Consider the following 72,089-nt stretch of genomic DNA (forward strand, 5'->3'; position numbering starts at 1 on the left):
ATATATATATATATATATATGTTAAATATATGTTATATATATGGAAGGGGTGGTACACGGATGAGATGGAGGTGATGGCGACAGTGACAGCTAGAGATGGAGGAGGCGGCAATGGAGGTGATAGCGACGAATGGAGATAGAGGAGGCGGTGATGGAGGCGACGAATGATGGAGACGGCAATGGGATGGAGACGACGATGGGTTGGAGTTTAATGGTTAAGGGCAAAGAGGGTTGTAAATTTTAGACTTTGTTAGGAGTAAAATTGTAAATCACTTGGTCAATGAAATAAGCTGATAACAACGTTTTAGAAAAGCTCCCCCCATAGTTTAGGTTCGATAGGATTAAACCTCTTTAATTTTTAATAAACGTGCAATAAAATAAACTATACAATGTTTTGATAGATTTGAAATGCTATGGCACACACCAAGAGGGGGGTGAATTGGTATAAAAATATTTTTTTGAGAAACAAAGATATTGTCTGTGAAAACCATGGATTCGTTAAATCTCAAGACCTTTAAATGGCACGATGAGGTATCAACCGTGTAAAGACAATTTCGTCTTGTGAATAATGAATATGAATTTTTTATGGTTAAGAAGTTAAATGTATAAATTAAGTAGGGAATAGAAAGATGCTGATAAGAACAAACAAACAAAAGGCACAAACACACGATGATTTATAGTGGTTTGGCTTTCCAAATCTAGTCCACTACCTTAGCTACCCACTAAGAATTTTGAAACAAATCCACTATCAACCCCCTACTCAACCCGAGTAGGTTCTCTAGTCTGTGACTAGGAAATTTACAAACCACCTCCCAATCTAATGGGCTCTCTAGCTTACACTAGGTCAAATACAAGAAAAATGAGAATGAGAATCTAAGAGTACAACTCTTAGTTACAAGCTCTTTCCAACTGAAAAATAGAAGCTTACAATGAGTGTAACAGTGTAGATACACAACCTCAAAAATATAAATACAGAGAGAAAATAATTTAACACTCGATGTAAACTTGAATGCTCAGTAGTTGAAAATATTAAATGTTTCCAGTAGCCTTCAATCGATTCTCCCAACCCTTATTCATAGTTGATGGTAGATAAATACAAAAATTCGACCGTTGTGGTAGTTGAGCGAGCATTAAATGCACAAAAAATTAGCCGTTACAGCTTTCTGTGAAACAAACTGTCGATAGACCAAAAAGGTTAGTCGACTATATTTTTAAATAAAACTAAGGCATAGTCGATAGAAGAACAATCAAATCTACTGATAGTCGACAAACACCTTCATATAGTCAACATATCCAAAATATGAAGAAAATTTATAATATCATACATACAAATAGTCGATAGAACACAACATAGTCGACAGATGCTTGGGCATAACTGATAGATGCACAACACATAGTCGACAGATGCTAGGCATAGTCGACAAACCAATCATACATAGTTGACTATTCTCTTGGAAAAATTCAAACTTACTTCCATAGAGTTCAAGATTGATTTTCATAACATTGTGTCATTATCAAAACTATTTTAATTTTCAAGAGTAAAATATCACGTTTAAGTTCCATTGACGGCTTATAAGTGGTCAAACCTGAGCGACAAACACCTTCTAAGCCTCATAGTTTAGAAACTTGTTACCTGTTTGGCTTTCTTTGACCTGTTTGGCTCTCTTTGACCTGTTTGACCCAGGCTATTCTTTGACCCAATTTCAGAATTTGAGACCTTGTTTCGAAACTTATTGTAAATTTCCACTTTTCAGCCTGAAAAGTAATGTACACCCAAGATGAGTGTGAATTGGCTTTTTTTTTTTTTTTTTCCAGTTTAAAGAAACTTTAAGCAGAAACTATTAATTTTGAGCATTTGAAAAATAATGTTACAAATAAGGAATTGATACCTAAGTGTATGATTGTTGTTGTCAAAATACAACAATTGAGATTTATGATGAGGGAATGTTGCATCTGTGATGGAGCAAGGTGAACAACTAGCAAGGTGTCTACTCGTGGAAATATGCAGTGGGTGACTCTAGTCTCCGATTGTCTGGTAGGAGTCTCGAATAAGTCCTTGGGTGTATTTCTGGTAGAAGATTAATCCCTCAGGGAGTATCTTCCTGCGTATTTGGGGCATAACTATGCTCACAAGAACAAGTTAGAAGGCATGCGATGATTCCTCACTCGTGTATGCCTTTCGATACTTAATATATGAAAGAAAATAGTTATCCAAGGGAACTCATAGAGATTTTGTCAAATGCACAATAAATAAAGGATGCACTTAATGAACATAAAGGATGTACCTTTCCTGATGGGGGAAAAGCTATTCGTAGTATTTTTACCATATGCCAGGGTTAAACACACACGCGACAAGTGTGAAGATTGGGGTCCTTGGTCTAATTTGAACGAACTTAAGAGGAATCCCCCATCGGAGGACTGAATAGCTTAGGGAGTCCTCCGAGAGAAGGTGGGCCTTACGTCGTGTTACTAAAGCAAGTTCTTAGCCTCTAGGCAGCTAACCCGAGTAAGATTTCGGGTTGTTAGAGAATGCCTAGAGTTATTATTTATTATTCTGAATCTAGTGTGAGGTTTTCGAGAGGGATTACACCCAATTAAATATTGCAAGATATTATATAATGTAAGGGCTTCTAAAAGGGCCCACGTGGGATTGCATGTGTGCGGGTTGCAATTTGCGAGTGGGGAGGTCATTGAGTGTTTTTGGTAAGTTCTGGGGTCTAAGTAAAATTTTGTAATCTAGGAGTTGATTTACTATAAAATTAACGTATGCACATTAATGTGAGGAGGCTTGCAGGTCAAGCAGTTGCGCATGCATGTGAGGGTGCAACTAGTCATGGGTTCAAGTTGCCACTGGGGTGGCAGTGTTGGGATTATTTTCCAACACAACCAAACATCGATTTTGGAAGGTGCCACGTGACACCCTGAGGCGGGTTCGCGATGGCGACCACGTGGGCACGAGCCCATGCTCGCGTGCGGGTACGGGGAGACCCACGTGTCACACCCTTAGAGATGAGCTAGGGTATGAAAGGAAAATCGAGAATATTAAGAAAGGAACTTAGGAGAGAAATCAGTTGGAGGGATAGAACAACAAGAATATATGGGCATGCAGGCGTGAGCCCATATGCTCACATACGGGTGCAAGGAGACCTGCGTGTCACACCCTTAGAGATGAGCTAAGGTATGAAAGGAAAATTGAGAATATTAAGAGAAGAACTTGGGAGAGATATCAGTTGGGAAGGAGAGAACAACAAGAAGATAAGTCAGAAGATCACCGAGAAAGAAAGAGATAGGGGGAGAAATATTAGGGAGAAACAAAATATTCAATTCATTCTTATCAAGCCCTCTTCCTATAGCTAAGACAATAAATATCTCCCTTGGTGATTTTCTCCCTTATCTTCTTGTGTTCTCTCCCACCCAACTAATCTCTCTCCCAATTTCTTCTCTTAATATTCTTGATTTTCGTTTCATACCGTAGCTCATCTCTAAGAGTGTGACAATTGGTATCAAAGCCAACTTTCTGACCACCTATGCACCACTTATAGTTGTCCACTTTCATCGGAAGTTTCAACTCCAACTGACAAGACAATAAAGGAAATGACAAAAGGAAAAAATATCCTAACAATCTCTAGCTACAAGACAAATAGTCATTACAGAAATGAAAATAAAAAAATAGAAAATCAAAATTGCAAAAAACTAAAAATACCCTTGGAATGTGACACCGCAGCCTTGCGGGAATAATGTCGGCGCGGAGAGAGCATGCCTTATTGCCGAGAAAGGTGCGACCGAGAGAACCATGTGCAGCGGAGAGAGGTGCGACTGAGAAAACTATGTACAACGGAGAGAGGTGTGGCCAAGAGAGATCCATGCTCGAGGGAAATGTGGGGCGATCAAGAGAACAATGCTCGAGAGAAATGTTCTCTCGGCCGAGAGAACCATGTGCAACGGAGAGAAATATTCTCTCGGCTAAGTGTAGAAAGAACCTCGTGGGCCGAAGTTGAGTCTCTCAGGAAGAGGCTCTTGGGGAGAAAGTCCCAACTCTCGGGAATCGTGCAAGAAGTCTTTTATGCTCATTTTATTATGCTATTCATAGGGGAATGTGCCACTTTTTTCCTTCTACAATTTTGCCCTCCAAACTATGATAATTAATATTATTAACTATTCCTTTATTAATTATTCATGCTTTGTTATTTATTCATGATTTATTCTTGAAAATATTATGCCCACTCATATTTATTTATTAAAAATATCTCTAGGTGGACGCTTGACAATTCTATGGCACAACAATGATAAATTTGATGCACTTGAATATACAAGAAATCAGATTTGTTGAATTTAAAAATCAAATTTGCTGAGATCAAACTTGCTAAAAATTTATGCTGCTAGTGTTTGCTGAAATTAAAGATGCTCAATTAAAATCAAAAGAAAAGAGAACAGCACACATTGTTAGCTTTTGAATACAAATGAAATGTATACACTTTTATGACCTTAGAATAATGTCAAGGATGTAAGATGAAAGATGTAAGTGTTGAAATGAAAATTGAAATAAACAATGCAACATATAGAAATTTTATAGTAGTTCGTCTCAACCTAGTCTACTCTACTCCATTGGCTCCTCACAAAGGATTTTAACAATACACTTACCTTTTACAAGTTCAATTATAAACTTAACTTTTCACATATGCAACTATAATCTCATATTTTTCAATGGATCAGTAGTAATGAAATATATACAACTTTTATAAGGAGCAACTAAAACCTCTTACACGGTACTTGTTATGAGCTTAAGTACTAACCACAACAACATAAGTAAAAGATACAAATTAAGCACTTAAAGAAGCTTTTACAATATCGAATTCAAACAATAAAAGTAGTTTCTCACTAAAAAATAAGAGATTTAAAAAGGATGAGAGGATAAAAACTCTCTCCGTCTCTCTTTTTATATAAGATGTATGCTTTGAGGGCTCTTTTGCTTGAGAATGATAATGGAGAAATTTAGCTTAGCATCAACATTATTTTTCTTGAATCACACTGACCTATTATAGCTTTCCTTACCTCATAGTTATTTGCCTTTTGACCATTGGGTAAAATTTGCAAGATTTTCAAGATATACTCTATTCTTTTTGTTCCCTATGATTAGATATATAATTTATGCTCAAGAAACGTTTAGAAGACTTTTTGCAATGGTTAGAATTAAAACTATGCACTTTTCAATTGTCTGTAATGGCTAGTTTAACGGCTATAATTTTTTATTTCAGTAAATTGAAAATGTATACACTTTTATGATCTTAAAATAATGTTAAGGCTGTAAGATGAAAGATGTAAGTGTTGAAATGAAAATTGAAATAAACAATGCAACATATAAAAATTTTATAGTAGTTCCTCTTAACCTAGTCTATTCTACTCTCTTGGCTCCTCACAAAGGATTTCAACAATCCACTTACCTTTTATAAGTTTAGTTATAAACTTAGCTTTTCACATGTGTGATTAGTGATCAATTTTGTAAAAATTTTGTTATAATTTCACCCTTATTTTGATCTTAAAATAGTTTAAATTGAATATTATTATGCATTTTGTGATTTTGTGCATGTTTAAAATATTAATATAAATATATATATAAAATATAAAAAAATAAATATAATATATATAATAATATAATAATATAAAAATATGGAAAGCCCAGGCCCAAGCCCAACACAATGAGGGCCCAAGCCCAACACAATGAAGGCACAAGCCCAAGCTCAAGCCCAACACAAGGAAGGCCCAAGCCCAAAAACATGAAAAGCCAAAGTCCCACAAATTAATGACATCATCGCTTACATCATGGGTTGGAGTGACATCATCGCTTACATCATGAGTTGGAATTACATCATCGCTTACATCATTAATTAGATATTTTGTATTATTAAATTATATAATTGAATAGTTTCCATTACATTTTCTAGCCTATAAATAGAGCACTTAGGGTGCATTTGTAAGGATTGGATTTTCTTATAATGAAAGTATAATTGTGATCTTTAGATTTCTCTCTTAAATTTTCAACTTTAGTTTCTATATAGTTTTGTTCTTAGAATTTCTCTCTTAAATCTTTAACCTTTGTTTCCATATAGTTGTATTATGTTATTCATATTGTCTTTTTATTATATACCGCCTATATGGTCGGTTCAAAATAGTCTTTCAATTATTGTCTTTCAATTACATACCGCCTATATGGTCGGTTAAAAAATAGTCTTTCAATTATTGTCTTTTCATTATATACCGCCTATATGGTCGGTTAAAAAATAGTCTTTTAAATACTGTCTTTTAATTCCCGTTATTTAAATTCCTGCCAATTTATTTTAAAATGAAGATGAGTAGCTAAATCCATTCTTGGGTTAAGGCAAGGACAGTGTCCAACGCCAATGATTCCCAAAGAAAGCTGCGCTTAAAATATGTAATATTAATCTGATTCAATTTGAGCAGTGTGCGTATAATGTATCTTTAAGTTTGGATTGGAGCATAAGCCTAACTTAGAATTTTCATGCCACGTATGGAGATTGCTAGATCTGGAAACGTTTTCATACCCAAGCCTAAATGATTAATCTATATCTATAAATTCTGTCTATGAAATATAGTTCAATTTATGGTAATTGCTTAACTTAGAAATTCAATGCCATGTATGGATATTGCTTAAACAAGAATTACCATTATCTTGAACTAAATTTACTAACAGAGCTGTAAAACTTAATTCAGATTAATATTGCTGATCTTTTCTATCAAATTGGGAATTAATTGGTTTTGACACTGAAATTATCTTGACCCAAGCTACTTAAATTCAGTATTAGTTTAGCTTTAATTATTGTCTTTAGATCATCTTAATTACCTCCTAAACTCAAATATTTTATGATTTTTACTTTCAACCATAAATAATCTCCCTGTGAACCAACTCGGACTTACCGAAATATAAATTTAAAATTGTACTACACGCACACTCGCACACTGGCGAGTATAATCGCCCTACACTTGTTTTAATAAAAAGATTGACGTCTGATGAATTTAGTTATAGTTTTGATAAATAAATGTGCAGGGTAGCGTAGCAGTCAGTTTTTGGCGCCGTTGCCGGGGAGATTAAATTTTGTTGAATTTTGTTGTTTAAAAAAAATATTAAAAAAAAATAATTAAAAAAATTATTTTCAAAAAAATATATATATAAAATATATATTTGGAAAAAAAAACTAAAAAAATAATAAAATAATAAAAAAATATAAATTAAAAAATAATAAAAAAATATAAATTAAAAAAAATTAAATTTAAAAAAATTTAGATAACTTTTAGTTACTAAAAAGTGCAAGAGATTACGGTCAGGTATGATTATTGAAACATTAATTGATTCATTAGCATCATTATTTGCCGTTGAATTGTCATTCCATATTCTCTATGTCTCAGTATTTTAGCATGTCTGTGACTTCTAATGCATTTGGCCATCCCGATCCCAGTGAGAGGAGATTTTCTTTTGACCAGAGTCAAAGGGAGAATTCTTATATGTCGGGCTACAACCCAGATCTTTACACTGATTACCCCAATTCCTGTGATCATTGGAATTATCCTTGGAACAATGACTCTGTGTTCCAATCTCATGAGCCTTTTCCTCCACCACCTCACCAATTTGAGTTAGAACAAGATGTTAGATCTGATGCTTATCAACCTCAGGATGAAAATTTTCTAGAGGACACCCTTCAGGAGTTTATGCAAGGTCCAATGAGTTTTAATGCACAAGTGGTCGAACTTCAAGACCAAACCACTAGAGCCATAGGTGACATTTTAGAACAATTGACCGAGTTTACACAGACCTTGAGCGTGAGTGAACTTGGCGAGTTTCCAAACCAACCTAATCAAAATTCCATAGGTCAATGTCTTGGGGAGGAATCGTCATTCAATGCACCCATAGGTCAAGAGTCGGTCCAATTTATACCCATCCCTAGGAATGATGAATCAATTGAGAGACTTGATGACCCTAGGATGGTACGAGCAATCATAGAAGAAAAATTGGGCCAAAATGATGTGAGAAAAGAAGAAGCCTGGGAGAAAGAAAAGGATAAAACCCAAGAGCCCAAATGTGAAGATACCATGGGCCTAGCCAAACTTGAGCCTAAATCTATGTCTTTTAGGCTAGTCTATATTATTGGGGATCAAATTAAACCAGACATGTGTGAAGTGTTTGTGCGAATTGTTGTGTCGTACTCTGATGTAATAAAGCCAACACCTTCGGATGACATATTTTCAAAATATGTATGTGCATTTATGAGAAAAATCAATTTACATAATTTTGAAAATAACTTTAAAAGTGGTGTAATGAATGGGAGTTATTATACGAATAGGTGGGCAACCACTTATTTGATTCTTAACTGGAAGAAAAGAAAAAAACTCTTAAAAAAATATTTAAAAATATATAATAAAATAAAATTTGTTTTTGTAATAAATAAATATAAATATATATATATACACAAAAGAAAAAAAGATAGAGAAAAGAGGGAGACAGACATATCGCTGACGGCAACCACTTTTCTGGGGCAGTGCAATCACACTGCCCTATCAAGAAAAAGGACACAATACCCTATAAAGAAAAAGAAACATCAAGCGTTGAAAAATAAACACCGAAAGTTAAAAAAGGAGACGCCGAAAGTTGTAAAAGGAGATGCCGAACGTTGAAAAAAGGAGACGCCAGACGTGACCTTGCACTTGTGGCACGCCTCAAGCCAAGTGTGGTTGTTGGAATGGTGACTTCCACAGCCCTATAAGAGACCTGTATCTGCATGAGGCAAGCCACACTTCTTTGAGCTCAGTCTTCTCTCCTTTGTGTTGTTCTCCGATCAGGTACTCTCGTTCCTTTTGTAAGATTCATAATTTTGTTTTATTTCTCTTTTACTATAGTTCTGTTTTAAAAAAATGGATCTTCAGCTCTTGAAAATTCACAAGTACTATCCATCTCTCCCACAAAATGATTTAAAAAAGATTTATGCCACTAGGTGTGAAAGACTTCGGATGTTGATGTATAAAAATATCCCTGAGGATATTCGCTGGTTAATTGAAGCAAAAGTTCGATTTCTTGGCGAAACCTCACCTAGTTTTAAGCATTTTCCAGGATTGGGAAAGAGTAGTTTTTCGAAAAAAAGAAGAGCGAAAAGATTAAATGGTTGTCACAAATGTGCTCGATGGACTTGTAACACACGATGCAAATCTGTGGGGTTTACTTCCATAAATCGAGATGATAAAATTTGTTTCATAAAGGATGGGCTGAGTAAGGAGTCTTTAGATGATATCCGATTGACTCTTGAGACGCATCCGTGTGGAATAGTGCAGCGAGAAATTCTTACTTTATGGACCCAATTTAGAAGTGACCACCAACGCTATAGTCTTGGGAATCTGACTATAATTGACCATGTTTGCCAATCTATAAGAAAATTGGATGGGAAGCCTATCTCCGCTTCATAGAAGGTGTTTAAGCCGTTTCTGGACGTAAAACCAGAGGAAGATGTGAGCCACAATCACAACTACTTGTATATACGCATGATTTATGTTTATGTTTATTTATTGTTGAATTTCTATGTAGTTACTTTTGATTGCCAAACCTCTTTAACCAGTTCTACTTTCAGGGCATACATAAAGAACTAACATAAATGGAAGGCCAGCCAGTTCGTCGAATCAATACCATATGTGTACTATGTGGCTCTCAACCTGGGAGCGATATTTGTTACACACTTGCAGCAAGCGAACTTGGCATAAAATTGGGAGAGAGAAAAATTAATTTGGTCTATGGAGGGGGAAGTCGTGGATTGAATGGATGTGTTTCACAGGCTGCACATCTTGGGCAATCATATGTGGTAGATATTATGCCAATCCCTTTGGCTGATCCATAGATTTCCGGGTACACACGAGGTCAACTTATAAGAACGACTTCTATGTCTGAGCGCATGGCTTGTAAGATTTATCAGTCAGACGCCTTCATTGCTTTGCCAGGAGGTTTTGGTACACTTGAAGAAATCTTTTGTATAATCTCCTGGGCCAAGAGCAATCTCCATACCAAACCCATTGGACTTTTAAATATTAACCATTTTTTTGATGGGTTGCTCTCTTTTCTTGATCAGGCTGTGGAACAAAAGTTCATTTCTCTTTCTGCAAGAAATATTCTCATTTCCGCATCCACCATTGAGGAGCTACTAGAGAAATTACACACTTATGTTCCACAGCATGATCCTTACGAGCCTCGGATAGACTGGTCTAAGGTAATTGGAAGCAAGCGTAAAAGGGGTCCGATTAATTTAGATTTATCCCTCTAAGAAGAGCAAGTCTATGATAACATGGCTGAGTAAGGAGTACTTTTCTGTACTCTTGAGATGCATCTGTTTATTTTGACTTGTATGAATTTATTTTATGTTTTGTTTTAAAAAATTATGGAATGTTGTTAGGCAAGTCTATGATAAGATGGCTGAGTAAGGAGTACTTTTTGTACTCTTGAGACGCATTTCTTTATTATATGACTTGCATGAATTCTTCTTATTTCAGTGTGAAAAAAAAAAAAAAAAAATAAAAAAAAATATATGTAGAGTATTCTCACTTGTTTGTTGAAGATTTAGCAGTTCACAATAAACTTACAGACTCGTGGAGTTACAGGTATTCCTAACAACCCTATTTTATTACTGCAATTCAAGTTGGGGGGAGTAAGGTATATTTATGAATTATCTAGTCCATGTTTAATTGTGAATTTGTAACTGCATGCTTGTAGTTTTATGTGAATTATTTACTTTTATCTACTCCTATTAAAAATTAAAAAAAATTGTGTGTGCTTTAAATAATGCTATCCCTAAAGCTTTGGAGTTATAAACTGATAGCTAGTTGAATTTGCAGTATAAATCATGAATGCATTAATTTCTTATTTGAAAACGTACATGTATGGGATTAGAATAAGTGATTTGCATGCATCGGAAGTTCAATAATTAGAAATTGGTTTATCGGTCATAAAGTCAAAGGCAATGGTAATTAGCACACTGCATGATCCCTTAACAGAGATGGAGACTATTACCCGAGTGAGTGTTTGAGCCTAATGATCATTAATTCTGAGTGAAATAACACTTATTCTAAATGCGCTTTATTGTTGATCTCATATTTTCGATAGCTTCAAAACATCAATTTGCTTTGAATGTCTAGTATGATGGCGGATGAATTTGGCTGATTTCAAACCCTGAATTAGTTGACTGAGTAACATCGTTTTATAAAAGCATGATAGGGGATCAATTTCTTTCAATTTGGGCCTATTAACCTTTTTCTTTCTTTACATTAACCCCCTTGCTAGCCCATTTGAACTGTTCTTAGCATAATTCCTTTCATTACTCTCGTCTAACCTAGAACCATATGAAGTTTATCCAACCTGGTGTGTTTTTAGGAATCAGTCTATCTCGGTACTTTCATATTAAAAAGAAACAAAAAAAAAAAAAGAAAGAAAAGGAAAAAAAGAAAAAAAGAAAAAATGGAAGTTCTCTTAGCTTTTCAGCACGAGTGTTTCAAAATAAATGCTGAAGAAAACAATACGTCCAATTTGATATTAGTGTCAAAAAAAAAAAAGAGAAAAAAAAAATCCCGACACACCATTTGCACACTTTACCCTTTTCTTTGACAACCCGTATTAACCTCATAGCCCCATTACAACCCGTTCTGGTCCCTCTTGATGCTATAAATCATGTGATCTTAGGATTCGAGTTCAGAGTAAAGAATTCTGTTTAAATTCAGAAGTTATTTATCTATGGCATTATTCCAGTCATGAAGCTATGTTAAATTCCCTATTCTTTCATGAAAATACGTTCTTTGTATTTGGGACGACACCGAGTTTGAACTTGTTTTACCTTTACTCTTAAAACGGTGGCTCCCTTGTGTGTACACCCGAGGAATCATTTTTTTTTATTTGAGGGAAAATCCATAGTAAGGTTTGAAGTCGAAACTTCGAGGGAATAAGGTAGAATAATGATCATCTTAATTGCCATTCCTAAGATTGTATAACCTTTGACCGAAATCTAATTTAGAATATTCGACTGTATGACAGATGGCTTGTTCTATTCTATGTATTTTCGTTTTGAATTTGAAATTTTTATATTCATGTGATTATTGTGAATAAATCTGGCCAGTGTAAAGTTTAATTGCTATGGGACTAGCAATGTTTAAGTTAGGGGGTGTGATTAGTGATCAATTTTGTAAAAATTTTGTTATAATTTCACCCTTATTTTGATCTTAAAATAGTTTAAATTGAATATTATTATGCATTTTGTGATTTTGTGCATGTTTAAAATATTAATATAAAAATATATATAAAATATAAAAAAATAAATATAATATATATAATAATATAATAATATAAAAATATGGAAAGCCCAGGCCCAAGCCCAACACAATGAGGGCCCAAGCCCAAGCTCAAGCCCAACACAATGAAGGCACAAGCCCAAACTCAAGCCCAACACAAGGAAGGCCCAAGCCCAAAAACATGAAAAGCCTAAGTCCCACAAATTAATGACATCATCGCTTACATCATGGGTTGGAATGATATCATCGCTTACATCATGGGTTGGAATGACATCATCGCTTACATCATGGGTTGGAGTGACATCATCGCTTACATCATGGGTTGGAGTGACATCATCGCTTACATCATGAGTTGGAATTACATCATCGCTTACATCATTAATTAGATATTTTGTATTATTAAATTATATAATTGAATAGTTTCCATTACATTTTCTAGCCTATAAAGAGAGCACTTAGGGTGCATTTATAAGGATTGGATTTTCTTATAATGAAAGTATAATTGTGATCTTTAGATTTCTCTCTTAAATTTTCAACTTTAGTTTCTATATAGTTTTGTTCTTAGAATTTCTCTCTTAAATCTTTAACCTTTGTTTCCATATAGTTGTATTATGTTATTCATATTGTCTTTTTATTATATACCGCCTATATGGTCGGTTCAAAATAGTCTTTCAATTATTGTCTTTCAATTACATACCGCCTATATGGTCGGTTCAAAATAGTCTTTCAATTATTGTCTTTCAATTACATACCGCCTATATGGTCGGTTAAAAAATAGTCTTTCAATTATTGTCTTTTCATTATATACCGCCTATATGGTCGGTTAAAAAATAGTCTTTTAAATACTGTCTTTTAATTCCCGTTATTTAAATTCTTGCCAATTTATGTTAAAATGAAGATGAGTAGTTAAATCCATTCTTGGGTTAAGGCAATGACAGTGTCCAACGCCAATGATTCCCAAAGAAAGCTGCGCTTAAAATATGTAATATTAATCTGATTCAATTTGAGCAGTGTGCGTATAGTGTATCTTTAAGTTTGGATTGGAGCATAAGCCTAACTTAGAATTTTCATGCCACGTATGGAGATTGCTAGATCTGAAAACGTTTTCATACCCAAGCCTAAATGATTAATCTATATCTATAAATTCTGTGTATGGAATATAGTTCAATTTATGGTAATTGCTTAACTTAGAAATTCAATGCCATGTATGGATATTGCTTAAACAAGAATTACCATTATCTTGAACTAAATTTACTAACAGAGCTGTAAAACTTAATTCAGATGAATATTGCTGATCTTTTCTATCAAATTGGGAATTAATTGGTTTTGACACTGAAATTATCTTGACCCAAGCTACTTAAATTCAGTATTAGTTTAGCTTTAATTATTGTCTTTAGATCATCTTAATTACCTCCTAAACTCAAATATTTTATGATTTTTACTTTCAACCATAAATAATCTCCCTGTGAACCGACTCGGACTTACCGAAATATAAATTTAAAATTGTACTACACGCACACTCGCACACTGGCGAGTATAATCGCCCTACACCTGTTTTAATAAAAAGATTGACGTCTGATGAATTTAGTTGTAGTTTTGATAAATAAATGTGCAGGGTAGCGTAGCAGTCAATGTGCAACTGTAACCTCTGATTTTTCAATAGATCAATAGTAATTGAATACAAATAACTTTTATAAGAAGCAACTAAAACCTCTTACATGGTGCTTGTTATGAGCTTCATGATACTCTATTGCTTTTTCAAAAATAGGGACCCAGTTTTTGTCAATTCAAATCTACTCAAGTAGGTCTTTTTCTCACTCGATTACAAAAGAATAATATTTGATTGTATGCTTTTTGATACTCAAGTATGACATACACCACTTAATTATGTATTCCTATTACTTTTCTAAATATAGAGAATAACACTCTTTTCAAAGACTCTCACTTGAGTGGGACATTGAATACTTGATTATAGAGTTATTATCACAACCAATTGCAATTTTAACTTAGATACTTGATCTAGACATGTTTGATGCTTAAATGAAGCCATGTTCTAACTCAAATAAGCGTATATCATTGTTAATTAACACTTTTAACTTTAAATTGAATATTTTTGAAATTTTTTATTAAACCTATCTAACACACGAGTGAAATATATCTATTAGTCGATTACTAAAATGAATATAGAGAATTTGTCATGACGCTATGAGTAATAAATGGATATTATTGTAATAGAGTATAATAGTTTGTTAGGGATATTTTAACAAGTGGTTAGAAGCACATGGGAGCATGTGCTAGGCTGTTAGAAGGTAAATATGCCTATAGAAGGTTGTTGTAATGGGTTTGTTTCATTATCCAAGAATTAATGAATTGAAATATGATTTCTCCTCCTCCAAGTTCTCTCCCTTTCTTGATCTTTATCTCCTTCTTTTTTGTTCTTCTAATCCCCCTAACACTTTTTCTAATCTTTCCCTCATTCTTTCAAATTTCCCTCTAATTTTCTTTTGTTCTTGGCCTTAACTGAATTGAATTCTTCCGATTCCCAAACTGATCCGAGGTTAAGCCTTAGGTTCATGACAAATTGGTATCAGAGCACCGTTCCTTGGCTATGATTCCGTCGATCCTAGTAGTGAATTCTATTCAGTCACGTATTGGAGGTAGATTTGAGCCATTAAGATCCTAACGATCGTGATCAAATAGGTGAATTGCAGTGACCCACCGCAATTGGCTGGGAATTGTGGATTGTCGATCCATAACAGGTAGTGCAATTAGAGCCAATCCATTCAAGAGGCAGGGCTAGAGGCATTTCCTAGTAGCAACTCTTATCACTGATTCAACAAAAATTATCAAGCGACGTGTGAAGGTGAAGTAGATTCCAACACTCTTGGGTGTTAGTTCCATTTAACATCCAAAAAAATTTCAAACGATTTTGGGTTGGAATTGAGGGCGAAGTTGGTAAGAAGTGACAGGTGTGAAGTGGACCAAGTCCGAGGCAATGCAGGTAGACCCAAGGCAAACGTAATTGTCCAAGATTAAGCAATCTTGGTTGAAGATTTAGAGCTGGTGATTCTAAGAGAGATTCAGCAATAGAAAACCCATAGTTGCACTGGCCGATTGGCTTTGATGGTGATCAAAGCTGGTTTGGCGAAACCTCAGAAATCCTAGTTCATCGCTTCAAGGCGATTCAAGAAGCAACAACTTTTAGTGAAGACGTGAAGGAGAAGTAGGAGGATTGGCTCACACCCAAGACTCCGGTAATCTTGACCAGACTTGAAGACGAGTAAGCCAGGAGGATTTGTGAACTGGAACGGACGATGGGTGCAGGAATTCCATCCAAGTTGACAACACTAATAGGTGAATTGGTTACAGAACAGAACGAATTGTAGGAAGCAATTCAGGACACAACAAAGAGTGGATTGAATAACAGAGTCGATCCGTTCTAGTAGTGTGATTGGAGTGAATCCATTCAAGAGACTGTGCTAAGGGCGACTTGGCCAATTGATTCTAACTGTCAGTGTTCGAATCTCTGCAGGTGCAACAAGAGGCTACTTTCAGTTAGGATTACAACACTCCTCGGACGGTGATTGGGTGAGCCATTTTTCTGGGCTGATGTGAGGCAATTGTTGCCTGGGGAATTTTGGGCACTCTTGTCCGAGTCTTGAAGAGGAAGATGACCAGTGATTCTTGGGGTTAGATTCCGAAGCATGAAGGTGATTGACGACGGATAGTTAGTTGCTTCCAATATGATTTTGAGGGTTATTACTGGCCGACTCTCTACTGATTTAATAGAGCCGTTGCTGCTCAAAGTGGAAGGGTGAATTGGATTCGGTGAATTTCGTGTGGGAAGTGGATTATTCCAACTTAGCCAGCTCGTTGATTGTTGGTGCTTGAGGCTGTGAATAAAGGGAACAAAAGGTTGATTTAGGCTTTGAAATTTGATTAACTTTGTTTGAAGTAGGGAGCCGAAGTTGAGTAGGTGTTCTTTTGTTATTGAATTGCATTTGAGGCGTGTGTAGGAATTGCTATAACAGGCAAAACAAAAGCATTTACAAAATTCCCATTCCTTAGCTATCGAAGTATGTTGTTGGTGAAAAGTCGATCATGGGGAGAAGTGCATATATGAGACCATTGGCGTCTCAATTGTAGTTGAAGAATGCTGCATTTTCAGTGGGAAATACTGCTCGTCAATCCATGGGAAGCAGTGGAAGCATGAGGCAATTGGAGCCTTAATAGCAGCAGAAAAAGGCTACAATTTCACCTACAACAACAAGAATCAAGAGCAGTTTATTTAGAAGAATTAGGCTTAGGAAAGGTGGGATAATGAGTCCAACCTAGTTGACAAGGAAACAAGAAATATGATACATGATACGAGTAAGGATTTCGACCATATATTACATGAGCAACTGCAAGAGTTTGCAATGATACTAACTAAGAAGTATCATTATAGTTTCTTCGATGATTATCATGAGAGTTTTAACAAAGAGAAATTTCTAAAAATGGAGCAGCCGGAGGAGAAGTGCAACATTAGAAATGTTATTAAAGGTGAATGGCATTATCCAAAGGGAATCTGTAATGAATAGATTGATAGGGAAGCAAAGGCAAAAGGAGAACTAAAGGAACACATCGATTCCTTTGGAAAAGAAGTTCTCGATGGTGATGTTTTTGGGATTCTGCAACAAGATCAGTCCAACTTTAAGGAAGGAAAAGAAGAGGAAGAAGAGGAGGTGGAAGAAGAGAGTGAGGAAGAGGAATTGGAGAATGGCACTCAATCAGTTGGCATTGGCTGCACTCCTCACCCTACAATTTAAATAGCGTTAATCAGTTTTGGATGTTCAGTGTTGAAATGGTGAGGAGGTTTAAACTCACCAGTGTGTGAGTGTAGTTGTAGCACAAATATAAATTCCGGACAAGTCCGGGTCGATTCACTGGGAGGTTTATTTAACAAAAGAATGGTTCATTCGGGTTGATTTATCCAAAGAGAGCTAAGTTTTCCTGATTGTGAAAAGGTTTTTTTTTTTGAATATTAAAAAGGTCTTGGGTTGAGGCGAGTTTAGAACCAATGCCTTATAAATCTCTTATAGTAATTTAAACAGCAATATTAATCTGAAATAAACAGAGGATCGTTTCGTAGTTATAATTCAAGATACGAATGATTCTTAGCTAAGCAACCCTCATACATGATATGATGGTTCTGGGTTAAGATATCACTGTAAATTTTATTATACTAGAGACTATGATCTGATCGTCTGAGCTTGGGTATATCTCATCTCCAATTCTAGCAACTTTCATACATGGCATGAGAGTTCTAAGTTAGGATGATGACCCAATCCAAACTCACAAAATCATTTATACACTCAACTCGAGTTTAACTCAGATAAATCTTGCATTCATCGAGGTTTGGCTTATCTTGAGATTCAAGAACATTGGACACTGTCCTCGCCTTAACCCAAGATTAGATTTAGCTACTCATTTCCATTTTTAAAATAAATTGGCAGGAATTTAAATGACGGGAATTAAAAGACAGTATTTAAAAGACTATTTTTTAACCGACCATATAGGCGGTATATAATTTAAAGACAATAATTGAAAGACTATTTTGACCGACCATATAGGCGGTATATAATTGAAAGATAATAATTGAAATTGCAAGAATTTAAAGGCAGAAATTAACCGACCATTTAGGCGGTGGATAATAAAGTAACAATAAATGACATAAGAATTTAAATAAGAAAAAGAAGAAGTAAGATTTGCAAGAGAAAATAAAAAAGAACAAGAGCAATTAAAACAACTAAAATTTCATTCAAGAATCATCCCCTCTTACAAGTGCACCTAAGTGCTCTATTTATAGGCTAAAAGATGTAATGGAAACCACTTAATTATATAATTTAATAATACAAAATATCTAATTGATGATGTAAGCAATGATGTCATTTTAACCATGATGTAAGCAATGATGTCATCTTATCCCATGATGTAAGCGATGATGTCATCATATCCCATGATGTAAGCGATGATGTCATCATATCCCATGATGTAAGCGATGATGTCATCCTATTTGTGGGACTTGGGCTTTTTATGTTTTTGGGCTTTGGGCCTTCTTTGTGTTGGGCTTGAGCTTGGGCTTGGGCTTGGGCCTTCCTTGTGTTGGGCTTGAGCTTGGGCTTGGGCTTGTCTTATGTTGGATTCTATTTGATTATTGGGCCAAGTGCACATGAAACATCCTCTAGACTCCATAGTTGGCCCATGATTTTGAGCAACAATAATGGGTAATCCAACGTCTTCGATTTATGCCCCTAATTAATTGTAGAAGACAGCTTTCTTGCTTCATCCTGTAATAATATATAATGCAAATAATTATTTATTTTAAGCATAATTATAAAGCCAAAATAGGGATATAATTTATTAGGATATAGGAAATATTGACCCTTATCACACCCCCCAACTTGAATATTGCTAGTCCCTTAGCAATTAGATTATACACCAGCCATGATCTAATCGCAATACTTGCATGAATATAAAATTTTCAAATTCGAAACCAAAATGCGTAGAGTAGAACATTCAAAATAAGTCGAACATTCAAAATTAGATTTATGGTTAAAGGTCATACAATCTTAGGAATGGCAATCAGGATGATCAATACACAGATTTACTCCCTCGAAGTTTTGACTTTAAACCTTACTATGGATTTTCCCTCTAATAAAACGATTCCTCAGGTGTACACACAAGGGGGTGCACCGTTATAAGAGTAAATGTATAACAAGTTCAAACTCGGTGTCATCCCAAATACAAAGAACGTATTTTCATGAAAGAACAGGGAAATTAACATAGCTTCATGACTGGAATAATGCCATAGATAAATAACTTCTGAATTTAAACAGAATTCCCTACTCCGAACTCGAATCTTGAGATCACATGATTTATAGCATCAAGAGAGACCAAACTAGGTTGTAATGGGGCTATGAGGTTAATACGGGTTGTCAAAGAAAAGGGTAAAGTGTGCAAATGGTGTGTCAGGATTTTTTTTTTTTTTTGGCACTAATCTCAAATTAGACATATTTTTTTTTTCTTCAGCATTTATTTTGAAACACTCATGCTGAAAAGCTAAGAGAACTTCCTTTTTTTTTTTTTCTTTTTTTTTTTCTCTTTTTTTTTTATATGAAAATACCAAGATAGACTGATTCCTAGAAACACACCAGGTTGGACAAACTTCATATGGTTACAGGTTTAGATGAAGGTAAGGAAAGAAATTGTGCTAAGAACAGCTCAAATGGGCTAGTAATGGAGGTTAATGTAAAGAAAGAAAAAGGTTAATAGGCCCAAATTGAAAGAAATTGCTCCCTCTATCATACTTCTATAAAACAATGTTACTCAATCAACTAATTCAGAGTTTGAAACTAGCCAAATTCATCCGCTATCATACTAGACATTCAAAGCTAATTGATGCTTTGAAGCTATTGAAAAGATGAGATAAACAATAAAGCATATTTAGAGTAAGTGTTATTTCACTCAGAAGTAACGATTATCAGGCTCAAACACTCACTCGGGTAATAGTCTCTACTTCTGTTGAGGGATCATGCAGTGTGCTAATCAGCTAATTACCATTGCCTTTGACTTTATGACAGATAAACCAATTTCTAATTATTGAACACCCGATGCATGCAAATCATCTATTCTAATTCCATACATATACGTTTTCAAATAAGAAATTAATGCATTCATGATTCATATTGCAAATTCAACTGGCTATCAGTGTACAATTCCAAAGCTTTAGGGATAACATTATTTAAAGCACACACATTTTTTTTAATTTTTTTTTAATTCACACAAAACTACAAGCATGCAATTGCAAATTCACAATTAAACATAGACCAGATAATTCATAAATATACCTTACTCCCCCCAACTTGAATTGCAGTAATAAAATAAGGTTGTTAGGAATACCTGTAACTCCATAAGTCCATAGATTTACTGTGAACTGCTAAAACTCAAACAAACAAATGAGCATACCACATATATATATTTTTATATTTTCACACCAAAATAAAAATTTCATACAAGTCATAAGATAAACAGAATGCGTCTCAAGAGTACAAAGTACTCCTTACTCAGCCATCTTATCATAGACTCGCCTAACAACATTCCACAGTTTTTTTATTTTTTTTTATTTTTAAGAACAAAAGAAAAGAAATTTTGTACAAGTCATAGGAGATGCGTCTCAAGAGTACAAAAAGTACTCCTTACTCAGCCATCTTATCATAGACTTGCCTTACAGGGATAATTCTAAATTAATCGAACCTTTTTGCCGCTTGTTTTTGATTGCCTTAGACCAATCTATCCGAGGCTCATAAGGATCGTGTTGTGGAACATGAGTATGTAATTTCTCTAGCAGCTCCTCGACGGTGGATGCAGAAATAAGAATCTTTCTTGCTGAAGGAGAAATGAACTGTTGGTCCACAGCCTGATCAATAAAAGAGAGCAACCCATCGAAAAAATGGTTAACATTTAAAAGTCCAATGGGTTTGGTATGCAGATTGCTCTTGGCCCAAGAGATTATACAGAAGATTTCTTCAAGTGTACCAAAACCTCCTGGTAAAGCGATGAAAGCGTCTGACTGATAAATCTTACAAGCCATGCGCTCAGACATAGAAGTCGTTTCTACAAGTTGACCGCGTGTAATCCCAGAAATACGTGGTTCAGCTAAAGGGATTGGCATTACACCTACCACATATGATTTTCCAAAAAGTGCAGCTTGTGAAACATAACCATTCAACCCACGACTTCCCCCTCCATATACCAAATTAATCTTTTTCTCTCCTAATTTTTGGCCTAGTTCGCTTGCTGCAAGTGCGTAACAAATATCACTCCCAAGTTGAGAGCCACAAAGTACACATATGGTTTTGATTCGACGAACTAACTGGCCTTCCATGTTTGTTTCTTTTGTATGCCCTGGAAAGAGGTTTGGCGATCAAAAGTAGCTATACAACAATTCAACAAGAAATAAATACAAACAAAAATCATGCGTATGTACAAGTAGTTGTGATTGTGGCTCACATCTTCCTCTGGTTTTACGTCCAGAAACGGCTTAAACACTTTCTATGAAGCGAGGATAAGCTTCTCATCCAATTTTCTTATAGATTGGCAAACAGGGTCGTTTTTAGTCAGATTCCCAAGACTATAGCGTTGGTGGTCACTTATGAACTGGGTCCATAAAGCAAGAAGTTCTCTTTGCACTATTCCACATGGATGCGTCTCAAGAGTCAATCGGATATCATCCAATGACTCCTTACTCAGTCCATCCTTTATGAAACTAATTTTATCTTCTCGATTTACGAACGTAAACCCCACAGATTTGCATCGAGTGTTACAGGTCCAACGAGCACACTTGTGACAACCATTCACTCTTTTAGCTCTTCGTTTCTTTGCAAAACTACTCTTCCCTAAGCCCGGGAAGTGCTTAAAACTAGGTGAAGTTTCGCCAGCTAATCGAACTTTTGCTTCGATCAGCCAACGAATATCTTCAGGGATGTTATTACGCATCAATATCCTAAGTCTTTCACACCTACCAATATAAATTTGTTTCAAATCATTCATTGGGAGAGATGGATAGTGCTTGCGGATTTTTGAAAGTTGAAGATCCATTTTTTTTTTTTTTTAAAATCAAAAGACAACTATAATAAGAGAAAAGTAGAAACTATAAATCTTACAAAATGAACGAAAATACCTGATCGAAGAACAACACGAAGGAGAGGAAACTGAGCTTGCTTGCAGAAGTGTGGTTTGGCTCATACAGATATGGAGTCTCTTATAGAGCAATGGGTGTCACTATTCTATACTTGGCTCGAGGCACGCCATAATTGTAGGGTCAGGCGCGTCTATTTTTTTCAATACTCGGTGCCTCATTTTTCAACATTTGGCAGTGCGCCTCTTCCTTTATAGGACAGTGTGATTGCACTGCCCGAGAAAATGGCCGCCACCAGCGTCAATTTTGTCTCTCTCAATTCAATTTTTTTTATATATATATATATTTTTTGTCTTTTTTTTGTTTTTTTGGTTTTTTTTTTTGAAATATATATATTTTTTTAGTTTTTATTATTATTTATTTTTTTATTTTTTTTATTTTTGGGGTTAGTTAAATTTTTTTTTTTTTAGGTGCTTAATAAAATCATATATACCACACAAAGCATTATTATCGAGTCAAACAAAATTACTTGCACAATAGATTAAATTCAAATACCAATAAATTCCTAAGTACACCTTACCCCCCAACTTGAATTGCGCATTGTCCTCAATCGGCAATAAAAGGATAGAGGATAGGCATACCTGGCGATCTTCAATGCATGAACTCGTATGCAAAAATTTTTATTTAGACTGCACACAGAGAAACACTATTTAAGTAATGCAGAAAAGAAACAAATTTTTATATACTTTTTTTTTTTTTTTTCAAATCTAGAAACATCCATTTAACCTAAATGGAAAGGTGGTCTTTTAACGTCAGATTCCCAGACGAATGTGTTCCTAAAGGTCACTCAACCATTGATGGTGGATCACCCAACTCCACCATTTCTTCATTTCCTTCAACAAGTTCTTTCTCAACTATGCCTAGATATGGTTTCAGCCTTTGACCATTCACTTTAAAACATTGTCCAGACTCTTTGATTTCAATTTCTATTGCCCCATATTCTGATATGGTCTTGATTGTATAGGGTCCTGTCCATTTTGATCTCAACTTCCCTGGGAACAAATGAAGCCTTGAGTTGTAGAGAAGCACCTGCTGACCAACATGAAATTTTTTTCTGTTGATGTGTTGGTCATGCAACTTTTTCATATGCAACTTAGACAATTTGGCATTTTCAAATGCCTCATCCCTAAGTTCTTCAAGTTCATTAAGTTGTAATTTCCTATTAAGGCTCACTTCTGTTGATTCCTCATTAATCTTCCTAATAGCCCAGTAGGCTTTGTGCTCTATTTCAACTGGTAAATGACATGGCTTGCCATATACCAACCTGTAAGGAGACATGCCTAGAATGGTCTTGTAAGTAGTTCTATAGGCCCAAAGTGCATCAATCAACCTCAAGGACCAATCCTTGCGATTAGAATTGACTGTTTTCTCTAAAATCCTTTTTATCTCCCTATTGGCCAATTCAGCTTGGCCATTGGTTTGAGGGTGATATGGGGTTGCAACCTTGTGGAGTACTCCATATTTTCTCATTAATTCAGCCACTGGTTTGTTGCAGAAATGAGAACCTCCATCACTTATGATGGCCCTAGGCATTCCAAACCTACTAAAAATATTTTCTTTCAAAAACTTCATTACAACCCGATGATCGTTTGTTCTTGTTGGGATTGCTTCTACCCACTTGGACACGTAGTCAACAGCTAACAAGATGTACTCGTGTCCACCTGAATTAACAAATGGTCCCATGAAGTCTATTCCCCAACAATCAAAAATTTCTAACACCTGAATGGGTTGCAAGGGCATCATATTCCTCTTGGTTAGGCTTCCTAGCCTTTGGCATCTATCACATGAACTACAGAACTGATGCACATCTCTAAACATGGTAGGCCAAAAGAATCCACTTTGTAAGATCTTGGCTAATGTTTTTCTTGTGGAGAAATGACCTCCACAAGCAAGAGTATGACAAAAATTCAAAACACTCTGTTGCTCATGCTCGGGGATGCACCTTCTTAAAATTTGGTCAGTACAATACTTAAACAAGTAAGGGTCATCCCAGAAATAAGTCCTAACCTTCCTAAAGAATTTTTGTTTATCTAGCTTGGTCCAATGATTTGGAATTAGACCGGTGGCTAGATAGTTGGCCAGATCTGCATACCATGGTGTAACAGAGGTTGAGGTATCATTGATAAGGAAGAGTTGTTCATCTGGAAAGGTGTCCCTGATTGGTTCCTTGTCTAGATTAAGGTCTTGGCATGGAAGTCTAGACAAATGGTCTGCCACCACATTTTCTACTCCCTTTTTATCTTTGATTTCTATGTTGAATTCTTGGAGTAACAAAATCCACCTAATAAGACGCGGTTTGGCGTCTTGTTTGGTGAGCAAGTATTTCAAAGCAGCATGGTCAGTGAAAACAATGACCAATGACCCCACCAGATATGATCTGAACTTCTCTAATGCAAACACTACTGCCAATAATTCCTTCTCAGTTGTTGTGTAATTCTTTTGCGCTTCATTGAGAGTTTTACTGGCATAGTAGATGACATAAGGTTTTTTATCTTTTCTTTGCCCTAGGACTGCTCCTACAGCATAATCACTTGCATCACACATGAGTTCAAAGGGCAATGACCAATCTGGTGGTTGAATAATGGGGGCTGAGACGAGAGCATTTCTTAACCTCTCAAAAGAGGTTTGACAAGATGATGTCCACTCAAATGGAACATCTTGGGAGAGCAAATTACACAGAGGCCGGGCTATGCTGCTAAAAGATGCTATGAATCTCCTATAGAACCCAGCATGCCCAAGGAAAGACCTGATGTCCTTAACACTCTTAGGGACTAGTAATTTTTGGATGGCTTCAACTTTGGCTTTGTCCACCTCCATTCCCTTAGCAGAGACAATATGCCCTAGGACTATACCTTGTTTGACCATGAAAAGACATTTTTCCCAGTTAAGCACAAGGTGGGTTTCTTCACAACGAGCTAGAACTCTCTCTAAATTCTCTAAACATGCCTCAAAACTAGCTCCATAGACAGAGAAATCATCCATAAAAACCTCCACAATGTGTTCTGTCATCTCACTAAAAATACTCATCACACACCTTTGGAAGGTGGCAGGGGCATTGCATAGTCCAAAAGGCATACGTCTATAGGCAAATGTCCCAAATGGACATGTGAAAGTGGTATTTTCCTGGTCCTCTAGGGCAATGTCAATCTGGTTATATCCTGAATAACCATCAAGGAAACAATAGAATGCTTGTCCAGCTATTCTTTCAAGGACTTGGTCCAAGAACGGCAATGGAAAATGGTATTTTCTAGTCATTGCATTGAGTTTTCTGTAATCAATGCACACTCTCCATCCGGTTTGGATGCGAGTAGGGATCAACTCATTCTTTTCATTTCTCACCACTGTGACTCCAGACCTTTTTGGGACCACTTGAGTGGGGCTGACCCACTTTGAATCAGAGATGGGGTATATAATACCCGTATCCAGCAACTTTAGCACTTCTTTCCTAACCACCTCTTTCATGTTAGGATTGAGTCTCCTCTGCATTTGCCTAACAGGTTTAGCATCCTCCTCTAGAAATATCCTATGAGTGCAAGTCAAAGGACTAATTCCATGCAAGTCTGAGATGGTCCAACCTAAGGCTTTTTTATGAGCTCTCAGAATGTTTATCAGCTGAATTTCCTGTTGGGATGTCAAACTTGAAGAGATGACTACGGGGAGTGTGTTCTCATCACCTAGAAATGCATATTTTAACTCACTTGGCAAAGGTTTCATTTCAGGTGTGGGTGAGGTATTATTAGATTGTGACTCCTCATTGTTCAGAGAACCCAATGGTTCTGATTTGGGAATCCATTGAGCCACAGGCATTGCTTCTTCCTCCCTAGTGTTCTCTAATTCTTTTAACTTTCTCTCTTCTTGATCTTCTTCCATAGATTTGTTCAAAAATTCTTTTGCAAAATAGTCCTCAGCTAATGTTTGAACCAAATCTACTTCCTCCACCTCATTCTCAGCTATGTGTTGTTTGGAAACTCTAAAGATATTCATCTCTACAGTCATGTTTCCAAATGATAACTTAAGTATTCCATTCCTACAATTAATTATGGCATTTGAAGTTTCTAGGAATGGTCTACCAAGAATGACTGGAACAGGGGGTTGAGGGCCTTGATGGGGTTGTGTGTCCAAGACTATAAAATCAACAGGGAAGTAAAATTTGTCCACCTGCACTAATACATCCTCCACTATCCCCCTAGGGACTTTGATTGACCTATCAGCAAGCTGTAGGGTAACTCTTGTTGGCTTGAATTCTCCTAAGCCCAGTTGCTGATATACACTATAAGGAAGCAAATTGACACTTGCTCCTAGATCTAAGAGTGCTTGGTCCACCCTTTGGCTTCCAATTATGCAAGAAATGGTTGGGCTACCAGGGTCTTTGTACTTAGGAGGTGTTTTAAGTTGCAGGATGGAACTCACCTGTTCGGTTAAGAATGCTTTCTCCTTGATGTTGATCTTTCTTTTAACAGTACACAAGTCTTTTAAGAATTTTGCATAAGATGGTGTCTGTTTGATTGCATCAAGTAGAGGAATGTTAATCCTCACCTGCTTGAACACTTCATAAATATCAGCATTTTGTTTTTCCCTCTTTGTTTGAGTAAGTCTTTGAGGGAATGGTGGTGCAGGGTTGCTCTTGAATTCTTCCACCTTATTTTTTTCTTTATCTTCCTTTTTTTTGTTTTCAAGTTTTTCCTCCAAAGCTGGAGCATTGTCATTTTTTATATTTTCATTTTGTTCTTCTTCTTGTGCATTAGGTTGGTTTGTCCTAGGGTCATCTGGTTTGTCAATTATTTTTCCATTCCTAAGGACAGTGACTGCTTGCACCTGCTCATGATTATAGTTCCCACTATTTGATGATTCCACTTGATTTGTTTGCCTCACGGGGTTGGGATTTGGTTGAGAAGGGAATTTCCCAGGTTCTCTCACAGTCAAAGTTTGAGTTAGCTTAGTTAACTGACTCCTCATGTCCTCAATTGCCCTATTTGTTTGCTCTTGGAATTTTGCTACCTGAGCATTGTTCCCCATCTGCCCTTGCATAAATTGTTGTAGAGTATTCTCCAAGGATCTCTTATGCGGTGGCTGATATGAGCCAGATGGTCCTTGGTTAGGCTGGTAAAGCTGTGGCTGAGGTTGTGGCTGTGGTTGTGAGGGAAATGGTTGGTGTGGCTGAGGTGCTGAGTCATTTCTCCAAGAGAAATTTGGGTGGTTCCTAGAATTTGGATGGTAGGTGTTTGAGTTTGGGTTGTACCCTTGATAATTTCCACCCTGGTTCTGGTTTTAGTATATCCTACCCTCTGTTTGCCTTGGTTGTGAGTTTGAAGTTTGGCCATACAACACTTCTTTGAAAGCAGGGAGAGTTGGACACTCCTCTGTTCTATGGCTATTGGCTTCACACACTACACAATGCACCTCTACCTCATTGATAGCCTTCATTTTTTTCATCTCCAATTCTTTCATTTTCTTTGTCAACAGAGCTAATCTAGCACTGATGTCATCAGTTTCATTTAATTGGAGTTTTCCCTTTGGTTGTGGATTGTATTGGTCTCTCAAATCTCCCATGGTTAATGGCCCAACTTCCCAATTTCTAGAGTTTTCAGCTACATGGTCAAAGTATGCAACAGCCTCTTCAGGAGTTTTTTCATAAAAGTCACCATTACACATGGTGGACACCAGCATTTTCAAATTAGGAGTTAAGGCATTAAAGAAGAAACTAACTACCCGCCATTGTTCAAAGGCATGGTGTGGGCAAGAATGCAAGAGGTCCTTGAAACGTTCCCAAGTTTGAGCAAATGTTTCATTTGGTTTACAGACGAAATTCATCATTTGCCTTTGGAGTGATGCTGTTCTATTAGCTAGGAAGTATTTTTTTAGAAATTTTGTTTGCATCTCCCTCCAAGTTCCTATTGATCTGGGCTCTAGAGTCCCTAACCACATTTTTGCTTTATCCTTGAGTGAGAACGGGAAGAGTTTTAGTCTAACAGTGTCCTCATGAATATTTTGATCCCCACAGGTACCACATACCTCTTCAAAATCCCTCATGTGTGTATATGGATTTTCAGAATCCATACCATGAAATGTGGGGAGCATTTGTATGGTACCTGGTTTAAGGACAAATCGATGATGGTTTATTGGTAGGATTATGCAAGAGGGAGTGGTTTGCCTTTGAGGGTTCAAATAATCCCTGAGAGGTTTAATCTCATCAACATCATGTTCTCCATGATCACTCCCGTGAGCAGATAGGTTTTCATTTTGTTGAGACATTATGGATTGTAAAAGTGATATTTCAGTCTCTGATAAAGAATCTATAGAATGGTTTAACTGATGGCTTAAGATTCTACCAGATCTAAGTCTCATACAATTTGAATAATATGCAAACAGTTAAGAAAAAAAAAAAAAATTTATTAAGAACAAAGTTACCCGTGGAGTGAATTTTTTTCTTCTGTTGTACCTCCCCGGCAACGGCGCCAAAATTTGGCTGCACTCCTCACCCTACAATTTAAATAGCGTTAATCAGTTTTGGATGTTCAGTGTTGAAATGGTGAGGAGGTTTAAACTCACCAGTGTGTGAGTGTAGTTGTAGCACAAATATAAATTCCGGACAAGTCTGGGTCGATTCACTGGGAGGTTTATTTAACAAAAGAATGGTTCATTCGGGTTGATTTATCCAAAGAGAGCTAAGTTTTCCTGATTGTGAAAAGGTTTTTTTTTTTTGAATATTAAAAAGGTCTTGGGTTGAGGCGAGTTTAGAACCAATGCCTTATAAATCTCTTATAGTAATTTAAACAGCAATATTAATCTGAAATAAACAGAGGATCGTTTCGTAGTTATAATTCAAGATACGAATGATTCTTAGCTAAGCAACCCTCATACATGATATGATGGTTCTGGGTTAAGATATCACTGTAAATTTTATTATACTAGAGACTATGATCTGATCGTCTGAGCTTGGGTATATCTCATCTCCAATTCTAGCAACTTTCATACATGGCATGAGAGTTCTAAGTTAGGATGATGACCCAATCCAAACTCACAAAATCATTTATACACTCAACTCGAGTTTAACTCAGATAAATCTTGCATTCATCAAGGTTTGGCTTATCTTGAGATTCAAGAACATTGGACACTGTCCTCGCCTTAACCCAAGATTAGATTTAGCTACTCATTTCCATTTTTAAAATAAATTGGCAGGAATTTAAATGACGGGAATTAAAAGACAGTATTTAAAAGACTATTTTTTAACCGACCATATAGGCGGTATATAATTTAAAGACAATAATTGAAAGACTATTTTGACCGACTATATAGGCGGTATATAATTGAAAGATAATAATTGAAATTGCAGGAATTTAAAGGCAGAAATTAACCGACAATTTAGGCGGTGGATAATAAAGTAACAATAAATGACATAAGAATTTAAATAAGAAAAAGAAGAAGTAAGATTTGCAAGAGAAAATAAAAAAGAACAAGAGCAATTAAAACAACTAAAATTTCATTCAAGAATCATCCCCTCTTACAAGTGCACCTAAGTGCTCTATTTATAGGCTAAAAGATGTAATGGAAACCACTTAATTATATAATTTAATAATACAAAATATCTAATTGATGATGTAAGCAATGATGTCATTTTAACCATGATGTAAGCAATGATGTCATCTTATCCCATGATATAAGCGATGATGTCATCATATCCCATGATGTAAGCGATGATGTCATCCTATTTGTGGGACTTGGGCTTTTTATGTTTTTGGGCTTTGGGCCTTCTTTGTGTTGGGCTTGAGCTTGGGCTTGGGCTTGGGCCTTCCTTGTGTTGGGCTTGAGCTTGGGCTTGGGCTTGTCTTATGTTGGATTCTATTTGATTGTTGGGCCAAGTGCACATGAAACATCCTCTAGACTCCATAGTTGGCCCATGATTTTGAGCAACAATAATGGGTAATCCAACGTCTTCGATTTATGCCCCTAATTAATTGTAGAAGACAGCTTTCTTGCTTCATCCTGTAATAATATATAATGCAAATAATTATTTATTTTAAGCATAATTATAAAGCCAAAATAGGGATATAATTCATTAGGATATAGGAAATATTGACCCTTATCAGGCATCCTCTCAAGCACTCTTACTAGTGCTTAGACACTTGATGCTATTGATCTCTGGAAGCAGCAGAAGAAGGAGCCGGAGAAGTCTCTTCACTAAGTACATGACGAGATTGAGGTTGGCCACACTTTACAAGAATAAGAAGCTGATGATTCTGGTGATGCAGAACCTAATCTAGATGCAAATCATGTTAAGGAAGAAGGTCGAGTTGGAGGCCAGGTGTCAATAGTTGATAAATCGTTGGCTGGATTGAAGTGGAAGCAACACCTAATGTTAATGCTCACAAATAGCCTTGGTATGAGTTTTCAAGGCAAGTCTACGATCCTCTATTGCTACATTTCGAGCCTGTTGTTGATATTTTTACAACAGAGCATGGATGTGGGTTGAATGGGGATACAATAACAACTATGGCTATAGATCTGCTCTTCTTACTTGTATTTTTTGAGTTCTAACCTAGTCAAGAGGGGGGGTGAATTGACACCTTTTAAAAATTCTAATGCAAAACTTATGCACGTATATATACGAGAAAACAAATTTAATACAAATCAAAATTGTAGTTGAGAGTACGGGAGCACTTAAATACTATATGGATAATATGATATCCGCCAGCTGTGCTAGTATGTACTTAGATTCAATATACTCTTCAAATTACAACTTGGTGAAAACATGTGATTTGAATGCACATAATAACAAGACTTTAAATAAACCAAATGGAATATTGAATGAGTACAAAGAATGATCAATTAAAGCAAATCAGAATATAATAACCAACAAGAATGTAGGCCTTAGGATTTGGCCACACAAAACCAAAAACAAACAAGTATAATCAAGCAAGAATAAATAAAGATTGAAGAGAAGAAGAACACAGCGATGTATAGTGGTTCGGCCCTTATGGCTTACATCCACTACCTAAGGATTTCCTTCCTTAGGATTTTCAACCAAATCCACTATATGAAATTTTTTTTACAACCACCGAAGCCTTCACTTGGCTTCACCACCACCAAACTACTTCTAGAGTCTCACACTCACTAGTTTGGATTTTGTACGCTCTTTGCAAGATACAAGAATAGTAGAGATTGAGAAATAAGGTTCTCTCAAAATAATACAATGAAGCGTAGAGAACCCTCTTAGTTTTCTCTCAAGAAGATAGGGGAAAAGAAAGACTTAGAGAGAGTGAAAATCTTGGCCAATGATGTAGAAAATAATAGGGCTTCCAAAAGTTGTTCCAAAGCCTTCAAGAGACCCTTTTATATAGTGTTAGAGAAGACTTTCCTTGATCAATCTCTGCCCTTCGTTTTGAATTTTTGATTTACCTTCCATAATCAACTAAGTTGATTGATCTTCAATACCTTTGACTTTTGTAGATCTCCAATCAGCCATGAATGAGCAAATCAATTCTAGTAATGCATTGTTGATTTCAAGGATTAAAATATCATCCAAACCCTTCATAATTCTTGCAAAATCGAAATTAAATAACAAATGATCAATTCTGACTTCTAGTTGATCTTCAAACTCCTTTGATTGTGCAATTGGCCCCATAGCTTCCATAACAAGCATAGCTAATTTGAAATTTGAATTTAAACCTCCAAATGATGTAAAATCCAACCAAATATTCTCAAATAATGAAGCAAATTTGTCCAACAATGAAGATATCAATTATAACTTCAAAAGCTCATAATTAATCAAGTTTCGATACTAAAAAATGTTGACAAGTAGAGAATCAATGTGTAGCTGAATAGATGCAAGATATCCTTTGAATATTCTCCCATAATGAAGATATCAATTAGCCATAATGAGTAGAATACTTGATTTCATGATTTGAGTCTCCATATCCTTTTAATGAGAGAGAATCAGTAATAAAGGAAAGTAATATCATTCAAGGTTTAATTTTCAAACCTTAATTTCCTCCATTAATGTTGAACAATAATGCTGAATCTTTAACTTCTCTAATTGAATGCAATTCAAAAAATTCTTCCATATTTAACTAAGTAGAGGAGCTTTTAGGAACCTTTAAATTTACTCCATGATTCTCTTACCATATTTAGACCAAGGAGATGATGTAGCCTAGTGAGTGTGCTCCACGTGGCTGCCATGTCATCAAAATGCCACATTAACAATGCCATGTTACCAAGTTACATATATGGCAACTCCATATAGTGGACTACTCCAATCTCCTCAAAAACTTCCATATAGATCTTTTGAACTTCCCATATATGAACAATGATTCCATATATATATATATATATATCTTCTAGACTTTTCATTCCAAGAAGAACTTTCCATACATAGCTCAAATACTCAAATTTTTAGAAATCTCTCTAAAAACTTGTTTCCATATATAATGAAATCTCTATATCAATATAAGAAGTTTTCATATATAACCTGTGTCATGAAATCACTAGAGAACAGCTTTGTAAGCCTTATGAAGGCTTCATGCTTTGTTAGTACATAAAATATAAATGAACATTCATATTCACACATGCCAATCATCAATCATCAAAATCTACACTCAACAGTATTGGACGGTAATGAAGTTTTCCCTATTGAAATTCTAGGCCCATTTATACTTGGAATTGATCTTGAAAATCTAAGAATGAAGAAGAAGAGACTCAGAAGTAGAAAGAAAGAAAGGAGGATGATCCGTATAGAGAAGATTGGAATTGGATGAAGAGCAATGGCTACTTACGATAAGTTCTTGGAGACAAGAGCTTTCTTAAGGAAGGGGGAATTGTCATGACCCTATGAGCAATAAAGGAGTATTATTGTAATAGGGTATAATAGTTTATTAGGGATATTTTAACAAGTGGTTAGAAGCACATGGAGGCATGTCCTAGGCTATTAGAAGGCAAATATGCTTATAGAAGGTTGCTATAATGGGTTTTGTTTCTTTATCCAAGAATTAATGAGTTGAAATCTGATTTCTCCTCCTCCAAGTTCTCTCCATTTCTTGATCTTCATCTCATTGTTTTTTGTTCTTCTAATCCCCTTAACACTTCTTCTAATCTCTCCCTCATTCTTTCAAATTCCCCCTAATTTCCTTATGTTCTTGGCCTTAGCTGTAATACCCAGTATTACATGGTATTAAAAATAAATAAATTTGTATTATTTTGTCAGGATCTCGGGTGGTTTGAGAAGTCCAAGGGTCAATCTCGAGAAATTAATTAATAAAATTACCGAATTGGCGGCTGGGAGTGCATCGGGACTTGGATGTCCAGGGAAGAGGGTAAGGGATTGGTGAGCTTCTCGAGATGAGGATAGTGATGCTAGAAACGGTCCGACCGGGAATAATTTTTCGGAATAAATTCTGTATAAGCCCGAATGGGTGCCAATACCGAATGGTCGTAGGGGACCTCCGAAAAGCTGAGGGGACCCTAGGGGTGGTTCAATTTTGCGAGTAAGGCAACCCTTAAACGTTTTCGGGTAGAATAGAAGTCCCGTATAGGCGCAGGGACAAAATCGGTATTTTTGAATAAAAGTCAATTATTAATTTTGGAGAATTAAGGTTTTGGTGGCTTTGGGGTAATTAATTAAAATCTTGGGAGGATCCAAGTATAATTATTAAAATCCCCAAGTGCAATTAATATTTTCTTAAGTGAAATTATGAAAAAATTAGTGGGTTAAATATGTGATTAGTACATATATATATATATAGGCGTGAGGAAGCTTCCTTGAAGCTTCGTGTGTGCCTCTGTCATTTGAAATGGCCGAACAGAGAATGACAAAGAGAGAGCTCATGAGAGCTTGGCCGAGAGGAGAAATGAGGCTCGGGAGAGAGAGCTATGAGCAAGAGAGAGAGAGAGAGAAGTGCGAGATTGAGAGAGAGGCAGAGGGCGGCTGCTGGTGGGTTCCCGCAGTAAAGGCAACAGCGGCCATGGCCACTGCAATGGAGGTCGATCGAGGCGAGCTTGGCGGCCGATGGTGGCCGCAAGTGGCTGGTAGCTCGCGGGGGAAGCAGCCAAGGCGTGCGGTGGCACACGAGGCAGCCAGGAGCTCGGCATCCATGGCGGTTGCAGTGGCATGGCTGGAGCAGAGGCTGACGCGTAGTGGGCTCGCGGCGGTCAGGGGTGGTTCGGTGCGGCCAGTGGTGGCTCGGCGGCGAGAGGCTGATGGCGAGGGCGAGCTGGTGGCAGTGGCGGCCGGCGTGCGCAGCCGAGCGACTGTGCGTGGGTCGTGAGAAGAAAGAAGAAGAAGATGAACAGTGCGAGCAGGAAGGTGGAGAAGAAAGGAGGAAAAAAGAAAAGAAAGGAAAAAAAGAAAGAAAAGAAAATAAAAGAAATCTGAAAAAATAGGAGAAAATCTCGAAAAATTCCAGAAAATGGGGGAAAGGTCTGGAAATTATTTTGGGATCCAAGGAGCGTGTCGAAAGCTCGAGAATGGAGATTTTGGGGCAAGATGGCAGTCAAGAAGGCAAGGCCGATGTGGGTGGTTGTCCAATTTTCTTCTCCAGATGGTTTGAGGTAAATGAGTTATTTTCTTTGAATTAATTTATTCAGAGAGTTAATAATTATTCATTGGATTAAACCTTGAGTTGGGGTTATTTAAAAATTTTGTTGATGGATGATTTTGGTGATGTGCGGCGTAATTGAGGGCATTGGTTGAATGCCAGATGTTAATAGAGTTGGGATTTTGTGTGTGGTTGCATCTAGGTTCGATCGGGGACGCGGTGATCCTAGAAGAGCTCGAAATTCGGGCTGAAATTTGTGCCGAGGCAGAGATGAGGCTTCGAGCCAGGTAAGGGACGACTCCACGTGGAGGTGACCTTGCAAGTTGGTAAATGTGTTTGATAATGTCTTTATGTTGCATTTGCATGTAGTGGTTAACACTTGCATGATGCGAGATCTAGTGGACCTGTGGCCATATGGGGACTAGTGTTGTGGGGGCTGATAGATTGGTGCCTCAAACTTTAGTTGGTTGTGAGGATGTGTGGGCCTAGCCTCATTTGCATGCATTGAGCATACATAAGCATCTTTATATTCATATTTACATGCATTGCACCCTTACTGAGTATTTATAACTCATGAGGTTTTACCTCGTGTTGTAGATGATGCAAGACCATATGCAAGCAGGGATGGTGTCAGGAGGCTATTGTGGCAACTAGCGGTGTTGCCCGAGTTGTGTATTTTATTACCTCTTGTATGTAGCCATGTGGTGTTGTGTATGTATACTCTTGTGAGTAAATGTATGTGTTGATGAGAGTTAGATGTATCTAATTGTTGTAATCATCAGTGTGTTAGATGATTGTGAGTCTGTGTGATTTATATGTGGCTTGAGTTGTTGAAGCCAAGTTTGAACCGAGTAAAGATTAGCAAGGTATGTTCTCATAAATACTCAATATTTAGCGAAGTGTTTGTATGCTAACTTTGTGCTTAGGTCACCTCTGGCTTGCTATGGGGCTAGCTGAAGAGAGGTGAAGCTCACTCGGGTTTCGGGTCTCGGTCCGCTAGGTTTTTCTGGTTTGAGTTGGGATCGATTCCTGAGTGGAGCGAAGGGAAGGACGAAACCTAGTTCCCACCTAGGGCGTTTCCAGTCGAAACATAGTCCAACCCTTCAGTTGTGGTTCGTCGGGTGAGTAATCCGGTCGATTATTTACTGGTGGCGCCCGTAAGTGGGAGCAGGACGTTACATTAGCTGAATTAGATTCTTCCGATTCCCAAACTGATCCTAGGTTAAGCCCTAGGTTCATGACAAAATCATTCTTTGTTTAGCACAATCTACTCGATTGAAGCATAGGTTTACTTGACTAAGAAAGGCACAATACCCGATTGAGCATAGCTCCTAGTCGATTACTATTTAGGTACAAGGACTTGACTTCATACAATTTAATTAGCACTAAATTGAAAGATTCCTTTAATCGATTGACTATACATACACATAGGCTTAATATTTAAGCTCATTCTTCTCACTCGATTGGATAGATAACTCACTCAATTGCTAATTGATTAGCTCGAATACAATGTTAATCACTCGATTGAAGATTGACATAGAGATTTGAGTGTAATATGCATATACTCAATTGACCTTTTCAATATCTATTGAGATACTCTAATAAAGTAAGCCCAATCATTTGAATACATGATCACTAACATATGAGTACTCAAGTGATGGTTTGAGAGTTAGTTAAAATTAACTTTCGCATTTCATTCACTCGATTGCTAGAGAGCTACACTTTGAATGAGATACTCGATTTAATTCATGGAAAGTTGAGTACAATACTTGATACTCAACTAAAATTTTTCCTTTCTTGATTAAAGAAAGATTACTCTATTGAGCTTATATAACAACATAATTCACAAAAATGCATCTATTTGAGTGAAATGACTTTTCCATTCATATTTACTCGACTAAAATCACACATAAATCAAATAACTTACCTATTAGTTGACTGAGACAAAGTATGTAATACCCGAGAATGATTTGAGGTCATAAATAATATTTGATGAAGGGCATAAATGGACTTTGTGGAAAATAAGACTATAGGGTACACTAACGCAACTTTGGACGATCGAATTAGTCAGAGGGAATACCCTGGACCCTAGATAGCCAAGGAAAATGGTATAGTATCGACAAGTAATACGAGTTATGATTTTAGGCATCAAAAGAAGTTGGATCGGGAACGGTTCCCGGTACAGCTAAAAAAAGGCAATTGTGATTTAGGCTGAAATACCGAATTATCGTACGGGGTATCTGGGAAGTCAATGGAACCCCAAGGAAGTTCATATTTGGTATATAGAGTAACCCTTCAGTAGTTTTTGGAAGAAATAAAAGGGTTTGTAGCTAAAACGAAGATTCGGGCCTAAGTGCAGTTTTTTTGAAATTGACGGAGGGAGATCGAAACGATATTTTTTCGGAATTTTAAAGAGAGTGTTTTGGGATATTTCAAAGGGTTATAAAGGTCTTTAAAGAGAAATTCAGTTTTTGAGCCGGGGGCAAAATCGTAATTTTTGAGGTTGGGGTAAAAGTGTAATTTACCGAAAAATTAGGGGCATTAGCGCAATTAGTCCATTTTTCAGGGACTAAAATGCAATTAAAAATTAGCCCGGGGACCATGTTGAAAAGGGTCTAAGTGCAATTATCCAAAAGTTCGGGCCAAAGTGTAATTCTTGAAATCTTTTTACTAGGGGCATTTGGGAGATTCAGGAAAAAAAACTTCATAAATGACTTTAGAGATAAGGATGAAGTCTCATGATGACGTTAGAGATAAGATGAAGGCTCATGATGACTTTAAGGATAAGATTTGTATAAGATTTGATTGGATAAGAAAAGATTTGATTTGGATAGCAATGATTGCAGAAGATCTTACAAGATTTTGGAATGAATATATAAAAGATATTAGAAGATTTGGAATGATTATAGAAGATTTACAATGATTGCAGAGAATCTTAGAAGATTTTGGAATGATTACAAAAGATATTAGAAGATTTGGAATGATTATAGAAGATTTAAAATGATTGCAGAGAATCTTAGAAGATTTTGGAATGATTGCAAAAGATATCAAAAGATTTGGAATGATTATAGAAAATATTAGAAGATTTGGAATGATTGGAAAAGATTTTGAAAGATTTGAAATGATTGCAGAATATATATTTCTTGGTGGCTAAGTTTCCTAAACATATAAATAGGGGCTCAAGGCTAAGGATTCTCTCATTCGAAGTTGTGATACATTTGTGCTAGACGAGAGTGCTTCGGGTGTAGTGGATAGAGAGTTTTTAAAGCATACGCGAGGCATCACACGCGTAGAGCACTTAGGCTGCGCGTGAGGACCTGTAAGGAGGTGGTTTGGTTAAAAGACTTGAGGAGTTGCATGAAAATTGAGGTTGGGCACAAGATTCGAGGTGTTCTGAGTTTCGTTCAAGGTGAGTTGTTCGCTACCAAAATTTGGCTTTCTTATGAGTGGTTCTCCTCCAAAACTTGATTTATTGTGCTTGTTCTATCTGAACATATGGTGATTTCATGCAAAATGGTTTTGTGCATTAAAACGGTAACCGGTGACGGTTGGATTTATGAGGGAGGTTTGTCCCTAAACGTTTTGAACTGTGCATTGCATTTTATAAATGTTGTTTATACGATGCATTGAATTGTGAATTGTGGCATTGTCTTGAGTTTTATGTGTACGTATGGAATGTCAGCCTCGGATGTTGTCTGGATAGTGTAGCCATAATTCTCCAAGGGCGTGACGGAATAATAGGGGTATCTGATGCTAGTGTGCATGTCAGGATAGCCGCCTTGGTTTCCGTGCCAGACCGTTTGGTCAGGGAAGTTGCACTAGGACGACTAGGTGATCCATACTGTGTTGTTCATGTGGGATGTCAGCCTAGGATGTTGTCTGGATAGTGTAGCCGTAATTCTCCAAGGGCGTGACGGAATAATAGGGGTATCTGATGCTGGGTGTGCATGTCAGGATAGCCGCCTTGATTTCCGTGCCAGGCCGTTTGGCCAGGGAAGTTGCACTAGGACGACTAGGTGGTCCATGTGAAATTTTGGAGTTGGGATTGTATGGTGGTTCCTGGATGCTTAAGGTGGGAACGTATTCTGGTGAGATGCGTTGGCAGCCCCATTTAAGCTAGAATCGCGTCGCGTCGTCGTGTCGTCGAGTCGGTGTGGTGGCATAGCTTTTAGAGAGATTGCTCTTTCCCCATGGTAGGGTTAAGCGCGTGGGAATTCTCTTGAGCTAGGGCTTACCGGGTATATTGGTTTATTTCATGTCTTGCATTATTCATGAAAAATGTGTTTTGAACTCTCACTTAGATGATTCATCATCTAATTTGGACTTTGTCCCTGGAATATTCAAACGTTCCAGGTGAAGGCAGCGGTGCAAAAGGGAAAGGAATCGTCGAGGAGTGACGGCGATTAGCGGATAGTTTACATTATGTCTTTTCAGTTATGTTATTTACTTTTGAAAACGTCATGTAAACGTTGGTGCAACTTTATATATAAATAAAGTGGTTTTGGTTATGACCTGTTGAGGTTTCGATCTAGCTTCCGCATTTGTGTTGGTGAACCTGTCTTGGTTTATTAATGGTTCATAGTTGATATACTGAGAAGGTGTAACGGGATCTTCGGGGAATGGTTCTTGTGTTGGATTTTTGTTTGAAAAAAATTTATCCCCGGAATCTTACGTTACGTTAACGCTCCCGAGAATTGGGGTGTTACAAAGTATATCTGATTTCTATTCTTTAAGCTCTAAAACATCTTACTCGATTACCAATATTAAATACTCAAGTAATACTTGGAAGATGGATACAACTAATATTTCTAATCGTTATTACTCGATTTCATTTTAGCCCTACTCGAGTGATTGATTAAAGATCATCATCACTCGATTGCAAACCTGTAGATTTAAAATGTCAACAACTTGACCAAACACTACTTGATCCAATAAACTTTAAATCCTTCAAATACTTGAATGATTTACTTGCCAAGCAACAAACATTCAACTTTTAAGTTTGTTCAAGTGTTAGTCTATTAAATTTTAGAACATTGAGAATCTCAAGAATTTGATACCAAATATCAAATAGGTAATATAAACTTTTATGAATCAATACTCAAGAATCACCACCTAAATATACGATCATTTTACTTAAGAATTTGATGTTTGCGCCATAAACATCAGATATGAATATGAAACATTTTGCTCTTAACCTAGAGTAACGTTGCCTCATATTTTGAGTACTTAAAATATCATGAGCTCCACAAGGAACTAATGCATTATGAAAACTTAGAATATCTCTTGAAGTTCTAAAGAGAATCATATTAATATATATCCTCAACATATATGAAAATATTAATAGATAAACTTATTTCTTGAGCTTTTCATCATCAAAACAACCTCAACAAATATGAGAATATTCTAAGAATATTAAAATTTTTCTATAAAATATTTATCATTAAAACATCATCATCAGCATACTCAACACACCCAACTATGCCATATAATCTCTCAAAAGTTTTCCTTATATTTCCTTAATTCCTTAAAAACACCTAGGGGCATTACATTTTTGGTCATTTTGTTTCAAGATCAAATATCAATCATACACGTAGTACACAATCTAATGGCTACAAATTGAGGACTATTTTGGTAATTTTGGTCCCAAGATTAAATCTCAATTTTACACCTTGCATTTGATTTTGATCTAATGGCCATTATTTAAAAAAAGGATAAACATGTCAATTTACCCGTGGGTATCACATCATGTCCTTTTAAGTCATGTCCATGTCACAAATACTGTGGATTGCTTTATGTTAAATAAATTAAATCACGGTACCATATATAAATCTTGCTTGATTTGTTTGCCACCCTACATCTATTATTTTTTCAAACTTGGTATTAAATAGGATATCTACCTAGTATTTTATCGTACTCGTGTTATTTGTTTTAGAGCAGATCAGACCTTTGGATTGGTCTCTTCACTGGGATTGATGAAAAACTTTAACTCAATTGGCTTCCTTCTTGTATTTGGAGCCCCAAACCTGAACTCAACCTTGGGAAAATTATCTGCCTCACTTGGCTCCATTTTCCTTGCCAGACCTTACCAACATATCCCAAAGCATTAAATTGTCATGGAATAATTATTTAACTGCTATGTTCGTGGGAAATAAGTAATATACTGAAGACAGACTGAGATATTATTTTCTTTTTTTTGCTAACCCCTAACGACTAAGCTATTACGAATCAATGAATAAGCCCTTTCTTATTTAGATAGTGTTTTTGTTAACTAAAATATAAATTAGAAAAAGTAAGATATGAAAAGTATTCCAGACAAAAGTATTTTTCATTATATTTGTTAAATTTATTTGGTGATCCTTGAAAAAAAGTCACGTGACTTCTTATTTGAAAATTTTCAGATAAATTTATTTTTCCCCCTTCTAGATAAATTTATTTTGAACTTTACAGATAAAAAAAAATAACGCATATATTCTCTAATACATTCTAAAAAATTTAACAAACAGTTTGATAAAAATTTTGAAATGATTCTCAACCTTATCTTGACCATTCTATATATTAGTCCGAAAAACATTCCAACCTTATCTTGATAGAAGTTTATCTTATTCATTTTAACAAACACTGGCTTAAAGAAATACTTCTCATGCTTTGGTTAGTTTTGATGGGTTAGGTTTTGCACAATGAGTGGCACCACACATCGAAGAAGGGGGGTGAATTGGGTGATTGACAAATTAAAAACTTTTTAGTAGGTTTTGAAAGATAAACAAGAAAACAATGAAATACAACCAAAATAAAGTGCAAGAGGGACACAAGCTATTTATAGTTGTTCGGCTAAACTAAGTCCAATTCGCTCTCTTAGCTTCCACTAAGGATTTTAAACCAATTCACTAAACCTCTTACTTGATCCCAAGTAGACTCTCTAGTATAAACCACTCGGATTACAAACCTCCAACCAAACCCAGTAGGCTTTCTAGCTCACAAGTTTGGAAATACAAGAATAAAATACAAATAGAAGATCTGAGAGTATACACTCTCAGTTATAATGATCTCTAAAAATAAACACAAGGTTTAAACAAAATAATACAAATGATAATCAAAGTCTTTAGAGAGGAAAATGAAAACACAAATACAATTGAGAAGTATAAATATCTTTTGTAAGTTCAACTTAACTCATTTTCCTCCATTAGCCTTCTCAAGTGCACCCATTAGCTGTATTTATAGGCATCCCAATGCATAAACAAAAAAAAAAAAAAACCATTATAGAGTCGTTGGAGCTTGCAAAACTAGTCGTTAGAGAGACATGCGACAAAAACGGTCAACAGGCTCTAAGAAATGATCGACCGGTTAGATTAAAAACAAAGGAGACGGTCGATAGGAAACACAAAATGGTTGACATGTTTTGATATAGAGGCGGTTGACAACAAACTCTTGAAAGCGAGCATTAAACCAATTGACTGGCTTGAAAAGCCGGTTGACAGCAAGGCTGAAATCGGTCGATCGATCCCCATGGGCGGTCAATAGATTGGCTTCTTTCATTGAAAAAGTTTCTCTGAAAATACAAGGCTTCAAAACCTTTTTTGATACAAAATTTTTAAACAAATTCTTTTAACAAATGAACTTTGATTTTCCAAATGTCATCAAGGAATTTGAGAACAAGATTTTTAACATTGGATTGCATGATGAAATTGATTTTCAGTTTGGTGCTAAAGAACTTATAGAATGATTTAAGAGCACCAAGTGTAGAATTATTTACAAAATATTTTATCATAAAAATAATATTATTTTTCATCATCAAAACCATAACAAAGGCAAAACAACAAGTTTTTTTTGTTGGAAAAGCTCTAGTCATTCTTTTCTTGTTTCTCATGTGACTTGATATATGGTATGCCAATCTTTTTCTTACTTTACTTGCATCCTAATAAGTGTGAGGAAAAAACAAAAAAGAAACTTAATGTAATGCCATACATTTTCGGTCACGTTACCGTCTTAGAAATTCAAGAATATATGTTTTTGAAATCTGCATTTATACCCACAATATTCTATGTGTTGTTATCTAACTACAACATTAAATTTATAATGCGGAAGAGTGAGATGCAAGTGACCCAACAATTTAGGCGTGAGTCTTATGAGCTGGGTGACCACAACAAGTCAGGTATGAGTCTTCTAAGCTGAGTGACCCCAACAGGTTGGGTGATGAGAGAGTCCCAAAGTGACAAGTGAGTCCCCAAGTGACGAGAGACCTGTTGAGAAATAAATCAAGTAGGGGCGCGAGTGAGTGTCCTCGAGCAAACCCTTCTATGCCTAAGTTAGTAGCTGAGAGTATTGAATGCTTGAGTGCAAAGAGAGAGTTTGAGTGCAAGAGTGACCATGCCTTGAGTAAGGAACTGATCCTCTTATTTATAGAGGGGGAGCGGATTGATAGCAAATGTATGATGCAACCTTTTCGGCTGGCATCTCAAAGGGATCTTGGCCTGGTCTTGTGGCTTCCCATGAGGGTCTCTCCCATTTGGGCAATTTGCAAGAGTCTCCCGTGTGCCTTCTATTAGTGTTAGTACTCTGATACTAGATTTAGATGTCATCTAACTATTGTATTATGAGAACTAATGAAAAGGATGGTGAGTTGCATGCCATAATCCATGAGATGGATATAGTAGATATGTGGTTAGATGTTAGTTGAATATCTACTTAATGTGACGCAAGTGATAGATCACATAGCTGAGATGATCTATAATCTGTCACTGGTTTTGATTGTGTTATTAGTCCTTGAACTAGATGTAACATAGTTGTCTTGTATGTTGGTATCTAAGATTTGTCGTTGTTAAGAATCACAATATTTCCAAAAAAGAAATGCATTTTGTGGTCTCTATGCAATGATGTATGGAGATAGGTGATTGCTAATGGGATCCATTAACCTCCGGTGTGAGGTGAACATCCTATGCGATCTGTAATGGTTGTGATTGCACAAACCCTTGGCTAGGGTGCACTTGATTGGAAAGACGTTTCCAATGTCGGAAGGAGTTTCAATGTGTTATCTCAATCACACCATGCTTGATCTTAGCATAGCTATCGAGTTAGTGAGTTCAATTAGTACATGACTCTCACTCGATCAGGATATTAATCGATGAGGGGACTATAGTACATGGGAATCGAAAACCCAAATATATTTTATTTGAAGTAAAACTTCATTACTGGAAGAATTGTCTTGACATAATGGTAGCTATCACTTAGGGTCTTTCAAGGTACATTAGAGAGATGGAGCGATTCTCGTTGTAGACCAAAGTGTTTGGTTAATGTCAAAGTTTTTGATGTGCCCTGATTGCTACTTAGTGATGAACCTAGAAGGTCACACATATATCTAAGTGTAATGGTTGACTAGTGATCTAAACTTGAAATTAATAATCGTCATTAATTGTTAATGGTGACACCGTTAAGAGTTAACAGATCGGGTTTTAAATTAATAGGAGCAATTATCAAGAGTTGACAGGCATGCCATTAAGAGTTAACGGGGGCCTTAGTTTCATTATGAGACAATGAAAGGGCCATTAAGACTTATGGTGGGCCTAGATGCAATTTTTAAAAACTTAGACAAAAGGAATAGAACCAGTCGGTCGGATTTGGAGGCTGTCGATCGGATTAAGGCCAAACCGGTCGACAGGTTGAGAACCAATCGACCAGCCCGTGCTAAAAGGTCAATAGTTTATACAAAAATAGTCAATTATTTCTCATAGCCAAACTCGTGAATCGCACAATCGTTTTGTCGTTTGTGCAACGGTTTTGAGGGTACGTGGTTGAGGACGATCAAGGAGGATGGTTTGCATCTTGGTTGTCTCCCATTTGTTTTGTTTTCTCTATCTCTTTGTCTTTTGTCTAATTTATGCATTTTAGGGTTTTGGGGGTTAGATATATAAGGAATGGAAAAGGAAGAACGATATGAGAGGCTGGTTGGCTTTTGTCTCTTTGAATTCTCTTGGCCACAACATCTTTTTCATATTTTCCAAAGTCTTGAAACCCTCTCCCTTTGCTCCCCTTGTTCTTGTCATTGCTAGAGCAACAATTCCAATCCAATAGTATGACTATTTGGATTTGGAAATCTTTGTTTCTAAACCCACTTTTAGCTTAATCACCTACAAGATTCCTAGCTAGCACATAGGATCTCTTGTGGTCTCAGCTTCTGTTCGGTGCATGGACCAACTAGGGCCCTTGTATTTTTGGGGGTTGGATTGGTCATTCAATTTGTTGCTCAGAGTAGTAGGAGTTTTCTCAATAGAGCCATTCGAGAGTTGTTAGTGAGCAAATGTTGCTTCCTTAGTGGGATTTCAAGCTCTACATCGAAACTAAAACATTCTGTGAGGTTTATCTTATTACCCCTATGGCATGGTTTGGTTTTTATATTGCATATGGTCGTCGATACTGAGTCTTGCAAGGTGGTCTTAAACTTTATTCCACTACGTTCTTATTCATGTTTTCAAATTTTTTTTTTCTGTTGTGTTCTTATTCATGTTTTTGAAAATGTATTTGAAAATGGTAAAACCCTCATATTGATAGTTAAAGTGTTGGCGTTTCCTTTCAGTGGTATCAGAGCCTAGGCTCGATATTTACGGCCTATCCATGATGTTATTGTAATGTGTATGGATGTTTTTTTTTGCAAGAAATAGCTCTCTGTTTTACAGGTTTATGCAGAAACGGTAGACTATTTTTGGCCATCGATCAACTATTCTCAGCTTCTGGCCTTGAGAATGGTCGATTGGAGGCAGATCAGTTGACAAGAAGTAGAGAGTCAGTTGACAACTTTGAGAAGGCGATCGACCGGTTTGAGCAGCTCATAATCGGTTGACCAGTGCTGAAAAGATTATCGACCATTTGATGTTTCAGTTGGAGGCCTTCAACCTCTTCTTGTGAATAGTCGACCAATCCTCATGAAACCCTGAAATAGTCGACCATTTAAGACATTGACATACTGATTGGGGCCATTTTCGATTTCTATTTTGGTGCAATGAGATTGCTATAAGATATAGTTGATTAATGCTTATGATATGAGATATTAGTAGTCCAAAAAGGATGCATATTACATTAACATGGAATTTTTATAATGTGTTAAATTATTTAATGAGATTAAAGGGATGGGTGATCGTAGACTTTGTACAATGTGATTGTATGGATGAATGAATGAATGTTACAGGTATTCATTGTCTGTAATAATAATTATTTCATTCTGTTTGGGACTGTAATGAGACATAAGTCTCCTTGTTATTTTTATTTTAGTAGAAAAATGTATAGTACAAAATTCTATGTAAAAAGATGATGCCATAAAGAGTTGGTGATTCCAAGGAGCAAGAAGATAGAGAGAGAATTTTTTGTGCATGGGATGCACGTTGTTTGTAAGTATGTCCCTCAATGCGATTGGTTAAATCAGAGACTCGAATTTAATAAATAATCATAAAGTCCATGATCATCCATAATGTATGCATGAGTTTGTTGTGTATGAGATACATAATGGAAAGCTTAAATGCATATGCAAAGTGAAACCTCCAAAATAAATTATGATTTATTTTGTATGCATGAATTGATTATGTATGAGATACATAATGGAAAAATTTAATGCATGTACAAAGTGAGATGTTTAAAATAAAGATCAAAATCTTCTCAAATTGTGCAAACTAATATTAGATTAAAACTATAAATAAGATTTATCGTGGCCCTCCATCGTTGTAGGTGATCATCGACTCAATTGGGTGTGCTCTTGCTACCCAAAGGTGGGAAGGTGCATTCATGAGAGGAGATCGATGCCTATTTAAGCACAAGATGTTGTCGGTGTACCCACACGGATATGACCAACATACCACCAAAGTGTTGAGGTCATAGACGTTGAAGTGGATCATTCGAGAGCTGTCGGTGAGCAAAGGTTGTTGCCTCAGTGGGATTCCGAACTCTACATCAAAACTAAAACATTATGCGAGGTATATCTTATTCCCCCTATGGCATGGTTTGGTTTTTCTATTGTATATGGTCGTTGATATTGAGTCTTGCAAGGTGGTCTTAAACTTTATTCCACTATGTTCTTATTCATGTTTTCAATTTTTTTTTTTTTTTGAAAATAGTAAAACCCTTGCATTAATACTACAAGTGTTGGCATTTCCCTTCACCTTCATGGGGGATGAGTGACTTTTGAAAACAATAAAACCCTTGCATTATTACTACAAGTATTGATGGTTTTCGTTTTTATGGTTCACAAAACTTTACAAACCTTACATATTATGAAAATAAAATCAATTTCAAACCATCTTATCTTATGGAAATAAAATAGAAATCTATTAGAAATAAACTATCTCATTTCTATGGGATATTTTCTTAATAAAGAGATTGTAAAATCATCATATTTTGTCTTAGACTCATTGGTCATATTATGTTTCAAAAATGGTTTCTAATTGCCTTTGAAAAATGTTAGCAGATTTTATTACAAAACATTAGGCAACCTATCGACCAGTTTTATGAACCTGTCGACCAGTGTTACCTTATGTTGTTGACTACTTAATATTTACTGTCGACTGGTTGAGTAACATGCTCTCAGTTGTTTGCTATTGACCGCTTCTACATCACAACTTGTCGACTAGTATTTTGAAAGCCGTCGATTGCTTTGATCCATTTGTCGACAAGTGTTCAAATTTTTTAACTAACCTGTTGACTAGTTTTATGAAACTGTCGACCGGTTCGTTAGACATCTAGCAACTGCTAGTGTGTCCACCACTCATCAAGTGTTCTCTCCACTTGCAACGGGATGATTCTTGCATGGGCTCTCAAATCTCTATAAATACAAGTCAAAAGGAGAATTCAAACTACCGAAGCAATCTATCTACAAGCTCCTAAGTGCTAATTAATTGTTGTGCTTCTTTTGTGCCCTAAATCTCTTTGCTTTCAAGACTCGTATTTTATTTGTTTAAAAACATATTTTTAGCCTTGCATTAATTCTTGATTACATTGTAACTAAGAGGATATACTCTTAGAAATTCATCTCTTGTATCATTTCTTTGGTTCCTAGCTTGCATAGCTAGAGGACCTTTTTGTCATAGTAGGAGGTTTGTATTACCTAGCATTGCTAGAGGGCTTATTTGGTGTGATAAGAGAGCTATATTATTTTGCTTGAAAATCCTTAGTGAGGAGTTAAGGTAGTGGATTAAGCTTATTTAAGTCGAACCACTATAAATCCTTGTATTCTCTTGTGCTTGTGTTATTTGTTTATTTATCTTTTTTCAAGCATCTTTATATTTCTCACTTGATTCATATATTTAGCCTTTCGTTGAAAAAGATTTCATATTTTTCAATCATGTGTTCTCCATTGTCAAGACGAGATTGTCTTTATACGGTTGATACCTCATCGTGCCATTTCAATGTTTTGAGGTTTAACGAAGTCGTGGTCTTCATAGATGACATCTCCTTTTTATCAAAAGATTTTTTAAGGAAAAATAATTTATATATATATATATATATACCAATTCACCCCCCTCTTGATGTGTGCCATAGCATTTCAAATCTAACATTGCCCTAGAAGGGTCTCTCAATTGGGTCAAAAGAGGTTTTTGGAGTAGAGGGGGTCACTCGGTTGTGTCTTCTTGGGCATGTCTCACATGGTTCTTGGCATTCAATAGGGGTCACTTGGTTATAATGGAGTGACTTTGTGGCGTGTATGATTGCATGGCTTGTGGTTGCTGCTTACCTACTTAGTTGTGGCTTGCTCATGCCTGCATCACTCGCATGGCCCTTGGCCTGGCCACATGGGCAAAGGTCTTCTCACATGACATGGATGAGGGTCTTCTCACATGATTGCAACCAAGAGACCCAAGAGTCTCCTGGTTATTGGCATGGCTTGATGAGGCCTTAATTTTTCGCAGGGTTTGACCACCTTGTAGCTATATTGCACATGGGACGTGGGCTACTCATGTTGCTTTGGCATGGCTTGGTTTGTGGATCTTGCGCATGATTGGTGGCATCCCTCTCGGTTATAACTGAGAGACCCAAGAGTCTCTCGGTTATTAGTCTTTGATATGGCTCAAATGCCTTGGTCATGGCTTTATGAGGCAAGGCTTCCTTGGCTTGGCCTCCCTTTAAGCTACCCGATTATAAGTTGCACCTCACTAGGTTATAACTGAGAAACCTGAGAGTTTCTCAGTTATTGGCTTTAGCACAACTGAGATGTTGGGCCAACTCACTTGGCTATGGTGTGCTTTTAGCCTCCATCATGCGTGTGCCTTTTAACCTTAAGTTGCTCGTCCCAAGTCACTCGATTAGAACTGAGTGACTAAAGGGGTTACTTGGTTGTAACTAAGATGGCCTGACCTAGTGTGTTGTGGGCCCGCCTTGTTGCACTTGGGCTCATTAACTTGGGTATAACACTATGGATTCCCTTCTTAGCCCCTTTAAGGCAACTAATTGGTGTTCTTCATGGAACGCGGATTAGATCAAACCTTCTTGTGATGTAATATCAAAAAATTAAACATCAAATTAATAATCGATGCCCTTAAATTTCATGCTTCAATGTGTTAAAAATTAAAACAATGGAAAAAATAGTCTAAGTACGAAGTTAGAAAAGAGGTTGTCCTTTATCGTCCATTCTCTTTCTCCCTTAGAGCATTCATATCACTTGTAGTATGTTCGACTATGTTGGATTAGATGATAAGCCACCTAGTGACACCTCAAAAATAATTTTTCGTGCATATGATCAAATACATGATATATGTAAATTTCCTACACCCATTTATAACAAATAGGGTGATAATCGTCTTTTATTGTTTATAAAGAAAAACTACATCGTTTGGTTCGAGATGAAAAACCAACACCCCCTGATAATAATGTATCTCTCATTTATTGACCAAGTCATAAAAGGCAATGATATGGCCATATGCATACCATTAAAAATAGATTTTAACACAATAATCGTAAACTTTACATTCATACGTAATTTCATGGATATATATGATGCAATTTATGTCAAATAAACAATCTCGAGCATAATAAAATGTAAATTGCAAGATGCTAGTCCAATTTGAATGAAAGTGAAGGTCACATGCATGATAAACAAAAAATAGTTGGTTTACATGCAATAACTTGAAACTTTGTGAGAAGAAGTGTCACCCCAAAAACTTGAAAACTTTTCAAAAATGGCTCTAGTCTCCATTTTCTACTCCTAAAAGCCTCTTTATTGCTGACCACCTTGTTGCCATTGTTGGAAGCCATTATTGGCAACCTTTAGGTTGTTACCAATCATTATTGTTGCTAGAAAAAGCCAAAAACCACTTCACCAACCATTGTCGCTTCGTCTTCTTCAACGAGTAGTTCATCAGCTTAGTTATTCAATGATCGAAAAGTCTTGGTTTTCTCTAATTTTTTCATCTCTTTCTTACCCTTCTTTGGTCTTGCCTCAAAATTGAAGAAGATATGGGCTTTTATAGCCAATTTTTGGCAATCGAACACAATAGTCACCTTCACCACCAGCAATCACCGCTTTATACCCCATCGTCACCACCTACCATTTTTTTTTTATTACAATTGTGTTTTCCTCTGACGTCCATCATCTCCCTCAAATTTGGTTTCCAAATTCATGCATGCAAGTTGCGAGCGCCTAATTTTTCACAATTTTTTTTTTTTCAATTTTGGCTTGTTTCCTTAGGGTTTCATAAGATTTCTATCATTTCATGTTTCCAATCGACTATGAACGCATCCAAGAGATTTTTTAGATTGGATTTAACCAATTCTTGAATTGCCTAGTGCCTTCAATGATTTCCCTTTGTTTTCTTTTGTTTATTTTATAAATTTTCAACTTCAATATCTTGCTCATCTATTGTTGGAAATTGTTATTAAAAGTATCAATATGTTCTCTTCCTTGCCATTTTTGTGTGTTATAAAATGATTTGATCCAATTCTTAATCGTTTGCTTTGAATTTTGGCTCAAAGTGGCTTATCTAAGTTATTTTTCATGTCCCAGGCAACTTCTTTTCACAATCTCTTGAGATCAATTATTTTTTATTCAAGATGTGATTGCTAATCTAGTTGTATCATTGTGTTCTCGAGTATGCCTATTTTGAAACCTATCTTTTGATTCATTACAGTCTAATCTCATTTGGATTTTGGTTGGGTTCAAAGTAGGTTGTCCAATCAACTCATCGGACATTTCAACCTACTTCGGACTTAAATGATTTTTTAATTTACATGTCAATTTCCGGTGAACTTGAATCCCACAAGTTCATTATAACCTTGTCTATGATGGCCAGTATTGAGCTTGACCCAATTTGATTTGGTTTGATCCAATTTTGTGCTCAAAATCAATACCTTAACTTACCAAAATTAGCCTATTTTACAATTTTAAACAAATTACACTTAGGCCCAATTATTTGTGAATTCATATTTTTGATTCTTATATATCCCTCTCGAGGTCTATAATTCATCAAATTATCACTAAGGCTTCTCTTGGGTCTCATTCTAATTAATTCAAAGATTAATTTTTAATATATAAAATTTTCAGATATTACACTTAATAAAGGAAAAAGAAGTTGGGAAGAAAATAAAGAAAATAATGTATACTAGTTCTTGATTTTGGGGTATGACTAATATGTTAGTGCTGTATGCCAAAACTGTGTAGGTGTATATGATTTTGATTGAGCAATTGAGCCGATATGTGCTGGTTAAAAAGCATGAGGAGTGACAATAATGCAGTTTAGCCGCCCTACCTAGTTGGGACGATTTCAAGTTTAATCTGTATAGTGATTTGTAAGTTTCACCTGGATCACTTTGTTACAATTTGAAAGGAAGAACACAGATAGAGAAAGAAAGATGTGCAGCACAAACATGAGGAATAAGATGCATAAAAAACAATCAGCTTGAATACCCTATCCCCAATCACTGTCTAAATACCCTATCAGCTTGAATTCCTCACACTTCTCGAACTTAATTCCAAAATTACAGGTATTTTTAACATACCTAAACACCCTTTTTGCTGCTTTGAGATGCATTTCAGTAGGACAATGCATAAACCTTGACAAAATCCTTACTGCATTCAAGATGTCAGGTCTGGTGGCTATAAGGTACATGAGGTAGCCAACCATGCTTCTAAACTGTACCTGATCTACTCATTCTGTTCCATCATCCTTGCTTAGCTTTTCCTTAGCATTCATAGGAGTAATCATGCCCTTGCATTCTTCAAGGTTGAACTTATTTAGAATCTGCTTAGTATACTTTTTCTGGCATATGAAGATTTCATGATCTTTCTACCTGACTTCCATTCCCAAAAAGAAACTCATCAACCCCAGGTTTGTCGTCTCAAAGAACTCCCCCATTTCCTGTTTAAACTACTGAATCATGCTCAAATTGCTCATAGTCACTGGCAGGTCATCAACATACAGTGACAACAAGAATTCAGATTCAACCTTCTTTACATATAAAGTTGACTCTGACAAGCTTTTATAAAAGTTCAAGTTCTTCAAGTGCTCATCAATCCTGCTATACCAGGCTCTAGGAGCCTATTTTAGACCATAAAGGGCTTTCTTTAAGAGATAAACCTTGTTTTCTTCTCCCCTTTTCACATAACCCTTAGGCTGATCAACATAAATCTCTTCCTCCAAAATGGCCATTTAAAAATGCAGACTTCACATCAAGTTGATACTCCTGCTAACCCATCTATGCAGCAACAGTAAGAAGAAGTCTGATGATGTCTAACCTTGCAACTGGAGCAAATGTATTAGAATAGTCAACTCCAGGTGTGCATACCCTTTCACCACAAGTCTTGCCTTGTACTTGTTGACTGTCCCATCTGCATTGAGCTTTGTTCTAAACACCCACTTAACCCCAATAACCTTTCTATCTTAAGGTTTATCAACAAGCTTTCAGGTCTGGTTATTTTTTATCATGAACAACTCCTCCTCCATTGCCGCTCTCCATTCCTTGCTTTGTTTGGCCTCATCATAGCTGGTAGGTTCACAAACAATTACATTGCACCTTTGATAAACATCTGTGAGTGGCCTAGTACCCCTCACAGGTCTGTCATCCACAGCATCTTCATCATTCACCAAATTCTGATATGCAGAGACAAAGTTAGTAAACTTTAAGTTCTGCCTCTCTTCTGTTTTGTCATTCCAATCCCACTTTTCTTCTTCTTCAAAGAATTGAACATCTCGGCTTACTACCTTCTCATTCTGTGGTTGGAAGACTCTGTAGGCTTTGGATGTAGAGCTATACCCAATAAAGACTCCAGGTAGTGCTCTTTCATCTAATTTATCCCTCTTGACATAGGCACATGAGTGAAACACAGGCTGCCAAACACTTTGAGATGGAGTAAACTTGGTTTGTAAGCATACCAAGCTTCAAAAGATGTCACATCTCCCATTGCCCTTGAGAGAAGCTTGTTTTGTAGGTATACAGTTGCATTTGCAGCTTTTTTCCATAGTTTTTTAGGCAGATTTTTCTCATGCAGCAAGCATCTAATCATTTCTAGTATATACATGTTCGTTCTCTCACTCACTCCATTTTGTTGTGGAGTGTATGGGGCTGTTACTAATGATGTATGCCTGCATCTTCATAGAAATTGTTGAAGGCCTCAATAGTGTACTCTCTTCTATTATCAGACCTGAAAACCTGAATCTTCACCTCACTTTCATTCTCAACCTTAGCTTTGAATGTCCAAAATGCTTGTGCAACCTCTGACTTGTGCTTCAAAAAATAAATCCAGCACATTCTAGTTAAATCATCAATGAAAATAACATAATAAAGGCTGCCATTCAATGAAGGGGTTCTTTGAGGGCCAGCTATATCTGTATGAACTAATTGTAGCTTCTTAGTGGCACTCCAAGCTACTTTAGGAAAGAGTTTTCTGGACTATTTTCTTATTTGACAAGCCTTACAAGATAGGACTTGATTTATAAGTTCTGGAAGTCCTATAGCTACTTCCTTTGACTTCATTTGCAACACGTGAGGGAGGCTTGGGAGCTGGGCGTCCTGGGATCGAATCACTCAGGGCGCGCGCGTTAGGTTTTTATTTCCCAGCAATTTTGGAGGCACCAGGTTGCGCACGCCCATGCGGGCGCGCCTATGAGGCTACCGTGCAGATGCAGGTGTTGGCGTGGAAGGGGCTTCAGACAGAAGGAATATCGCATGCCATGTGGCACGCGTTGGCGATTTTTGGAGGAAAAACAAGGCATGGCCAGCTGTTTCGGAAGGGAGAATTGGCGGGAAAAATGCCTGTTTGGAAGGAAAATAATGCCCATTTGGAAGGAATAAAAATGCTGCTTCTAAAAGAAAATAATACCCCTTCGAAAGGAATAAAAATGCTGCTTCAGAGAGGAAATTATGCCCCTTCAGACGGAATAAAAATGCTACTTCAGAAAGAAAATTATGCCCCTTCGAAAGGAATAAAAATGTTGTTTCGAAAATGAAATTGTGCCCCTTCAGTAGGAATAAAAATACTTGTTTCGGGAAGAAGATTACACAACACTTCGGAAGGAAATTACAATCTTTTGGAAGGAAAATTCTACAATGTTTCATCAAGAAATTTATGTCCTGGAAAGCGTGCCAAAAAGATCTTTTTACTATTCATTTATTGTGCAATTTATAGGGAATAGTGCCACATTTTCCCTTGGACCATTTTGCCCTCAAAATCATGAATATTTACATTATAAGCGTTATTTGCCACTTAATCATGATTTATTGTTCGGAAAAAATACTCTCACTAAGAATTACTCGTTAAAAATACGCCCACTTGGATTTATTAATTAAAAACACCCCAGGTGGATGTTTTTCGAAAAATCTACGGCATAATAGCTCTTGTGCTTGAAGAGCATTTAGCAATTCTACAAGAGCAATTTTTGATAAGTCTTTAGTATTCTCAAGAGCAGTAATTGATGCTTCATACCTCTCAGGGACTAGAACAAGAATCTTTTATACAATTCTTGAGTCTTTAAATTCTGCTCCCAGAAATCTAATTCTATTTGCTATGCCCAACAACTTGTCAGAATAATCCTTGATGGACTCAAACTCTCTCATCCTTTGAAGTTCAAATTCTCTGATTAAATTCAGAATTTGCATGCCCTTAATTCTCTCATCACCTGCATATTCACTCTTGAGATAGTGAGATAGTCCCATATCTCTTTTGTTGATTTGAAGGACATAATTTGTGTGAAAACTGTTGGTGACACTACCGCAAATAGATAAGCTTTTGCCTTTGATTTCCTGGTCTTCTTCTCCTTATGTGCTTTTATTTGTGCCACTCTAGGAATAACAGGAAATGCAGGTACCTCATAGTCCTCTTCCACTGCCTCCCAGAGATCTAGGGACTCCAAATAGGTCTCCATGCACACTGTCCACATCTGGTAGTTGGTGCCATCAAACACTTGTGGAGCAATTACAGTTAGGTTGGATTCAAACTCCATGGATGCATGGGTCTCTTAAAGATAAAGATCTGATACCACTATTACAATTTGAAAGGAAAGAACACATATATAGAAAGAAAGATGTGCAGCACAAACGTGATGAATAAGATGCATAAAAAATAATTAACTTTTGAAATCCTTACAGAATAAATAGAGAACAGAAAATCAAATTACTAAGATCATAACTAGAAATTATCTCATGATCGCAACAAACAACTAACCACTTCCTAGAAAAGTAAAACTAACTTGACTTATTCAAATGCAAAGTAAAACATAAACAAAACACTTGAAATCCACATCAACGTGCACTCCTAAACATGTCAGCTAACACACTTCATTACCAATGATAAAAGAAAGAGTGGCTTTCTCAATTACAGGTGATTTAGCTTTTAAGGATTCTATGTCTAACTGAAGCCAGCAAACAATTTCTTTCTTGATTGTTGTTTTCATGTAGGAACATCTCATCAGTCATTGATTTCATCATGAGCAACTAAACAGAGGGCTGTCCCAACTCTTGATCGAGCCCCTTCTCAAGCCATGTTTCTGCATCTCGCATCATCCCAGGGCTGAGCCTAACCATTAGGATACAAAATTCTCTCTCATTGAGCGCTCCGTCTCCATCAAGATCCCCTTCTCTGATCATCGCATCCAAATCTTCCTTGCTCATCCCCTCCATCCCCAAGAGTGCCGAATTCTTCCTTAGACTTTCTAATGTTATCAACCTGGTGGCTGGGTCTGCAAGCAGCTGAAATCCCCCACACAGTTCTGAGACGAACGTGTCGGCATCTAGCTTCTCTGCCATCACTGGCAACAGATCTTCGTACTCGCTTCTATTGCTTTTGGTGTCCATTTCTGTGAGAAGCCCTCTGAACCCAAATGCAAGATGAGTTTGTAATACCAAGAAGGTGTTATTATGGAGTACATATATAGTGAGGGTATGATACGGCACCATTTCCTCTATTATTCTGGAGTATGTGGCTCTGATACGAGGATGTAAGTGTTGCTCCAACGTGGCATTTTTATTTTATTTACTTGGAACAGTTTCCAGGAAGGTTCCTTTGGAGATATGGCTCTGGCCGTGACCACATGGCCTTGGAGTTGGGGAGAAGTAGCTTAATTTATCCGAAATTCAACTTTCCTTGAAGCTTCCTTTCTGCATGAATTTGTCCACTCTCACACGTTGTGTCTAAGGCAGTGTTGCACTCTCCTAATCCGTTTGTTTCTTTTTTTTTTGTTTCTCTTTTTCTTTTTCTTTCTTTGAATTTAAAAAAAGAATATTCCCAATCTGAAGCTTTTCTGTCATCAAGGACTAATTTGAAGACTCACTCTCACTCCCAACGCAACTCTTTGTCATTCATTTATCTGAAAACATTTGAAAGGGGTGAAACTAGAAAGACTAAATAAGCATGCTACGGTTGATGTTGGGGATAACTTGTCATTAACATTGCTGAGAATCTTGCCTTTTTCTTCTTCAATAATGCTATGTGTCACATCCTCATTGGAAGAGGTGCTAGGCAGAAAAGAAAATAGCACATGATTTTCTTAGTCTCCTCTAATAAAATGGCGCCACATAATTAATTATACTATCATCAGTCATCACTCTTAGCATTATTCTTTCTTATTGCTCCTTACATTCTAAAAGACTGTGTAAATAAATATAATAATTGATAATAATCAATTAATATTCTAAAGTTGTTGTGCCCTACCTCTCTAAGAGAGCTCTCTTAGAAAAAGGTCTCTTGAAGAGGAAGCCGAAAGGCTTGTCGACAGCTTCTGATAGGGCCTCTTCAAGAGGCCCTTAGAGAGTCTCTCCAAGAGAGTTCTTTCTCGGAGACATTCTCTGAGAGGCCAACGAAACTGTTGTCCATGTGTCCTCAATCAATCATCACTACATGGACTTCTATAAAAGGCAAGACATAACATGATTGGCGGGATCCTAACCTCTGGTAACTGTTAGTGTAGGTGCTCTAGACTCAATCAGATTGGGCATGTTGTACACTAACAATTGCAATTATATTTATTATTAAAGAAGGGGTTATTCAATCTCACAAAGAAGTCGTTCTATTAGTTTCTTATTATTATTGTAATGATCGGATGAAACTAGATAGAAGTCCATATGATGTATATTATGATTAATCTATAAAGATATGAGATGATGTATTATAGTTTCTAGACATCATTAAACATCCCAAGTCGTAGTAATGTCAAGAATGAACATTGACAATTGTGGTAAGAGTTGTATGTGCTATGTGATAGTAATGGGGGTCTCACACCCATAGGCATGGGGATGCCTAGACAAGTTGGAGAATGTATCACTGGACATGACTCGCTATGAGAATCCATTTTGGTTATATGTTGGTATTCTCATACGAGACGAGTGTAACTAATCCTTGGACCTGAGGTTGTCACGATCATCTTATAAGAAGACCGGTATGCTTTGACATCGTTTCGATGGGCTTAGACAAAGGCTGCACGTGGGCGATCGTTGGGCATATCGTGAGACTTATGGAGATGGGTGCATAACCAAGATGAAACTCGTCTATCTCTTGATAGATGATGATGTATCTAAGGGGCATTCGGTGGATATTCACTTTAAATCCATGGTCATGGTGAAAGAGATCAATAATGAGTTATTGACTCACTTTCTATTAAGTGAAGATATCCGAATGACCGAAGAAAAAACTCATGTGATCATAATCAAGCAACACATTGCCAGACTTGAAATCACATAAGATACATTGACGAGAGGATCGTATTACACGGTAACCATGCTCGTGAAAGGTTATTTGCGGATTATGAATCATTCTGAATAATTGGGTAGGCATGACGCCTTACTAGAGGCCAATCTTGTCTTATGTGTTCATGCCAACACATTGCCAACATATTCGAAAGCCTAATGAGTCATACGCAATAGGCACGGTCCCTGATTTAAACCAGGAAAGTGGACGTATGGTTAAATGGGACACTTCGGTAAGAAGTTGTGCCGTCGTAGGTTCTCACAAAAAAAGAACAAACAAACGTAATAACGTCGATATGATGAGGGGTCATCATAATAGAAAGAGTTTTCTAAAATGACAATTGATTAAATTAGGAAGGAGTTTTTGATTTAATAATTTTCTATTTGTTAGAGTGGTAAATAGGAAATAAAATATATTTGGGCTTAAGTTAATATTTGGATTAAATAAAGTATTTGGGCCAAATATTAAATTAAATATTATATTTGGGCTAAATTAGATTTGAACCAAATATTAAAAAATAAATATTTGGGTTTGAATTAGATTTGGGCTAAATATTCTATAAATGGATTTGGGCCACTTAATTATATTTCTTGTTAGACTAGGATAAGCCCACTTAAGATTCTAGTTGAAATAAGATTAATGGGCTAGCCCAATTCATTAGGGTTTAAGAAACCCTAGAAGGCTTCTCTATAAATACCCTTTTATGGATTGCTGAAATTGAGGTATTAATAGTTGTGTGGTTTTTCAAGAGTTGAAAAATGAATGCCATTCATTCTTTCCCATTTTTTTTTTACATCGATTTGAAACGTGGGCGTTCTTTTCCGTCCATACACAAGCTGCAAAAAGGAGAAGGAGCTAGCACTCATATTCCTCTCTCCTTGCTAACGAACGCGTGCCGCGTATCACGAGTTAGAGGATGGATGCTCGGACGGCTCGAATCCACGAACGACTCGAAAATATAAAGATTAGATTTATTTTATTTGTATGTGAATTATTTAATTTCGACGAAGATCCAATCGCTAGGATCGGGGTAAGGTTTAAAATTTTTGAACTATGTTGCTTGCCCCGTAGCGATTTTACTTTACTTTCAGTAACCTATCTCGATTCTCTCAAATTTCCCTTTTTGAAGTACTCGCGTTTCTTTTTGTTGCTTTTCCTTTCCCTGCGTACTGACTTGATCGTCGGAGGGTCTTCGCGGGAAATCCTTCCCGTAAGCCTTCTAATCTTTGTCGTGTGTTGCAGTCTTTATGGAAGCTAGGCCAAGATCGTGTTTGCCTCTCCAAGAGAATCCCAGTTCTCTCCGAGACTCTTTGAAACACCTTCCCAAGAGAGACCCTTATCTTTTCGGAATCCAATCGATTCCTCTCCAAGAGCCGTGTAGGACCCTCTTCGAGAGCCTCATCCCAAAGCCGGGCACAAATCTAGTTAGGTCTCTCTGAGAGACTAGGTCCCATCGCGAGGCATCTGCTCCCTCCAATAGACTTCTCTTCGCTTCGTGAGAAACCATCTCTCTGAGAGGATTTTCTTTCGAGATGCCTTCTCTCCGAGAGAGATTCTTTTAACAACTCTAATTCCGGTGGTCGACACCTCATACGGCTTCAGACGACGATTTCCCTTACTCAAAAACAAGTTTCTATTGTTGTATTTTGGCAACAACAATTTGGCACTGTCTGTGGGAAGATGACAAAAAGCCAAGATGACCAAAAACACTAGATCGACTTGCTTGGGAAGCTCGCCCCATCCAATACAAAGAAGTACTCGTTCCAGAACAATAACTACTGGGGAACCCAACCTAGTGCCTCTACCACAACTAGTACTTGTGGGGCACCCTCAGGAGCAGGAGGTTCACTCAGGACGTATACCCCAACTAGAGCACAGTTGACAGTTAGACTGGGGGGGTAATCAGATTGTCGATTTTGAAGAAGATCCTATAACTAAGATCGGAGTTCGAGGATGGTCGAAACAGGGAGAAATACATGTTGCTGATCTTAGGGAAAGGGCAACAAGACAGGGGAGATGAGCTCCACCTCCAGCCCCTATAGTTCTAGAGTTGGGCTCTTTGGGAAAATCATTGATTCCCAAGGAGAATCCAAGCACAACCCCAAGGGGAATTTTGGGACTTTCCAGAATAACACCTCCCGTAGTACCACTCATTGACTACGAAAGGCTCCTGAAGAACTATGAGGAGTTGAGACATTAGAATGAGAAGCTTCACAAGAGCAACGAGAAAAATACGAGGAGAATGCAAGGAATCACAACCCTTCTACAATAGCTGATGCCTGACATACACATCCTGTATATAGTACCCGCAGACATTAGGGAAGGCAGATCAGGTGCTTGAGGATAGCCCCTGAGAGTAGCACAGACGGGGATAAGCATTAGGACGCCGAGACAAAATGATCGCACCCCGAGACAAGCAAACCTTCCCGAAGTAAGTGGTAGACGGGCAGGGAAATCCCTGATGTATGAAGAAGCAACATAAAACACCCATTCTAGGGCTCTCTATCTCCCTCCTCCTTAGAGAGAAGACACAGGACATGGGACGTTAGACACGACAGGTATTAAAAGGCTCATAGAGGAAGTATTGGAACAAAAACGAGTAGTGACCATGCCCAGGGAAGTCCCCACCAAGGGATTCCCCTTATCAGAAGAACTCCAAAAGCAACCAGTCCAGCCGGGATTCAAACTGCCTCAGCTTCCTATTTACTTTGGGAACAAAGACCCAGAGAGGCATTTGCAGCATTTTGTGGCTGTGGCTATACTACATGGTTAGAACGAGGTGACTAAATGCTGAGCATTTCCTCTCTCCCTAGTAGGGCAAGCACATTGGTGGTTCACAGATTTGCTAGTGGGGCACATGCAATCATTTGGGCAATTATAAAAGAAATTTTTGGAAGCATTCTCGCCCTAAGTACCGAAGAAAAATAACACAATGTACCTGATGAGCCTACAACAAAAACTAGATGAACAGTTGAAACAATATATGGAGCGATTTAGGGCAACCACTCAAGAAGTGAGAGATCTTCCGATTGGGTTGGCAGCATTGGCTTTGCTCAATGGGACTACTTATGCACCGCTTAGAAGATCTCTGGCCTTTTCTGAGCCCAGCTCTGTGACTGATTTATTCGCACAAGCAGAGTAATTCATAGTTTAGATGGAAATATTGGACACCTGGGAGGTGAATGGAAGTGGAAGACTAAGAGATTCAGAGACCAATTGGGCGGTAAAAACACAGAAAAGGAAAGAGCCCGTGAAGATGCAGTTCCAAAGTTTCACTCCCCTTAATGAACCTAGGGCGGCGATCCTCTCATCTATTGCGCACACGGGGCTCATCAACTTTCCCCCTCATTCCAAAGAGCCCCTGGGGAGAAATATGGAAGCCTTCTACAAGTTCCATGAGTCCCTAGGCCACAATACAAAGCAGTGCTAGGAGTTACGTAACCAGATTGAGCAGTTGATTAGAGATGGGAAGCTCGATCGATTCATAATGGATAACCCTTAAAACCAACAAGGAAGGGGAAATGGGCCTGTGAGAGGTAATCAAAGGAGGCCCCCTCGCCCTAGGAATGATGCCCCAAACAGAAAGGATAACTAGCAATCCCGTCAGGTAGAAGGAGAAGAAAATTCCTAAAGGAATCAACCAGGTCTGAGTACTGGAACATGAGACAACAAATCAACCATGGATAGAATCAATGTGATTTCAGGAGGGAAAAATCTGGCTGGAAACTCTAATATGGCCTGAAAAGCTTATGCGCGTCAGGCGCTTCATGTAGACTCAGTGGAAAAAGTGCAGGAGGATGAAAACCCCATTGTTTTCACACCCGAGGACCAAGGGGATGTGCTCTTACCCCATGATGATCCATTAGTGATCTTAGCAGTTATCATTAAACACTCTGTTGAGCGTATTTTGGTGGATAATGGGAGTTTTGTGAATTTATTGTATTGGAACTGCTTTTAAAATATGCACATCGCATATGACCAACTCAAGACAGTCACATCACTGCAGTATAGTTTCACGGGGGAGTTATAGGGTTGGTCCAACTTCTTGTCAAGTTAGGGAGCTACCCATAAGTGGTTACTAGGCAAGGCACGTGTCAAGTGAGGGGAAACTAGAAACAGGCCAGGGTGTGCTACGTAAGTTCCACCAAGAGCAACAAAGGGAAGGAGAAGTCGACAACAGAGGAGGCCTTAATGATTAGTGAAGAAACTCTCAAGGCCAACAAGCCCCAACCAGCAGAAACACTTGAAGCAATCCTTCTAAGCCCTAATGACAGTGATAAACAAATGCATGTGGGTAGCTAATTGGTGGATCTAGAAAAATGAGAGGTCGTTAAGTGTTTACAGTCCTATGGTGACGTATTTGCTTGGAGGCTAGCTGACATGTCTAGGATTAACCCAAAGGTCATATCCCATTGACTGAACGTCCGTCCAGAGGCCCGACCAATCAAGCAGAAGAAGAGACATATCGCCCCAGAGTGGTTAGAAAATGTCGTGAGGGTGAAAAAAGCCAATGGAAAATAACGAGTATGCGTCGATTTCACTAACCTGAATAAGGCCTGTCCAAAAGACTCCTACCCACTCCCCAGAATACACAGGCTTGGTTGATGATACCTTCGAATATGTTGTGCTGAGTTTTCTGGATGCATTCTCGGGTTACCCTTAGATCAATATGTATTCGCCTGATGCAAAAAAAATTACCTTTATCACAAAAAATAGGACATACTGCTACCAGGTGATGTCTTTTGGTTTGAAGAATGCAGGGGCCACATATCAAAGAATGGTCAACAGAGTATTCAAAGATTTGCTATGGGGGGTGATGGAGGCCTATTTGGATGACATGATAGTGAAAAGTAAGCAAGGCGAGTCACATGCCCAATAGTTGGAGAAAGTCTTGTCTGTGTTTAGGGAGAATAATATGCTCTTGAATCCTGACAAGTGTGCCTCTGGGGTGAAGTCAGGAAGATTCTTGGGATACATGATTACTCACAGGAGGATAGAAGCTAACCTAGAAAAGGTTTAAGCGATAAACGACATGTAGTCCCCTTTATCAGTACAAGAGGTCCAAAGGTTGACAGGTCAACTGATAGCTTTCAGCAAGTTGCTCTTGAAATACGCTGAGCGTAGCCTCTCTTTTTTCAAAGCCTTAAAGGGGGGTAGGAATTTTTAGTGGACGACCGAATGTGAAAAGGCCTTTCAATAATTGAAGGAGTGCCTAAAGGAGATTCCCCTATTGACTCGATCGAAAACTGGAGAAAAGCTATGCCTATATTTAGGAGTCAGCCATCACGCTGTAACTGCAGTCCTTATCAAGCGAGTGGAACAAGTCGACAACCCAGTCTATTATGTGAGCACGGTATTGACTGCACTCTCACCTTGCAATTAAAACACAATAAAAACACATTAAAACTTTTATATTTTTTTCTTTATTTTGGTGAGAGCTTTATACTCGTCAGTGTACGAGTGTAGTTGTAGTCCAAATTTAAATTTATATTTTATGGATGAGTCCAGATCGTCCACTGAGAGATTTATTTATGGTAAAAGAAAAAGAATGTCACACATACACACACGCATTTAGATGGATTGGTAACAAGATTGTTTTATGGTTTTTTTTTTTAAACAACAGATACTAGGAAATAAAGCAAGACAGAGGTAGAAATAAATACTAGACGTGAGAATATAAAATTGGATAGTGCTTGAGTTAAGACAATTTCAGTACCAACCCGTTGATTCTCAAATTTTAGTAGACAAGGTTAGTAACATTAATTTAATTTCAGATATGAGGGTTTGTTATTAAATGCAATTAGAGATGATGATAGTTCTAGTTTAAGCAATCCCCATACATGATATGTGAGATTTTAATTTAAGCAACTACCATAAATCCAATTACAATTAATATACAAAACAACTAAATTAATCATCCGGATTTGGGTATGATAGTATTTCCAGTTCTAGTAACTCCCATGCGTGACATGAAAGCTCTAAGTTAGACTTACGCTCCAATCCAAACCTAGTGATTTCTCAATAATTAAAACTCACTCATATTGAAATTTAAATTAATGTTACTCATTTAAAGCGCAACTTTCTTTGGGAATCATTGGCGTTGGACACTGTCCTTGCCTTAACCCAATATTAGGTTTAGCTACTCATTTCCATTTAAAAGTTAATTAACAAGAATTTAAATGGCGTAATTTAAATAACAGAATTTAAATGACAAGAATTAAAATAGCAGAAACTAACCGGCCATTTAGGGGGTGGATAATTAAAAGACAAGAATTAAAATTGCAGAAATTTAAAGGCAGAAATTAACCGGCCATTTAGGCGGTGGATAATAAAGTAACAATAAATGATATAAGAATTTAAAAGAAGAAAGAAAGGAAGTAAGATTACAAGAGAAAACAAGAAAGAGAATAAGAGCAATTCTCTAAGAGAAACTCTAAAAACAAAACTTAAACTTTGATTCAAGTAATAACCACCTTCTCACAAATGCACCCAAGTGAGCTATTTATAGCCCACAAGATGCAATACAAACCACACAATTATTCAACTAAACATAATTATATCTAATGGGCACTCACAAAACATTCACCTAACTAATGGAAGAAAATTAGGTAAAAGACAAAAAATACCAAAGACTTTAGGTGGTGGACAGTATAAAAATACAAAAGACTTTAGGTGGTAAATCAGTTATAAAAAAATACAAAACAAAGAAAAGTCTTCTACAAATTGGGCTTTGTTGGGTCTTTGATTGGTCCTGGGCCTTTGGTTGGATTCCATTTGATAGTTGGGCCAAGTGCACTTGAAACATCCTTTAGACTCCATAATTGGCCTTTGAATTTGAACAATAAAAAATGGGTAATCCAATGTCTTTGATTATGCCCCTAATTAATTGTAGAAGCTAACTTCCTTGCTTCATCCTGAAATAATATGTAATACGAATAATTATTTACTTTAAACATAAATATAAAGCTAAAATAGGGATATAATTCATTAGGATATAGGAAATATTGGCCCTTATCACACCCTCCAACTTGAATATTGCTAGTCCCTTAGCAATTAGATTATACACAAGCCATGATCTAATCACAATACTTGTATGAATATAAAAATTTCAAATTCGAAACCAAAATGCGTAGAGTAGTTTGGCATATAGTCGAATATTCAAAATCAGATTTCTAGTTAAAGGTCATACAATCTCAGGAATGGCAATTAAGATGACCAATACACAGATTTACTCCCTCGAAGTTTTGACTTTAAACCTTACTGTGGATTTTCCCTCTCAATAAAACGATTCCTCAGGTGTACACATAAGGGGGTGCACCGTTATAAGAGTAAATGTAAAACAAGTTCAAAACTTGGTGCCATCCCAAATACAAGGAACGTATTTTCATGAAAGAACGAGGAAATTGACATAGCTTCTTGATTGGAATAATGCCCTAGATGAATAACTTTTGAATTTAAACATAATTCCCTATTCCGAACTCGAATTCTGAGATCACATAATTTATAGCATCAAAAGGGATCAGACCGGGTTATAATGGGATTATGAGGTTAATACAGGTTGTCAAAGAAAAGGATAGAGTATGCAAATGGTGTGCTGGGATTTTTTTTTTTTTTTTAAACATTTGTTTTGAAACAATTGTGCTGAATAGCTAAGAGAATTTTTTTTCTTTTTTTCTTTTTCTTTTTCACTTTTTTTTTCTTCTTCTTCTTTTTTTCTATTTTTTTTAACATGAAAATAGCTAGACAGACTAATTCCCAAAATCACACCAGGTTGGACAAAATTCATATGGTTATGGGTTAAACGATAGTAACGAAAGAAATTGTACTACAAATAGCTCACATGGGCTAGCAATGGAGGTTAATGTAAAGAAAGAAAAAGTTTAATAGGCCCAAAATAAAAGAAATTGATCCCCCTATCATGCTTCTACAAAACAATGTTACTCAGTCATCTAATTCAAAATTTGAAATCAGTCAAATTCATCCGCTATCATACTAGACATTCAAGGCGAATTGATGTTTTGAAGCCATTGAAAAGATGAGATAAACAATAAAGTATATTTAGAGTAAGTGTTATTTCACTCAGAATTAACGGTTATTAGGCTCAAACACTCACTTGGGAAATAGTCTCCACTTCTGTTGAGGGATCATACAGTGTATTAATCAGCTAATTACTATCACTTTTGACTTTATGATCGATAACCATTTTTTTTTTTTTTAAATTTTGAATACCCGATGAATGCAAATTACTTGTTCCAATGCATATACATTTTCAAATAAGAAATCAATGCATTCATGTTTCGTATTGCAAACTTAACCAGCTATTAGTGCATATCTCCAAAGCTTTAGGAATAACGTTATTTAAAACACATTATATATATATATATATTTTAAAAGAGTATATAAAGATAATCAATTCACACAAGACTGCAAACAAATAATAGGAAACTCACAGTTAAACATGAACTAGATCATTCATAACTAGACCTTACACCCCCCAACTTGAATTGCAGTAATAAAATAGGGTTGTTAGAAATACCTGTAACTCCACAAGTCCATAGATTTACTGTGAACTGCTAGAACTCAAACAAACAAATAAGCATAACATATATTTATATTTTCACAAAAAAAATTCATGCAAGTCATAAGATAAACAAAATGCATCTCAAGAGTACAAAAAGTACTCCTTACTCAGCCATCTTATCATAGACTTGCCTAACAACATTCCACAGTTCTTTTTCTTTTTTTTTAGAGAACACAAGATAGAAAAAAAAAAGATTTCATGCAAGTCATAGGAGATGCGCCTCAAGAGTACAAAAAGTACTCCTTACTCAGCCATCTCATCATAGACTCGTCTTACAGGGATAAATCTAAATTAATCGGACCCCTTTGACGCTTGTTTCTGGTTACCTTAGACCAATCTATCCGAGGCTCATAAAAATCGTGCTGTGGAACATAAGTGTGTAATTTCTCTAGCAGCTCATCAATGGTGGATGCGGAAATGAGAATCTTTCTTGCTGAAAGAGAAATGAACTTTTGATCCACAGCCTGATCAAGAAAAGAGAGCAACCAATCAAAAAAATTATTAACATTTAAAAGTCCAATGGGTTTGGTATGGAGATTACTCTTGGCCCAGGAGATTATACAAAATATTTCTTCAAGTGTTCCAAAACCTCATGGTAAAGCAATGAAGGCGTCTGACTGATAAATCTTACAAGCCATGCGCTCAGACATAGAAGTCGTTTCTATAAGTTGACCGCGTGTAATCCCAGAAATATGTGGTTCAGCAAAAGGGATTGGCATTACACCTACCACATATGATTTTCCAAGATGTGCAACTTGTGAAACACAACCATTCAATCCACGACTTCCCCCTCCGTATATCAAATTAATTTTTCTTTCTCCCAATTTTAGGCCTAGTTCGCTTGTTGCAAGTGCGTAACTACTGTCGCTCCCGAGTTGAGAGCCACATAGTACAGATATGGTGTTGATTCGACGAACTAACTGACCTTCCATTTATATTTGTTCTTTATGTATGCCCTGAAAAGAGATTTGGTGATCAAAAGTAGGTATACAAAAATTCAACAAGAAATAAACACAAATAAAGATTATGCGTATGTACAAATAGTTGTGATTGTGGCTCACATCTTCCTCTGGTTTTACGTCCAGAAACGGCTTATACACCTTCTATGAAGTAAGGATAGGCTTCCCATCCAATTTTCTTAAAGATTGGCAAACAGGATTGTTTTTAGTCAGATTCCCAAGACTATAGCGTTGGTAGTCACTTATGAACTGGGTTCATAAAGCAAGAAGTTCTCTTTACACTATTCCACATGGATGCGTCTCAAGAGTCAATCGAATATCATCCAATGAAACTAATTTTATCTTCTTGATTTACAGACGTAAACCCCACAGATTTGCATCGTTTGTTACAGGTCCAACGAGCACATTTGTGACAACCATTCACTCTTTTCGCTCTTCGTTTCTTCGCAAAACTACTCTTTCCCAAACCTAGAAGGTGCTTAAAACTAGGTGAAGTTTCGCCTAGTAATCAAACTTTTGCTTCGATCAACCAGCGAATATCTTTAGGGATGTTATTATACATCAACATTCTAAGTCTTTAACACGTAGCGGCATAAATTTTTTTCAAATCATTCATTGGGAGAGATGGATAGTACTTGTGAATTTTTAAGAGTTGAAGATCCATTTTTTTTAATTTTTAATTAAAACACAACTATAATAAAAGAAAACTAAAAAACTATGAATCTTGCAAAATGAACAAGAGTACCTGATCGGAGAACAACACAAAGGAAAGGAGACTGAGCTTGCTTGCAAAAGTGTGGCTTACCTCATACGGATATGGAGTCTCTTATAGAGCAATGGGCATCACTATTCTACACTCGGCTTGAGGCACGCCATAACTGTAGGGTCAGGCGCGTCTCTTTTTTCAACGCTCGGTGCCTCATTTTTCAACATTTGGCAGTGTGCCTTTTCCTTTATAGGACAGTGTGATTGCACTGCCCGAGAAAAATGGCTACCACCAATGCTAATTCTGTCTCTCTCAACTCAATTTTTATTTTTTTGGTTTTTTTTATTTTTTTAATTATTATTATTATTTATTTTAAATTTTTTAGGGTTTTTTTTTTAGGGGCCTAATAAAATTATACATATACCACACAAGACAATATTATCGAATCAAACAAAATTATTTGCACAATGAATCAATTTCAAACACCAATAAATCAATTCTTAAGTACACCTTATCCCCCAACTTGAATTGCGCATTGTCCTTAATCGACAATAAAATGATAGAAGATAGGCATACCTGGCAGTCTTCAGTGCATGGACTCGTATGTAAAAATTTTATTTAGACTACACACAAAGAAACACTATTTAAGTAATGCAGAAAATGAACAACTTATATGTATATATATATATATATAACTTCTTCTTCTTTTTTGTATATATATATTTATTTATTTTTAAAAAACTATTTTATTATATATTTTTTTTTATTTATTTATTTTTTGAAACTTTTTTTTTTCTTTTCTTCCAGTTAAGAATCAAATGATTGGTTGCCCACCTACTCATATAATAACTCCCATTCATTACACCAATTTTAAAGTTATTTTCAAAATTATGTAAATTGATTTTTCTCATGAATGCACATACATATTTTGAAAATATATCATCCGGAGGTGTTGGTTTTATTACATCAGAGTACGGCACATTAATTTGCACAAACACCTCACACATGTTTGGTTTAATTTGATCCCCAATAATATCAACTAACCTAAAAAATAGAAATTTAGGCTTAAATGTGGATAAACTTATGACATCTTCACATTTTGGCTCTCGAATTTTATCATCTTCTTCCTCCCAGGTTTCTTCTTTTCTCACATTATTTTGCTCCAATTTGTCTTCTATGATTGCTTGTACCATCATAGGTTCATCAAGTCTCTCAATTGGCTCATCATTCCTAGGGATGGATGTAAATTGGACCAACTCTTGACCTATGGGTGCATTGAATGACAATTTTCCCCCTTCGGAATTTTGGTTGGGTTGGTTCGGAAACTCGCTAGGCTCACTCACGCTCGAGGTCTGTGTAAGCTCAATCAATTGTTCTAAAATGTCACCTATGGCCCTAGTGGTTTGTTCTTGAAATTCGGCCACTTGTGCATTAAAACTCATTTGACCTTACATAAACTCCAGAAGGGTGTCCTCTAAAAAAATTTCATTCTGAGGTTGATAAGTATCAGATCTAACCCCTTGTTCTAACTTAAATTGGTGAGATACTAGAGAGAAAGGTTCATGAGATTGGAACAAAGAGTCATCATTCCAAGGATAATTCCAATGGTCATATGAACTAGGGTAATCAGTGTAAAGATCCGGGTCGTAGCCCAACAGATAAGAATTCTCCCCCTAACTCTGGTTAAAAGAAAACCTCTCATCACTGGGATCAGGATGGCCAAATGCATTAGAAGACACATAAATACTAAAATACTAAGACATGAAGAATATGAAAATGACAATTCAACGACAGATAATGATGCTAATGAATCAATTAATGTTTCAACAATCATACCTGACCGTAGTCTGTTGCACTGTTTAGTAATTAATAGTTATCTAAATATATTTTTTATTTTATTTTTTAATTTATAATTTTTTTCCTCAATCTCCCCAGCAACGGCATCAAAATTTGACTGCACTCTCACCCTGTAATTAAAACACAATAAAAACTTTTATATTTTTTTCTTTATTTTGGTGAGAGGTTTATACTCGTCAGTGTACGAGTGCAGTTGTAGTCCAAATTTAAATTTATATTTTCTGGATGAGTCCAGGTTGTCCACTGAGAGATTTATTTATGATAAAAGAAAAAGAATGTCACACACACGCACACGCATTTAGAAGGATTGGTAACAAGATTGTTTTATGGTTTTTTTTTTAAACAACAGATACTAGGAAATAAAGCAAGACAAAGGTAGAAATAAATACTGGACGTGAGAATATAAAATTGGATAGCGCTTGAGTTAATACAATTTCAGTACCAACCCGTTGATTTTCAAATTTTAGCAGACAAGGTTAGTAACATTAATTTAATTTCAGATATGAGGGTTTGTTACTAAATGCAATTAGAGATGATGATAGTTCTAGTTTAAGTAATCCCCATACATGATATGTGAGATTCTAATTTAAGCAACTACCATAAATTCAATTACAATTAATATACAAAACAACTAAATTAATCATCCGAATTTGGGTATGATAGCGTTTCCAGTTCTAGTAACTCCCATGCGTGACGTGAAAGCTCTAAGTTAGGCTTACGCTCCAATCCAAACCTAGTGATTTTCCAATAATTAAAACTCACTCATATTGAAATTTAAATTAATGTTACTCATTTAAAACGCAGCTTTTTTTGGGAATCATTGGCGTTGGACACTGTCCTTGCCTTAACCCAATATTAGGTTTAGCTACTCATTTCCATTTAAAAGTTAATTAACAAGAATTTAAATGACGTAATTTAAATAACAGAATTTAAATGACAAGAATTAAAATAGCAGAAACTAACCGGCCATTTAGGCGGTGGATAATTAAAAGACAAGAATTAAAATTGTAGAAATTTAAAGGAAGAAATTAACTAGCCATTTAGGCGGTGGATAATTAAAAGACAAGAATTAAAATTGCAGAAATTTAAAGGCAGAAATTAACCGGCCATTTAGGCGGTGGATAATAAAGTAACAATAAATGACATAAAAATTTAAAAGAAAAAAGAAAGGAAGTAAGATTACAAGAGAAAACAAGAGAGAGAATAAGAGTAATTCTCTAAGAGAAACTCTAAGAACAAAACTTAAACTTTGATTCAAGTAATAACCACCTCCTCACAAATGCACCCAAGTGAGCTATTTATAGCCCGTAAGATGCAATACAAACCACACAATTATTCAAGTAAACATAATTATATCTAATGGGCACTCACAAAACATTCACCTAACTAATGGAATAAAATTAGGTAAAAGACAAAAAATACCAAAGACTTTAGGTGGTGGACTACTCATAAGAATACAAAAAACTTTAGGTGGTAAATCACTTATAAAACAAAAATACAAAACAAAGAAAAGTCTTTTACAAATTGGGCTTTGTTGGGTCTTTGATTGGTCTTGGGCCTTTGGTTAGTCTTGGGCCTTTGGTTGGATTCCATTTGATAGTTGGGCCAAGTGCACTTGAAACATCCTCTAGACTCCATAATTGGCCTTTGAATTTGAACAATAAAAAATAGGTAATCCAATATCTTCGATTATGCCCCTAATTAATTGTAGAAGCCAACTTCCTTGCTTCATCCTAAAATAATATGTAATACGAATAATTATTTACTTTAAGCATAAATATAAAGCCAAAATAGGGATATAATTCATTAGGATATAGGAAATATTGGCACTTATCAGGTATTATAGGGAGCAAAGTCACGATACCCCTACACTAAAAAGGTAGCTCTGGCACTGGTGATAATAGTTAGCAAATTAAGATCGTACTTTTAGGCCCACGCCTTGATAGTGTTAACAGATCAATCATTAAGACAAATTCTATAGAAGCCTTAATGTTCAGGAAGGAAAACCAAATGGGTAATTAAACTCAATGAGTACGATATCAGCTTTAAGCCCAAAAAGGCAATAAAGGGGCAGGCATTGTCAGACTTCATAGTGGAATGCACTCACTCGCTAACAACAAGAGAGGTTCACGAGAAAGAATGGATGTTATTTGTAAATGGGGGGTCTAATGCCAAAGGGAGTGGAGCAGGACTGGTATTAATCTCCCCTGAGAAATAAGTGTTGGAATACTCCCTATGCTTCGCTTTTCCCAG

General features: G+C 36.6%; 1 protein-coding gene and 1 pseudogene across 1 annotated transcript; one reads left to right on the plus strand and one right to left on the minus strand.

Moving 5' to 3' along the window:
- The first annotated feature begins 27,785 nt into the window (after positions 1 to 27,785).
- LOC127802916 (small nucleolar RNA R71) lies at positions 27,786 to 27,885 on the plus strand (annotated as a pseudogene).
- A 27,257-nt stretch (positions 27,886 to 55,142) lies between these two features.
- Positions 55,143 to 55,914, minus strand: LOC127802313 (calcium-binding protein KIC-like). The gene has a single exon (XM_052338045.1). It carries the CDS (start codon positions 55,843 to 55,845, stop codon positions 55,486 to 55,488), a length of 360 nt encoding a protein of 119 aa, XP_052194005.1. The 5' UTR covers positions 55,846 to 55,914; the 3' UTR covers positions 55,143 to 55,485.
- Between the last annotated feature and the right edge of the window lie 16,175 nt (positions 55,915 to 72,089).

The sequence above is a fragment of the Diospyros lotus genome, chromosome 5 (assembly GCF_014633365.1).
Source record: "Diospyros lotus cultivar Yz01 chromosome 5, ASM1463336v1, whole genome shotgun sequence".
Taxonomy (NCBI): domain Eukaryota; kingdom Viridiplantae; phylum Streptophyta; class Magnoliopsida; order Ericales; family Ebenaceae; genus Diospyros; species Diospyros lotus.

Excerpts from the sequence above, each read along its gene's own strand:
- LOC127802313 (XM_052338045.1), bottom strand. The coding sequence starts at position 55,845 with ATGGACACCAAAAGCAATAGAAGCGAGTACGAAGATCTGTTGCCAGTG.